The 72,089-nt window shown below is 40.7% G+C and overlaps 1 protein-coding gene across 1 annotated transcript; it reads left to right on the top strand.

Moving 5' to 3' along the window:
- Positions 1-54,329: 54,329 nt before the first annotated feature.
- TRHR (thyrotropin releasing hormone receptor) lies at positions 54,330-67,712 on the top strand. The gene is made up of 3 exons (XM_071421364.1): positions 54,330-55,633; positions 61,799-62,179; positions 62,916-67,712. The coding sequence occupies exons 1-3, from the start codon at positions 54,839-54,841 to the stop codon at positions 62,919-62,921; spliced, it is 1,182 nt and encodes a 393-aa protein (XP_071277465.1). The 5' UTR covers positions 54,330-54,838; the 3' UTR covers positions 62,922-67,712.
- The last annotated feature ends 4,377 nt before the right edge of the window (positions 67,713-72,089 follow it).

Genomic DNA, 72,089 nt, shown 5'->3' with positions numbered 1-72,089 from the left:
CTCCAAGTTGGCCCAACTGTAAATGAGCATGTAAACTAGGTGTACATGGTTTTTTCCCATTCTCAGTAACCTATGGCCACCATAAAACTGTAAGGAGGCTTGTGAGAAACTAAAGGTTGTTTCACACTTTCTGTTTGAAGCCTCACTGAGGGCCAGACCTGAGGGCTTTAGAGGAACCAGACAAAACTGGAACAAGTTTTCTGAATGGTACATCCCATCATGGTGTGATAGAGGATATTTTACTTGCTATCACCAATTCAGGGAGTTTTCCAGTGTTATATGGGATCCTCAGTGAAGCATTCCTCCAAACATTTTTATTCTTTTTTCCCTCTCTGTCTTTTAACATGTATACAGAGTTCTTCAATGATCTCATTTTCACAGAATCTTCAATTTATTGCCTTGCACAGCCACAGGACCTTGTGTTGCCAGTGGTCCTTGTGCAAGTGTTGCAGGACTGCAGAGCTTCTAAAATAAAGGGGCACTCCAGCCAGTGTGGCTCAGAGAATAATACATTCAGAGAAGTCTAGAGAGAGTATTGCATAAACTTCCCATTTCCACTTGAATAGATCATACTGTTGAGTAAAGTAAATTGGCTAGGGAGTCAATAACATGGGGCTACAGAAAAATTTAATGCATATTAGAGAAATACATGGACCTGTGTACTGGTCTGTGAAAAACAACAAAGGTAATAGATGGGAATGAAGATCAAAATCAAAAAAATAACAATTCACCATTTCTGTGTGTTTAAAACACATTACTGTCACAGATCAATAAATGTCACAGATTAGGTAAAGCAAAAGTAGACAGGAAAGCAGTTTAATTCTGCTTTGGTTGATTCACTAATGCACATCCATTGTACATTAATAAAGACACAATAAGTAAATAATTTTACAGAGATACAAGAAACCATAGATGTGTGATATGATGTTCCAGAATTGCCACAAGTAGATTAAATCCTTGATAAAGCTCTATGCTTCTCATGTCTGAACGTGTGAAATCATGGTTTGGGTAAATAGAGCTCCTGAGGATGAACAAAAAAACTCAGTCTTGGTCTTAGAGCAAAGGATCATCTGGAGGAGTAAAGGGCCTGTTGACCACTTGGAAAACACAGTAGTTGTAGCCCTACTCAGGAACTAGTGCAGGACAGTAGGAATTATTGAGCTGTCAGGCTGAGGTCTGCTCCCTGGCACAGCACCTGTGGAGCCTTTACTGGCCATTAAGGGCCAGGTCTGGATGTCCCAGGGCTGCTGTTTCCCACCTGCTCTGTGACTCAAGACAACCTAACCAACCCCACTACCACAGGTTTTATTGTTGATCCTGACCAGCCTCCCTGCTTTCCCCCTTCAGGAGCTCGTACTCAGCCGTTTTCCCTTCTGAATCCCCCAGCACCTGAGCACCCCTGTGTCAACAGACCTATCCTTGGCTGTGCCTTGATTGTTCTGGAGTCCTGCTGACTCTCACAGCTCTGTCTCAGCAGTCTGGGCTCAGGGTCCCCAGTGGGACATGGCCAAGCTGGCCCTGCTGTGCCCAGAGCAGACTGACTGCTGAGTGCCTGGATGCCACTGAGAGTGCCTAAGCCTTGGACACTGGGGTGCAGGAGGCACCTTCTGCCTCCCTGTGTGCCCCCAGAACGCTGAGCACTGAGCTGTATGATCTGAAAGAGCCTTGACAGAGCCCAAACAGCTCCTCCTTGCTGTGACCTTGGGATTGCCACGTGTTTCTTCTGCCCACTGAGGGGGAAGGACCAGCACTGTGCTGTCACCATGTTGTGAGAGCCAAAGTTACCATTCATTTCCCACTGTGGTCATACCTGAGACATAAAGGACACCTTTCTCCCATGGTCAGCCCACAAATTGAAGACTACAGCCCTGAACCCTCTGTGGCTGCTGAGTGCCAGGTGTCATGCACGTGACTGACTGCTGTCATTGCCTTTTTCAGGTGTTTTCCTGGATGGTTATTCTCTTCACTTTCCTGCACACTTGCATGGAAAGACAGAATCACCTAGAGTAATCACACATTAGATCTGGGAAATTTAGTCCAGCTGTTATTCTGTACAGAAAGACCTAAAAATACTAATTATAGAATGAAGGAATGTAAAGGGAAAGTGAAATAATAGACTACCCTGGAGGGAAGCCCAGGTGAAAATCAGAGGCCGCTTAGGAGAGAAATAAATCACCAAGGAGATTTTAAGCAAGGGATTTAAAGGATAGAGAATAGTGCAGAAATAAAAGGGGACTGCAGCATAATATGAGGAAACAATAGCTTGACCCATAAAGGTGGGGGGGGGGGGGCAGTTATCTGAATCTGGAAACAAAAATTACTCTTAGCTGTTGCAGCACACATAAAACTATGGGTGAAAGAAGAAAGTGAAGGCTGCAGTTTCTGACAAGGCAAGGACACACAGTCTTCAGTAATATATATATTGCTGGTGACAGAATGAGGTTTTATAGAAATTATCAGGAATAGTACACAGAGATTCTATATTATCAGCATCGTTAAGGAGTTTCTTCAACAGAAACATCAAAGATGTGTTCGCATTAGAGAGGTAATGCTGATAATTTATGGAATTTACCTCTATCAAAAAGACTAAAGGTAAAAAAATAGTAAAACCTTCTTCTCTTGGTAGTGCTTTATGTCCACATACTATAAAGTACATTGAAAAACTGAAATCAGTATTCCCATTTTAAAGGCAAAGAAGCTGAAACATGGGAAACTTGTGTAATTTGTTACAATCCAGGCAACACAGAACCAAAATCAAGGCACCAAAATTAAGATGAAAGCATTGGGCCTTGAGCTTTATTCCTCATTTCACCTGTTTTAGCCAACAGCAAAGGGCAAGCAGTGACTGCAGAGCGAACTCCCAGTTCTTTTCTTCATACCTAAGGGGAGAACCACTGGTATGAGGGAAGAGAGATGTAGAACTATTTTAAGCTCATAAATCATAGCATTAAAGATATGTCAGGAAGGTGTATCAGTGGGGTTTTGCAGATTGCTGGTGGTGATATTTGTATCTAAATTAGCAGCCATAGCAGCCCATATTTGAGAGAGTTCAAGGAAGAGCTCTCCTCCTTCTCTTTTTCTCTTCCACAGTCCCTTAAGCTGACTATCATGCTGAATTTATGTGTGGAGGAGAGCCTTCCCCATGTGTCTAGTCCTGGTCCCCTACAATCACTGTAGCATTTTTGCAATCAGCTTTAAACAGGCCAGGATTTCTTACTGTCCTTCCTCATCTAATAATGTTGAGGTTCCTTCTAGAAGAGTGTCAGCAAGGAGTTGTAAAAAACCCTGGTGGAATTTAACACACTAAAAGCTGGAGTAGATAAACCAAATGGGAAAGGTAAGACTAATCACAGTAATGCAGGCCCTGACAGGTCTGCCAGACTCTTCCAAAGGCAACATTTCTTCTACAATACTGAAAAACAGTGAATGAATGCTACAAAATAATCTGCAAGAAGCAATCCTTCTACAGAGCCACATGAATGAGCTAGACCATCTATGTATTTTCCTCTCTGACATCCAGTGATTTGATCCTGTTTACTTTCCAAGGGAGTGTGATCAGACTGAAATTGGAAGGAAAAATATTTGATCTTTTTGAACAGTCAAACCTTTAAAGTCCAGCCTGTCCCCTGAATTTTGAGAATGCAACTAGAGGTTTTTGAACAAGACCTCTATTGATGTCTGGGGCCGGCATTGCAGACCAAACACCCACAGAGCAATAAACATTTAATTCATCAGATATGGTTAAAAAATTTTAATATTCTTTTTCTTGTCACGTAGGCACTGTTCAGATTCCTAAGGAGGTTCTACTTGCTGTCCTCCTTTGATTGCCTTGGAAGAAGGAGGAACATTCTTCTTAAGGCTGAGCTTAAGAGAGGTATCTGGAATCAATAGTGATAAATAAACCCTGACCTCATGGTTTTGGTTTTATTTTAGTTAGGAAGCATGGAAGGAAATATGATGTCATGCTCTATATTAAACCAGCTCTCTGAAAGCTTTTAATTGCAGTGGGTTTTGAAGCCATATATTCAAATGGTGACAGCACACTGTGTTGGCTCCTTCACAAACAGAAGTCTTAGAGAGTCACATGCTGCTAAAGAAAATGTTTTACACTTTTCTGTTCTTGACACATCAGAGTCATTTTTATCTGGTTACTATGTTATGCATGCAACAGAACTGCAATGATAGTAAAATCTGTGATGTGCAGGCAGGACTGCAGGCACAGTATGAAAAAAAGGCAGGCACTTACTTGAGCAGTTGAAGAGCTCCTAATACATTATTTATGGGAAATCAATATTTTTTGTAATAAATACATACACATATCTATCTATCATCCATTCATGAAAACAAAGATGTCTCTATCCCACAGTTGGTGAAAAGAAGAAAGCAAAATGATAAGAGACCTTAGTTCACATTGGCTAATTACCAAGTGTTCCTCTGGCAGTGTCTGGGGAGCCAGCACAGACAGGTTGGGTTTTGCAGGAAGGTTGGCTCTTGAAAAGACAAAGATCATTTTTAATTTGTGGCAAAGACCTGGTTCCTGAGCAAACAGGTCTCCATTACAGAGCCCTGAAAGCTCTCTTCATTGCAATGGGGTTTATTTCAGTGTGAGACAGGGACAGGTAGCTGAGTGTTTGGTGAGAAATGCCTTGGTGTGAAACCTCCTTGAATGGAATCAGAACAGGAGTGTTGGTGTGGAGGAGCCTAGAAATGGACTCTAGCAATCCAGGCACCCCTAGGGGTTGATTAGTGCCTGATCAGGCTCAGCAGGCAGCTTGTGGGTGCAAGGAGATCCCTGCAGATAGAGAGCTTCTCCTGGACAGTGGGCATCTGGTGGTGGATGAGCAAGGAAGGAGGATTTGTTCTTACTGCATGCTAAATGTATTACTGTGTTGTCTTTCCATGAATATTTAATTGTACATTTTCTCAGAGTCCTCATGATTGGGTAGGTCAGACCTAATGAGGGCATGTGGTTTTTTGGCACTTCTTGGGTGGGGATTAAGCTTGGTTTAATAATTTGCTTCAAGAGATGTCAAATACATCAAGGCTACTGGTTTCTGTTCTTATTAACCACCTGGCTGAGAATTATATGTACACATTATAGTGAGGTAATAGGAGTTCTTTGGTTGATCTTACTTCTGAGGCATCCGTGCATGTATGCACACAAAGGTACTCACAAATAGCTATGAGGAGTTTTTCATGGAGAGTGGGAGATTTGGAAATGAATTTCCACTCCTTTTACTCCAAGTGACACATTCTCCCCCACACAATATTATACATAAAATGAAGCATGGAGAGCTATTTTCCCAAACAGACGGAAATGATGTTTTTTGAGGTGGGTAGCTGCATTTCAAAGCCAGAAATCTGCATGGAAGAGATTTGTACAGTGCCATCTGGACAAGTTTTTAATTAATGTGGAAAATGAAAAATTAACAGGGGGACTAACAGTTTCTTCATGTTCAAAGACATAATCCTGCAGGGAAAAAAATACCCATGGTTATACTTCCAAAGGATTAATAAAGAGCTTCTAACATGGGTATATAAATATGAAATCAGACTAAGAAAAAAATATTTTAAACATTTATGATTACTTTTATTAATTTATTAATTTTATTAATTTAGAAAAATTCTATTTCCTTTAAGAAAAGATAACAAGAAAGGATAATAACAAGTAGATAAAGATACAATTCTGTGTATTCTGAATGAGGGATTTTTTCTACCTAATAAAATAATAATGATAACATTAGAGGAGGAAAGAGGGAGAGGAGCATCACTCTGTTTTGGGGCACATAATAGGAGTTTATCTATCTGTTCATTTACATTGCAATCACCCTTTTTGCTACCTAAGGATCAGACAGTAATAAAACATGGCAAAACTGGAGACTGAGTTTTCTGCCTGTATTCTGAAGTTTTGAAATACAAAGTGTATGAAGACTATTTAAATCACATTACTTTTCAATCTTTGAGAAATATTGTCACTTTTTAACAACTGATCTATTTCTTCATCTGATTTTCTGGTGATCCTTTTAAACCAATAGTGTTAAAATCACTATTTTTGGATGATAGGAGAAATCAAAGGGTACCTGTGACCATGAAAGATTTTATTCAGTTTGTCTCAGAACAGCTATAACCTTCTCTATCCATATATATCCACATATTCTTCTTATCTGCTGAGACTTGTTTAATGAGTTCCAATCTAAGAGGGTGTTTTTATATCGTAAATTAAAATTCAGCGGTTTTGCTACGATTCTGTCTTGTCCTTTTCCTTCCTCAGCATTTTCTGTAACAATTTTATTAACGTTTTAATGATTTTGAGATCTTGGAATAATATTGCAACTCACAGTTAAACTGAAATGATACTTTTTTCCTTTTTTTATGTTGGAGAAAAAACAAGCAGCCAGAAGCTCTGCAAGTGTGAAACCCAAAGGCAGAGGGAACATATGTCTCCCATAGGAGCAGGAGTTAACTGATTCAATGTGAGTAAAGGATGGTAAGATTTCAGCATGAGGCAACATCTTGACTTAAAGTGAATCACTCTCCAAACTGACCAGAAGTTGGAGCAGAAGGAGAAAAGATTATGACTCTGATATTTAGGTTATCATGAAGATACTTCTTTACTCTGCACTAACGCAATTCTTTAAATCACTTAATAAACACAAACATCTATGGTAAAGTCTAAATTTAGGAAATGTACATAAAGCACCAAGACAATGAGTGTTCAGGAGAAAAATCTAAATTTATTTCTAATATTATACAAGTTTGAAAATTACATTGTGTTTATTTAGCATGTTAAAACCCATGAAATGTAGTGTATGGATTAGTGCAAGAGATTCTGTGGCCTCCCAGTAGGTTCCTACCTACTTGGGCATCTTCATTCTGTGCAGACAGCTAAGACTGTCTTCTGTTTCCTGCTGAAATTTTCTGACTGTATTTTTAACTGAAGATTTTCCCCTGACTTGCTCTACTACTCAACCTCAAAAATGATCTGGATCCAGTGGAGTCAGGTTTGGCAGTCATCTGACTAAATGTGGAGCTGGGACACAGACTTCTACTTTGAATCAGCTGTCTTGACGATGGTTGTAGCTGGGAAGACCAGCCCAGCCTGTGTAGGCACTTACTTCAGAATTGGGTTATTGGTGCACCTAACTGACTGTGATTGCTCTGTCACACACTGTTATTCTCACTGTAGACAGATGTGTTTAGATCAATCCCACCATAATTGGGTAGTTATAGTTAATTTTCAGGGGATTATGGTAAAAATCTCGTTTTAAAAATGCTGCCTGCCTCCTTGTCAGGAAGGATCCCCAAACCCCATGCCTGATCTGGAGTGAGGTGGCTTCAGTTTCTCTCATAGCTTGTCTTCTCTTCCTCATGGCTCACTGATTTTCTGTGTTGCTCTCCTCTCTGCTTCTTCCATGCTTCCCTCATATGTTGAATATGACTTTACAACAAAGAAAAGAGAATGTTTTCACCTCTATGAGCCACCACTACACAACTGATGTTTTGCTGAACTTAATCTATTTTGAGCCAATATCTGAAGCATTGCTTTGAAGAAGAGACCAGGTCTTCTTGTGAAACCCCACTTGGAGTACTGCATGCAGTTCTGGTGTCCCCAGCATAAGAAGGACATGGAACTCTTGGAGCAAGTCCAGAGGAGGGCCACGAAGCTGATTAGAACACCAAAGCACCTCCCCTATGAAGATATGCTGAGAAAGTTGTCTGTTCAGCCTGGAGAAGAAAAGGTTGTGTGGGGACCTCACAGCACCTTCCAGTATCTGAAGGGGACTTACAGGGTTGCTGTGGAATGACTCTCTGGAACTGGAGTGACAGGACAAGGAGTACTGGGTACAAATTGAAAGAGGGGAAATTTAGGTTAGTTTTAGGAAGAAATGTTTTACTTTGAGGGTGGTCAGATACCCCTCTGGGAACAGGTTTCCCAGAGATGTGGGTGCCCCAATCCTGTCACTGTTGAAAGCCAGGTTGGAAAAAGCCTTGAGCAGCCTGGTCTAGTGGGAGGTGTCCCTGTCTATGGCACGGAGTGCTGGGGCTAGATGATCTTCAAGGCCATTTGCTACCCTTTAACATTCTATGATTCATTCTGTGATTCTGTGATTCAATGAAATGGGTATGTGGCAGTTCCACTAGAATCTAGAATGATGCATAAGAAATAGCAGTTTCACTGTGTTGCAATAGTGAATGTATTTTGTGGACCAATGACTTGTGTCCTACTGACTGCCTGTTATTCCACTGTTGAGTTTGTAAATCCTCAGGGCAAGTGTAGGGTTTGTGTTCCTCATCACCTCATCATCCACATCCCCCTCTAAAAGATGGGTGGATGGGTGAAAGAGAGAAATTACCTGACTACTTTGCTCTCTGTCTATATATATTTATTCATATTTGATCCTTATTCTGCAGAGCACAGATGCAGCTAATTAAGGAGGCGATCAATACCCTCACCAAGTCACATGTGACTATAAATTTGCATTATTTGCTATTGGAACAAAAATGAGTGAATGGATTTTGTAGGTGCAGAGATGCCATTTTGAAGATGTGAGCATTAAATAATGGAGGTTGCCAATTAGACAAGGTGTTAAAACATATGTATAGTTGCCAGCATATGTATACTCTCACTCTGCTTATGTGTTTATGGTGCCTTTTGGATATGAGCCTAGAAATTACATTTTCTTTCTTTCAACGTATATTCTTATGCTAAATTGCATTTCTGTTTAACAATATTTTTTCTGCTTACAACTTCAGCTTTTTATTTTTTAAATAACAAAAATAAAATAAAAAACCAAAACCATAAAATTATCACTTTGAATTATGAATATATATCGATGGGTCAGCACCACATAAAACTTACTTACTACCCAGGCTATACTGAAGGCTTGATCTGAAATTTTCTATATGTATGTACAAATGGTGATTTAATCTAGATATTTGAAAACATGCAAGCATTTTACAGATTATTTTGGGCAGAAATATGTAAGAAAATATTTAAATTATTTTTGGAAAGTATGAATTGTGAAAGTAGTTTGTTGTAGATGATGATACATCATAAATATTGGTGAACATTTAAACATGCATTCACTTTCATGCAAGTGTTGCAAGATGATTTATGCATTTCTGGAAATGCAGACACTCCATTTTCTTAGAGTCTGGAGGTAATGCCAAATGCCTGCACATTGCAATTCATGCTGTGTGTGTCTTTGGCTGCAGCAAAACAGCAGCTTGATTTAACTTCTGTCTGCAGGGTCCATTCTAACCCCAATTACTGGAGAAAATAGCCTTACTTACAAATGTTGAATTTAACTTCGCAAATAATTCTTCACAACTAGAAAGTAGAGGTATGCAAGTAGTTACATTGTTCTCTTCTGCCACTCTATGCTGTGTAATGTCTATCCATTCTTCATTTAAAATAAATTCATCTGCTATTGTGGAAAGATGCTGTTAAATAAAGCTGATCTTGAGGCCATGAAGTTATCTGAATATTGTTTGATGACATTGCTGTTGTTCTCAGTCTTTTTAAGTTTTAGGAATTTATTTCTAAAATTGCAACCCGGAAAAAAACTGCAATATAAAATAAGCTACTGTCTTTGATTTCTACATTTTAGGTGATGTTTCTCTGGAAGCAGGAGATGTAATTTGATGGAATAATTGAAGTTTCAGAAAATAAATTTCTGTAGAAACTTACAGAAATACTCATCATATATTTAGGTAGATGGTAAAGTATGATTCTTTCAGGCTTCTTACATAAAAAGTTATTTTATATAGATTTTATGGTGTTCAATAATAAATCATTTATTTAATGAAAGGTGTCCGGTGCTTTAATATTGTTGAGAAGAGTATATTTTATAAGGGAGGGAAATTGTAACCATTCTCCAGTTAGAGTTCCACTGAGAACTCTAACCAGGTTTTTATCCTTCACAGAGAGGCATGATGAAAATAAAGTGGATCAATACTGAATAGTGAAGAAAGAGAACAGCCATACAGAGATACAGGGTTAAAATAGCTTCACAGTGATGTTCAAACATCTCTGGAGATGATGTCAGAGGAAAGGACAGAATGAATCAGTCAGGTATCTAAATACAGACTTTTGGTGTTGGTTTAGCTACCAAATAGCAGTCATGACAGCAAAACTCAGAATGTTTAGAACAACAGCTAGGTGTAAACCCCTAAAGTACCTAAAATGGCACTAGACATCCATCTGGCAACTGAATCCCACCCAGAGAGCCTACCTTGATATGATAAACAATACCAATGCCAGTTTAGAAAACAGATTTAAGTAGATAAAAAAATCACATTTAACCTGGAGATCTCTTTTGATCAAGGTAAAAAACAAGTTCTTGAAATCATGTGTCAGAATGATTATCATTGTCTGAAGAGCTGGAGGAAGTTTGGAGGCTGCAAAACCAAAAAGTGAATTTAACCAGTTATGCAAGACATGCCTGAGGCCTTGATAGCATCCCTTTTCATTGTGACTGAGTGCCTCAACAGGCTCATATTCTGCTGACAGAGCAAAGAGCTCTTTTTCCTTGAAGAATTCTAAATTATTATCTTATAAGACAGGGAGAAAGCAAAACATGCTCAGAAATTATTGGGCAGTTTGGTGGACTAATGCAGAGAAAGATCAAAGCATGCCTAAGAAAGAGGAACTAATCTAGCAGGAAGTTTGAACAGGTATGAAAAGTTCTGCTGCTGGTGGGTTTTTTTTTGATGAATCTTTTTAATTGTGCTTTTAAATTCTTGTCAATGGTATTTAGAGAACTCACAGGATATCCTACAGCATGGATTTTTTTAATGGGAATAAGTAAACACCACCTAATTTGATGGAGCAAGGTGATTTTTCAATAAATGTGAAAAAGCAATATAATTCATCTCACAAAATGTCATGCTGGCCTCTTATGCTAAGGCAAGAAAAAATTTGCTACAGAATATCCTTCTTAACTGTTACCATCTTCTAATAGAAGATAAATCCCAAGTGAAAAAACCCCCACATTTTTACCCAAAAAAGGTACAACCCTCTAGGACAGGATGTTGAGGTCAGCCAGAAGCCAGATGTGAAGGTCTCCTTACATTATCAGTGTTGTAAAAGACTGGAAAAAATCCCTCTTGGAGAAGATGCATTGGATAGCCAAGAGCACCTTTACTTGATGCAGAGAAATGTCCTTCCCTGGATCTGCACGGCTTAGAGAAGCCCCGTGTCCTTCTAGGAAAAAAGAGAAGCCAGTGGATCTGTGGCAGTGGTGATCCAAAATCTGTGGCTTTGAAAACCCCACTGGGGCTTAGCTGATGGCACAGAAGTTCACCCAGGGCAAAGTTAGATTTTGTTGACTGGAGATACCCTAGCTGGGCAGATATGCAATGATGGGAGAAGGGGAGAATGGGAAAAAGGGGAGAAGGAAGTAGCAATCCACTTGATTGCTGAAGGGATCAATATGATGTAGATGGGAATGGTCTTTTCACCCTTATTGAGACCCTCATGCTTTCCTCATTTTTGTCTGCATTTGACTTTAGGCCTTTGTCTGATATCAGTAGCACGTTTCGCAAAAGATCATCCTGCTCTGCTTTTCTACTCTTCTAAAAAGGAAGAATTAAATGTGAATGTGTATTATAAGGTTATTTGGTTGTTCCAGTGCCACTACCAATTTAGATGCAGTACATTGGCTTTTGTAATTTTTATGCAATGCTATTGATGTATGAATTTCTGGTTGTAATTTACTTAGTATAATGAAGGCAAATCAGGATAAAAAAGCCCAAACAAATGACTAACAGAAAATTTATATTCCAATTCTAATGTCTATATTAATATACATTCAAATTATTTCACTGAAGCCATTGAGAAATATGCCTATGTTTGTTAAATAACCAATGATTGAATGATATTTTGATTTTCATGTGCTTGTTCTCATCCTCATTAAGCCTTTATAATGCCATTTGGGCTTATAATATGTAAGAGAATGTTATTCCACTGAAGAAGATATTTCATTACTACCATTTAGTACTGCAGTGGGTGGAGTTTTTCCAGTCCAGAAAATTTCATTTTGACATTTTTTCAGGTAGCAAATTAATCAGATAGAAGATAGAATGGAATTTTAAAAACCCCAAATCAAACATCTGCTAATGTTGTTATTGCCAGCTTCTAATTCAGCATCGACAAGGGTATGTCTTTCACAGTGGAAGATTTTATTTTTCAGTTACTGCGTGCTCTGAATGAGCTCAGAATGAAAAGCTGAACAGGCATTGTTGACATCCATTCTGAGCAATTGAAATGTTAAAATAGGGGTACTTCTACACTTCAAATCCCCAAATCCACCCCATTGCCTGAACATTGCTCCACTGATAAGCTTGCTGATGCAAAGTGCAAGTGTGATCTTCCTCTCAGTCACAGGGTAACTTGCATCTGAAGTTTTTTAAGGATGTTGTCTGTGCTGTGAAGCAATTCCAAGGCATCACAGGAAAATAAGAGGTTGCTTTGACAAAGTGAAGAGATTATTTGGTCTACCTGCTCATTTTTCAAGTTCTCAAACTTATTTGAGAAATAATAGCTTCCTCTAAAGCTTGCAGGGTTTTTTTCCCACAGGGATTCTAAAAATGGCCTCTGTTCCCAAGACCTCTGTACAGTGACATCATAGACTGACTTGCTTCTAATGGTTTTAGGATCCTGAGCACACACAGGCTCAAGTTCTGTCTCTAAGCCTTTCCTGCCTGCCTGTAAGTACCTCCTCATTTTCAGAGGAGGTCAATCAGTAAGCACTGGTGTTTTGGTAGGGTTTCAGCTGCCTTCATCTGGTCTCCACTGTCCCTGTTGTGCCTGAGCTTCTGCCAGGAGCACCCCGTGCTGTGTGCTGGGGAAGGCGTGCAGCACATGCAGCTCCACAGAGGAGCTGTGCTGCTGAGCAGGGACAATCCGAAGTGGAAAGGAAAGCCACGATGTTGTTCAAGTTTATAAGGAACACAAAAGAATAGAACAGCTGGAGATCTAGGGCATTCTAGATGACAGTGGCATTTTGAACACACGCTACAATTATTTCTGCCTTTTTGAGCTTACTCATGCAAGCCTCAGAAGGGACATGGTTAAGAAATTCACTTACACTGGAGTGAGGTGATGCTATGACCATGTCACTCTTCAGCTCCTGCACAGTGCCCCATGTAATCTTCACACAACTGTTCTGCAGGGGCAGGGCTGCAGCAGCAGCAGATCTGGGACTCAGTGCCAGCTCTGGAGTAGGCAGCTGGTAAGGCAGCATCACCATGTCATTTATGGAAAGATTTTTCTCTACAGACATTTGGGAGATACACACAACATGTTGAACAGTACCACCACATTTAGGCCTGAAGTTAATGGGTGCTATCACTGCTCAGCATCCCTGAAAAGCAGCAGGTTCAGGAAGATACAGATGGGCTTTGGTACTAGCTGGTTTAAAAAAGCTAGCCCTGTTTGAAATATTTAAGTGTTCAGGCAATATGTACAGGCAATGAAAATATTGGGAAACGCAACAAATAAAGAAAATGCTGAAAATATTACATTTATTAGTTAATATAATCAGAAAAATAATAATCAGTTAGCATATTAATTAGCTAAAATTTTACATTTCTTACTCACTACTATGTATTTTTTGTGTTTATTCTAGACAATACTAAATACCAGTCCTTGCACTGCCAAAGCAGTGGGCAGGCAGACCTTGGCAGGACCGTGCTTGGAATGGCAGCAGGAAAGTGGGGCTGCACAGTCCAAGAAGCCTCTGTGAGGAGAGCAGGATCCTGCACAGCACCATCCCAGGACTGTGTCTGCAGGGAGGGACTTCCCCAGCCTTCATATCTGGGAATCAATCATTCCCAGCATCATCTCTGTAAATCACTGCTCCTCCTGCGGGCCGTGCCAGCCCCAGCGTGCCGCCGGCAGCCGGCCCCGTGCCGCCGTGGCACAGAGCCTGTCCCAGGGCTGGAGGAGCTCCCTTACCCCCAGTCCATCTCAAGGAACTCTGCCATTTCAAATTGTTTGAAGCAGATGACAACCAGATGAAAACCAAGGGTGGGAGGCTTTTAACATTGCATGCGAAAATTGTGCCGTGACTTTTGTGAGCCAGTGCCTGGCCAAAGCCCCCAGTGGCATTGCCTGAGGCTGGCAAGGGGCTGCAGAGACCTCCACAGTGGCCAGGGGCCAGCACCAACTGCAGCAGAGAGGGACTCTCCTCTTGCCTCCAAGCAGAACTGAAATACTACTTTTCCTCAGAGGATGACATGGCTTCATGAGTCGATGTCCAGGGTAAAATGGTAATAAAGGACTATTTGGAAAAGTTCTGTAAGAAGCATTGCCTGTTTCATGTGTTTAATCCATGAAGAAAGTATCTGTGATTTATTAAAGTTTCTAGTCTCTTTTTAATTATGTTTCAATTAGTTTGCTTCATGAGTACTTATAAATAGATTTTCCCTGAAAAATGTAATGACTTAACGTGACTAATAGGCAATTCGCTGAAAAAAAATTAATGGTGCCTTAAAAGAATAAACTGGTAATGAAATTCTTTTATTAAAATCAGATATAAGGCATGATTTATAGGTATTGCCACTGATGCCAAAAGAATATGCTTTTCCTCTCTCCTGAAAAACCTTCAGACTTGTGACATGGTGTCCAAATGCAAGCAAATACAGTTATTGCAAAAGGGAATCCATGGAAGTTACAGCTATTTTTTATACTTCCAGATAAAAACCTTTTTTGTTTTTTTTTTTTTTTAAAGAGACTATACAGAATCATAGAATCATAGTGAATTGACTTTTAAAAGTCATCTAATTCTAATCCCCCTGCAATGAAATCAAGATCTTAGTATAATCAGCTGAAATTATACAAATATATGCATATGTTTCCTTCAAGCAAAATCCACAGCTAAGTTAAAGGTTTTTTGGGGATGAGAAACATTTTTATAATAGAAAATTGTGAAATAACACTTGTCTTTTTGTAAAATAAAAAAGGAAGACAAATTTGTCACAGCTAAAATATATTTTCTGTAGCTGGGGTATGTTGTTTATTCATTTCTAAGTGATAACCTTCATGGTTGTCACTTAGATGGTTTTAGATTCTTCAGAGAACCCACCTGGTACTTGAACTCTCTCTTAAGGTAAATTTTTAACACTTTTTCTCATCAAGGCTCATACATTCTGGAAACCAGAGGTAGACATAAAAGGCCAAGTCAAAACCCAAAACAACATCCAGCAGTTGCTAAAAGTTGACTAAATTTCCTCAGTTACACAGACTTGTGTGACTGAATTAACTGAACATCACTGAAGTTAAAAACATAGTTTAGCTGAAAAGTTTATTGACAAGATCTCTCTGTGCTGCAGAAATCCTTGGAAGTGCTGGAATTGGTTGAATTGCATGAGGTGCCTTAAACAGAGCACATCTTAGCAGCAGCTTTTACTTTCAAAAGTAATCGAGCAGGGGATACCAAGAGGCTTGTATTGGCCTTCAAATTATCTACTTGTCTTATTCAAACTTATTTCACATGCTGATTTTCTGGCATGGGCACGTTTAGACCCATCTGCTGGAGTGCCTTTGTGATTCTTCACATCATAAACTGATGCAGATGAGCAAAGCACCAATCCCATTTCAATATATGTTCTGGGATAAATGTACAAAACATGCATATACAATCCTGTTAGGAACAATGAGCTGCAAATTTTGTCTATGTGCTTCCTGAAAAGGGCCACAGCACTTGGCCTTGTACGATGAGCAAACACTTTTTTCCTTAGCTGCCTTTCCTGCACTTTTCTGGTTTGGGATTTTCACAGAAAAGCAGCAGTTCTCTGATGCACACAGTTATTTGGGAGCTTAGCCCTCTGCACAACCACTCTCTGTGACAACTAGAAATAACTGAATTTTCAATGCAGTTTTCAATACAGTCTTTCTTTGTCACTCTGCATGATGACTTAGAATAGCAAAGTTTTGACATTTTTTGTCAAAAACAGAAAATGCCAAAACATGACTATCACATGTTTAGGATGACTCATGCCTAAATCCATGACTTCCAGTCCCAGCTAGAGCAGAAACTCCCTCCTTCTTTATTCTCTCTCTCCTGTTCTCCTAGAAAAAAAGCAAATAGTACTGATTTCCTCTCTTCCTCTCCATCTACCCAATATAAATGACAGTTTCACAAATGGATCACATCTGCACCTGATCAATATTTCCCCAACACAAAAATAGGACTTTGAAAATTCTGAATAAACTAGCATAATGACAAACAAATAAACAAGTAAAACCAATTATCCTGAAATGCTGCATAGAAAAAATAAGGAGATGGAAATATAATTCAAATGGCAAGAAAAAATGTCTATCTGCTAATTAGTTCAGAGATTATTTCATCAAACTCCAAACCTGTATGGGAAAACCCATTCTGAAGCAGCTCCTAAGATGGACATTCAAGTAAAAAGGCTCTTTAGATAACCTCTTCAAGGCAAACTACTTTCTATCTGATTCTAAAGGCAAAGATTGGCATCAGGGCCTGTCGATATGCACTCAGGATGACAGGTAAAAATGTATGGGGATAAACCCTGTGACAGAAAGGATAGCAGTGGATGGATCAGGGAGAGAAGTTAATGTATTTGCCTAAGCAGAAACTATGCTTGGGTGATATAGTCCTGTTTTGTATCCTCAGTTCATTCTGCTTGTCATATGGCTTGCTGCAGTGAGTGGCTTCCAAGAGGAAGCCACCCCCCCCCAGGGACTGTGGTGTAGGACTGCGGTATGGGGTGCCCCAGGATCAACGGGAGATGCAGTAATATGGCTTAGAAATTAGTGAGAATAAGCAGAATCCAACTCATAAGGCATCTACAATCCCACTTTTGCTAACTAAAATAGTATAAAAGGGATAGAAATGTGATCAGGCTCCAAATACGTTTTCTGTGAGGGCCAGAGGGAATGATTCTGATAAGAGGGGAAAATATAAAGGATGTTTTTCTGAGGTATTTATTATATTGAAATGTAGACAGAGAAAACCTAGCCCTGAAGAAGTAGAGGGATTTTAAAAAATTTATTTCAGCACATTTCACCATCTGACTAAACTCACTAAACTTCCCAAAATACCCTTTCAGACCCATGTGATTGGCAGTGGGGTGGCTTCAGATGTACCTATTGAAAGACAGTGAGTTCATCTTCAAGTTCAACATCTTCATTAGGAATCATTTGTCTACATGAGAAAAGAAAAGGGACATGGTATTTCACTTCATTTGCCTCTAAGAGAGATGGTCTGAGCCATTCGCTGTAGTTCAGGCCCTGACATTATTCACTGTCCCTGCCTGTTCCAGTTGTTGGAGTCCCAATTACTGTCATGTTAGTGGAAAAAGAGATGAAGGCAACACAGAATATAGGATTCAATCACCTTTGTGCTTGTGATGTGTGAATACAGTTCATTTCTTGCAGAAGTCATGTGGTGTTGTTCCTGCTTGCCCATGGCGGCCACATTTACTTTAAAACACCTGATCTTTCCAAGGCACGATGAGTTCATTAACTGAAGATATATTAATGTATTAATAGGTATTAATGACCACAGAAGAAGCTGTTACTGTCTCAGGTTTTAGCCTGGGATGTGCCCCATGGGATTCTGACTTCTTTAACTGAAATGAGCCGTTTTGGGTGCTCAGGGTGGTTGGTATGCCTAAGCAAGGGGATGAAGGCCCACAATGAGAGGTTAATAAACCCAGCATGGAGCATGAGGCCACTGCTCTTCTCCTCCTCTTCCCATCACCACCTCCATGACCCAGCTCAAGGAGTGTCAGAACCCAGGAAATTCCTCTGGCTGCCCTGGAGGGCTCGGGCCCCTGCTCAGGGGGCTCAGAGACCTTGGCACAGAGCCCAAGACCCCGGTGCCTTTGATTTAGCCCTTGGAAAAAAAGACCAATTACCAACCTTATATGAAGAATTACAAGCCACGAAAGTTTAAGTAGAATGATAGTGAATTTATCACAGGGTGAAAAAATAGATTTTGGGGTTTTTAAAATGGGGGTTCAGTGGGCAAGATGGAGAAATCTGGGCATGTCCAGCCTTTCTTCTTTTTCTTGACCTCCATCTTCTGCTGTGATGTTGGCACTTTTAGATTGGTTTAGAGTAGAAGCTCACTATCTAACATAGGTATTGGAAAGTAATTGTAAATATTGTACATGCAGTTTTTAGTATAAAAAGATAACACCGCCCCGGGGCAGGCCGAGTCCCTTGGACTGGCTTGCTGTGTGGACCTTGGCAGGTCAGGAGAAAGAATTTTATAGATAAGATACAAGAAACAACCTTGAGACCAAGAAATTAAGAGTTCTGACTCCTTCTTTGACCGCTTGGCTGAGAAAAGAGATTTTCTAATGTATCTCGGGGTCACTCTGACCAGCTAGAGATTCCAAGAAAGGAGTACAACCTTTATGTAGTATGTGGAACTTGTAGTTGAAGTGGCAACAGTCTCTAAAGCTGGACAATTAGAAAACTTGCATTTGACAAGGCAGAAAAGTGAACAGGCTTCTCATAAATTCTGCCAGTTGCACAGACTATCTGTCTAAGGAAGACTTTGAAATCCATGCTAGGTTTTCATCCGGAGCAGAACAATACTTCTTTGCAGCAGGTTCTGGCTCTGGGGCAAAATACATTTATATTTACTGAACACTAAGAAGCATTCAGCTAGCTTAAATGATATAAAAGGGAAAGATGTATTTATGCCCCAAGATTTTACTTCTCTTAATGTAAGACTTGTATTAAAAACACCCTCCACATTTAGAAACCTGACAGTTGCCTGCATTTTGGCCCAGGGATTCACAGCTTGGGGGTCTGTAATGAGCAGGGGATCAAGAGAAGATATGCAGCAAATCATGCCTTTCTTCCCTGACGATCAGCACTTGCACAGAGAGCAAGGAAGGCAGGGTTTTTTTTGGTTTTTTCCACAATTTTATCTCCTTGCAATTTCCCAAGGCCCATAAAAATAATGATGAAGAGATCAGCAATCCAGTTACAATGGACTTATTTTATTTTTCCACTAAGGGAGCCTCTGGCTCTTTGTATTTTACAAAATAGAAAAGAAAAAATAGTAAAAAGGCACAGTTAAAAATGAAAAGATGCAAAATAAAATAGAGTTTGTCATTTAACCCTTGGAGTTTATTATACTTAGAGTGATCTTGAACATATATCTTTTCTCCCATGGCTCTCTCTAGTATCCATATTATGGAGAGAAAAAAATAAATTATTCCTGCAACTTTAAAAGTGCCTCAAATTTGCATTGACTTTTTAAACAATGAGGAGACTAATAACCATCAAACACATTACCCCCATTTGTCTACTACTTCTTCTATGTGAAGAAGCTGTGCAGCAGGTGGTAACTGCAGCTAGCCTTTGTTAAGCTTGCTTTATTTACATACAAATTAATGGTTTCTTTTCTTCTGTATTATTTTTTTTTGTCACTATCTCTCCTCAGATTTGGCAAGTGGAGAAATACAAATGGCATTGCACTACAGATATTGCTACCATAAATGAAGCCTTCTGTGAACTCCACCTTCTTATACCAGATCAGACATGGAAAAGTTAATTAGATCTCTTCCCTCTTCCCTGTAACAGTGCTTGTCTGTCTGCAGACAGACAAGTGAAGGATGATGCATGCCCAGATATTTTAGTGGAACACCTGAAATCAAGAACAGAAATTATTTTAAGGGCAAATATTAAGCAAAGATAATAGTGTAAAAATATTTTCTCTTTAGAGGGACTGAGCCTGTCACTTCTGAATGTGAAAATGTTAACTTGCTCTAGTAATTTTTGCCCTTCTTTTTGGACTGATGCACAGGCCACATACATCAGAGTTCCTTCTACAAGGAAATAAGATCTACTGCTGAGCTGATATCAAAACCTGAACTAATAAGGCTCACAATGTGTCTAGCCATCCTGTACAATTACTTGAGGTTTGGTAGCCTTAAAATGCCACAGAAAGAGAAAAAAAATACAGAATGGAATAATTCTTACTACCATGTACAGTAATGTTCAGAAAGTTTCATTCCCTCCACCTAGACAGGTCACCCCTGGTATGGATTTGTCTGATGACTAAAGGGCTGTTACCATTATGTCGTCCCAAGGATTGTTCCCAGTTTGGAATTTCAGTGTCTTCATGGGTCATCAGATATGATTGTGGATGTGCACCCTTTGTATTTGTATCAAGGCTACATCTTTTGCCTCTCTGCACCTCTCTGAATGTTTCACCCTCTTTCCCTCTCTGCCATCTATTCAATTTGAAATTTTTAGGACAGCAGCTCTCATTGGAATATGCATAGATGAAATCCACAAGAAGGTGCTTTTTTTATGGCAGCAATAGAACACAAATGCAGAAAAATGCTCCAGCATGAGATTACTGTTGTTTCATTTCTTACATTCCCATTGAGCCCTCTAACAATTGCTTGGAACAACACTTTGTTTTAATAGCTTCCTTGTTGCTGTTTTAACATTTTCACCTCTAATATTTGAGTATTCAAAATTCTCTCACAATTGTAGTTTATCACAGCTTTTTGAGCTCTCTCTCATCTTGCTATTTTATCTGTTATAGATATATATTGAAATTACAGGTTTCCATGTCAACAAGGTTTCTCTCTTTCCATCCAGCAAATGAGCTCTTCTTGAAAGCTGGCCAGCTGGCTTTGGGTTTTTTACCTTGGCCTGAGTTTGTGGTGAAAGTAGAAGGCTTGTATTCCTTTTTAACTGTTTGTGTGGAGGTTGGCTGCGTTGTAATGAGTGTGGGCATATTACCTTATATTAAATATCTGTAATAAGCTGAGGACAAAAGCAGCATCTTTCAGCCTTGGCTGTCCTTGGCTTCAAGAGTGTATTTTGCGTACCAGTGTAGTAGAGAAAAGAGGAGCAATCTCACACTCAAGAGTGTGTGTGGGGAGCTGTAACTATGACTAGATTCTTCATAAAAAGTGAGATGCATATAGAGAGAAGGTTCAACAAATCTGTCCTCCCTGGTTTATGTAATTCTAAAATTTTTGAACCATCTGTCCCATAAGAAATGTTCTCCATTTCAGAAACAAATCTTTAAAAATACCAACAGAGTGGTGGAATAAAAAGAAAAATACACTTGGAAACAAAAAATACACTCAGAAACATTTCTTAGGCTATTTTCCTGAGTTTGGCAGCTCTTGAAAGGAACCTGTTTCCAGTCAGTGTCAGATCAGGGATTTCCTATCAGAACAGTATTTGTTCTATTCGCACCCATATGGTTTTTAAGATAGAAAGGTGGCTGGCAAGTTGGAGACCATGACTGAGGCTGGTCAGAGCTGGGGCCAAGGCAGTTTGGTTGTGCAGCAGATCATGCTGGGGATCCTCTTTGGCACCAGAGGTCATCTCCAGCTTCCACTGACCATGAAGTAGGAGGAGCACATGGACACCAGAACCCAGTGGGAAGGGCAGTGGCCTAGGAGGGAAAGTGTGTGAGGTCACCCCCTAGCAATGTGAAGGGTGACACTCAAGCAAAAAAAAAAAAAAACCAAACTTTTAATCATTCTGCAGTCTTTTGATTTGATTAATTTTGTTATATTTATAAAATGCAATCTCTGTGTCTCACACCACCTATATGTATGTAGTTCTTGATACAGGTGTTGCCAGCTATCCAAGTGAAAGGCAGTGAAACTGTGGGGCTTTCAAAAGTATGCCTTCTTCTCTGGAGCATGCTCAGGGACAAATGTTTTCATTCCTGCCTAAAGGAATAAAGAGAGTTAGTAGATTAGCACTCATAAATGCAGGATGAAGCCTATGAATAAACTCTATGCCAATGCATTTGTATGAACAGCTAATGTAGTTGCAAGCAAAATACATCACAAATTAGGATTGCAGGGCTTACAAGGATATTTATTCATAAATGTAAATAGCTGTAGAAAAAAAATGAAATCTTTAAGAAACACAACTGAGGAAGTGAAAAGATACAAGTAATTTAAACAAGCATCAAAGGCTTGGATTTCTGAGGAGCTGGTGCTAATGAAGAAACAATTGTCTTCACAGAGCAGCCATGCTAATGAACTGTGCTTTACAGATGATAATGAAGTATTTTTTATGAATGCCTAATAAAGACAAAACTGGTGAGACAATGAATAATAATGGAAACTGAAAATCTCTTAGAAATTAAAGGAATTGTGAACAAATATGCTTATGCTGTACTGAGGGCAATAATAACTTATGTTCTCTTTACATTTTCAAAAGCAAGAAATATAAAGTCCTAATTCTCTACAGTATTTAAAAATAAATTTAAAGCAGAGCAGCAGATTAAATTTGGGTGTTAGCAGGCAGAATGGCTTGGTATCCATGGAGAGTAACACATATATCCATAGATAACCATATGCAAGGTCTGATATGAATGAGCATGATGTATGGCTGCTATACTGGACTGTATGGAAAACCAGTGGGTAAATACACTGTGCTGTATGACTGGCACTGGGCAGGTCTGCCCCAAAAGTTTGGTAATCACAACTGCTGCAGATAGATGCTGCAGACAAGGGTAGGAAATGGTTTGAAAACTCCCAGAATACAACATGGTGTTTCCAGGTAAGAGGTCTACAGCATTAAAATACCATGCTCTGAACACAGGAAGAATCACAGAGATTCCTGCTCACAGACTGTGGATTTTATGGTCAAAAGCTGTGAGTTTAGGAAATATTAAAACTGCATAGGTGATCTTTTAAAATTTGTTTAGATTAAAGTCTCTTGCAGTGCATTTAAAGATATTTTGACAGCATCTGTAAGCATGGGAGCAGTTACCTGGCATTTTTTCCCAGAGTGACATTCAGCTGTATACTTAATCTCCTTGCACTGTTATGGCTTCCTACTTTCAAACTTCTGGTAAAAATATTGTTTCTTACATCAATGTTGGTTCCAAGCACTCCTCAAAAATAAAATAAAGCTTATAAAATCAAAAACCTCACAGAACATAAGGCCAGAGACTTGCTGAGCTACCGCCAGGTGTCAGAGTCTGCCAGTGCTGGTTTCACAACAGCTGCCACAGCTGGAAAAAAGGCATGGGGGGAAAAGGGGAGGGAAGTGGGAGTGGTGGAGGATTCAGGGGTGGAGAGAGCTGATGGATGAGAGGGGGGTTGTTTGCAGTCTTTTCTGTAAACCTGCTGTTTTCTAGACACAGCTGTAGCATAAATACTGAGGCGTTCAATATTCTTTCTTAAACACTGAAACCTCTTACATGGGAATAACCTTATATGAATTATTATGGCTATCAAAGTAAAAACAAAAATGTGTCTATCAGTTAAATGTAAAAAATATCTCATGTTAATGTGGAACTTAAAATGTCTTTACTAGGAAGCCACTAAGCTTTTTTCTCTTGGTGCTGAATCATAATATTTTTCTCAAAAAATCTCTAAATCTCTGTTAGTTTCTGGATTTTTTTTTCTCCTGTCATCTTGCAATATGGTTTGGAAAGTTTATTTGCTCACAGATTTTTACTCATCTATTGATATGTTAAAAAAAGTAAAAGAATTTTCTACCTCTTCTTCCTATAAACATCTTTTCTGAAGAGGAGAGCAGTGCTCACTCTTTGGGCCCATTTATATTTTCTCCAGCACAGCATTTATCCTGTGCTGAGGAATGTAGGACTCAGCCTGTGAGCAGGGCTGTTGCAGCAGCAGGGTCCTCAGGCCTCAGGAGGAGATGTAGGTACTTCTGCTGGTTTAGAAGGAGAAATTTGTCCCAGCCAGAGGATGTCATGCTCACAAGAGAAGGATGAGGCGCTAAAAGAGCACTTCTTTCCAGAACACCTTTGCATGGACTCCTACAGCTGTAGGGATTCCTGCTGGCCACAGGTGCTACCAGCTTTGAGCACGTGGTCAGCTGCAGGAGCACACTTAGAACCCACCAGGCACAGGCCCATATGTCTTATTAAAGATGAGAAACTTTAAACTTGACCACCATCTGAATCAGCTGTTTGTGTTCTTTGCTGTACTGGCATTGCAGGTTTTGGTGTCTCCAGGAGTGAGTGTTTTAACTTTTATTTCTGCATCTGATCTAGGCCATTTGTGGGTGTTGTTTAAGTGATCAACATGGAAATGTTGTCATCTAGGAAATAATGTAAATTTTTTTCTCCTATATTTAGGTATAGCTTCTTTATGCAGACAATGAGGGTATCAAATATGTTGACAGCATATTGACTGTTATTCTAAAATCAATATATACCCTTTGTCACATCACTGAAATATTTGTTTATCCTAGATGTTGCTCTCAGCCATTTATGCTTTAAATTTGTCTCAAAAAAATGTGAATATCATTCTGAGCTTCTTAGGCTTCCAGTTGGATGAGCAGCCACCCATCATGTTGTCTGTTAAAATCATATTGGATTGTGACAGTGTGTTGGGGGGGTGTTCATTTTAATCTAATGAAAGCATCCTATTAGATACTCACTTTTCAGTCTGAGGGCAGCCTGGAAATGAATAGATGACACTAATGGAATTCTAATGGCCTGTGAAAATGAACCTTCTATTGTGGTATTTTAAGTTCTAAGTGTGTTCTCTTGCTTCTCTTGCTGTCTGAATGCAGAATATGGGCACAGTGCTTCAACATGTGGCTGAATTTGTTTTTGTTTTCTCAGTATGTATTATGCAGGTGCCTTTAGTCAGACTGCATTCATATAAGTTGGTAAGCAAATAAATAGAAATATATTTAAGGCACATATTTACACTCTGAAGAGTTTTTATGGCAGTTGGGAGACTAGTAGAAACTAAGACTACAATTGCTAGTAACCTGTGTGTGTTCATGCTTAGGATGAGTAGACAGGACTTGGCACATGCTCACTATATGCCCAAAAAGGAATACATGTGACATTTTAGATGTTGACAGCTTAAAAAATAGAGCAGGCTAGCCAAGAATTATAGTGTGACTTCAGTTGTTTAATTTATTGACTGACTTGTCTTATGCCAAACTAAAGCAGTAAAGCACTTAGCTGAAGTGAGACAGATGGTCAGTGAATCAACATTTCTGTTGAGAGTGGTGCTTTTATCCATTTTTTCAGTTCTCTTAGTTTTATTAGCACAGTATTGATCCAAACATCGTATTTTGTATCAATTTACATCACCTGATCCGTGATCAGGATAAGAACAAATGTAATCTTTCTCCAAGAAAGATGCAATTTTAATAAGCCTTCTAGAGAAAACAGATATGGCAATTTTCATGGAAAAATAAAGGTCAACCCACAGATAAATACATATTTAAAATCCCTTAAATGCATTGATCTGCATACACATTTTTGCTACATTACCTTTAAAAACATTTTGTTCCTTGTTGCTTAGGAAGATACCAGTGATCCATAATGCAGAACCTCCTGTTTTGAGTTCCACTGTACTAAATGGTACTAAACAGGTTGCTGCTAGCCCTGTTTTACAATTTCTCAAAAACAAAGTGGTTTAAAGTTTAGAGATCTTTTTTCATCATCACAATGAAACATTCATATTTTTGTGCATCAGCAGCTTTTAAGATGGAAAACTATATTTTTGTGACCAAGTTTACTGCTCAGGTGAGTCTTAGTGTCTGCCTTTTCTTGCTCTGGTTGTAATGTGTAGAGAAGATCAAATGGGGGTTTTTTAATTGTCCTCCACATCCTGTGTCTGTGCTCTGGGGCAGTGAAATGGGAGTTTTGGATGCCTATGGCAGCTGGTGGCAGTGCACCTGCACCAATGGCTCCCCTTGGCCTGGAACGGGCGTTCCTCAGCAGGCACAGACCCAGTCGTGGTCTCTGAGAGCAGCCAAGGTGCAGCACACCATGATATTTATGCAGTGGGTTTGACTGCAATTTTTATCTTACCTCTCTCCTCTATAGGCATGACAGTTCCCATTGTGGGCTGGTCTATGAGGGAGCCCAGGCAGGGATCTTCAGTGACTTCAGTTTTCTCCCCCAACTTCCATTCTCTTACATAATACATGCAGCATTCTCAATTTTTATTTGTTTTACTTGCTCCATATTTTCTTTTTTGCAAATGATCAGAAAAGTGAAAAAGGGATGCTAGAGTACAGCATGGTACTTGCAGCAAACTACAATTCACCCCCAGGGCTTTCACTGGGATGTAAGGAGAGTGGGACTAAATTATATGGCACTGCAATTGTTTTATGTCCACACCATTGTGTGCTCAACTGTTTCCATTTGGTATAGTCTTATTCCATTAAAAAAAATTAAAATCCCAACTTTTTTAAGAATAAGCAACTCTCCTTTACTCTGGATTTTTGATAGAATATAAAAGCTACTCTAGAATACAGATCTTTTGCTTTCAAGATATCCAAAAAGTTGAACCTCTTCACTAAAATACCAGAAGTTGCAAGAAAGGTAAGATATTCTTAAAGCATCTTGGAAATAGGTTTTATGAGCAGTTCTTGCAGATGATAAGAGTTTACCAAAAGTTGCAAGAAAGGTAAGATATTCTTAAAGCATCTTGGAAATAGGTTTTATGAGCAGTTCTTGCAGATGATAAGAGTTTATGTTGGTTAAGGGTTGATTTGACAATTTCATGGAAGCAAAATCCTTTGGGGTTTCCTAAATGCACACAAATTACAAGTCTTGTGAAATTCATGAGCTGCAAATCACTGGAGAAGACCTATAAGTCTTGTTCTTGTGCTTTTGCCTAGACACCCATTTCTGACTTTAGATTGATTCAGTATGTTTTCTCCTATGTTCTAGCACTAAGAAGTATCTGTAGAACCACACTAAGACAGAGGCAGGACTTTAGCCCACAGCATGAAGTACAGTGTCCTAAACCATCATTAGGGAGTGTGGTAGGAAGCAGTTTCATTTACTCAGAATTTATTTGTGTCGGAAGAGATTTTGAAGGCCATCTAATTACATGTAGGGACACCTTCCCTGAGACAATCTTGCTCAAATGCCCATCCAGCTTGGCCTTGAACATGTCCAGAGATGGGGCATCTACACCTTCTCTGGGCATCCTGCTCCAGTGCCCCACCACACTCACAACAGAGAATTTCTTTGCTATGCCTAATCTGAACCTGCCCTTTTTCTATTTAAAATCATATATGATTTTATATACTGATGAAGAACCTATCCCAGTCTTTCTCATAGGTTCCCTTTAAGTACTGAAAGGCTTTAAAATGACATTTTAAGGATTCCCTGGAGCCATTTCTTCTCTGGGCTGAGCAACCCGAATTTCTCAGCCTGTCCTCACACAAGACATGCTTGACTCCTCTGATCTGCTTTGTGACCCTCCTCTGAACTTCCTCCAGCAGGACAACATCCTTGTGCTGAGGACCCCATAGCGGACCCAGAACTCCAGGTGGGGTCTCAGAGGAGCAGAGTAAAGGGACAGAATCCCCTCCCTCAACCTCCTGCCCACACTGCTTTTGATGCAGCCCAGGACATGGTTGGCTTTCTGGGCTGCAGAACATTGATGGGTCATGCTGAGCTTCCCATCAATCAGCTCCTAAGACTTTCTCCCCAGGGCTGCTCCCAATCACTGAGTCCCTTAGTTTGTACTGATATTGGGGACTACCACCACCAAGGTGCCACACCTTGCCCTCAGCCTTGTTGGACTTTATGAGATTCACCCAGGTCTGCCTCTCAAGCCTGTCAAGGTCCCCCTGGATGGCATCCTGTCCCTCTGTTATCAATGACACCTCTCAGTTTGGTGTCATCCACAAAGTTGCCAAGTGTCCACTCCATCCCACAGTCCATGTTCCTGACAAAGAGGTTAAATAATACTGGTCCCATAACAGCCCCTGAGGGACACCACTGGTCTCCACACAGACAGTGAGCCAGGGGCTGGCATTCTGTGAGTAGGACCTCCCACCAATTCCTTATCCACGGGGTGGTCCACCTGTCAATTCTATCTCCATTTTAGAGACTGTGCAGGACAGTATCAAATGCTTTGCACAACTCCAGGTTTCAAGACACTGTGTGGTTTGGCTCAGAATTAAGAAGTTGCTGTATTGTGTGGTGGTGTGATGGTGTTCAAAACACACAAGGAAAAAAAAACACCCCTGAAAACTCTTGCTCAAATCCAAACCCAGCAGTGGTCTGCTTAAGAAAAAAAATTTTACACATTTCCAAGTTAAGGCAATTTTGTGTAAAACTAACATTTGTCTCTGTGCTGAGCTTCAGAAAACATGGACTAACAGATTCTGGTTGTGTAACTTAACAAGCTATCAAAAGCAACTCTTCTAAGTGTAAGAGTGATGAGATAGTGCTAGAACTGCTGTTTATGCAACCATGTCTCTGCTATGACTAAAGTTTCCTGAATTGAAACTCAAGTAAAACAATAGCAGTTATTTTAAAATGACTGTACTCTAGAAAGAGTTTCCTGAGAAACAATCCCAAGTGCATGCACAAAGTAATGACAACAAAAATTCCTTCCGCCTTATCCTAAATAATGTTGTTTTCCTTCTCTTTTCTCCCTAAAAGAAAAAAAAGAATTCTAAAAGAATTTTTTTCCTTCACTAATATTCATTATTAGCATTTAGATAATTCATTTTTCCTGGTAATTTTTCTTTGCTTATGATTTTTCATAGTAGGAATTTTTTTTTAGATTCAGAAAGCATTTGATTATCATGTTCCTCCTCTGGCCAATAGATGGGACTCTTACCTCTGATATCCCTTTTCTCTTTGATCTAATTGCATAGATAATAATGCAAAAACCATTCTTGAAATCTGAAACATGAGAGATATGTTTCATCTCTGAAAAATGTTTCAACAAGGGATCTCTGCAGTTGTTGACATCTCAAATAAGCCAGATATGCAGGAGATAGCAGAACTTGAGGTTAGAGCAGGTTTATCTTTCAGACAAAATGTTTCTTTTACAAATTAAAACCACTTATTGTCGGGAGGTTTTTTCCTTCTCAGGAAGGATTGTAAGAGCCAGGTAACATCATAAATAAAAACCAAACAACCAAACAGGCCAAGTAAATTAGGGGAGTTAGTCATGACTGTGTTGCTGTTGCTTTTTACTCTCAGACATGAGACTGACACACAAATTCCTAAAGCATATTAGGAGCTGGCCTGCATTGGAATAGCAAAACTGGATTTTGTTGGAAAGCACTGCTTTGGGTAATAGATACTTCCAAGGTGAAATGGTTCATGGAAATAGCTCTTTCCTCTTATTTCTGATGAAATGTAGGTGGGTTTCAGCCTAATTGGAAATGCACCAGCTTCCATGGTAGACCTAAGACTCCTGTGTTCCAGCTTTCCTGGGTGAGAAGTTATTGGTGGAAATACTGGAACATTATCAGTGACATTTGGAGTCAGTGTCCTAAACTTGATGGCAGGGAGTCTGGGACCTCTTTGTGGCTACTATGATGTGTAGATAGTTCTTTTGCAGACAGTCAGGGAGCTGAATGCCTGGAAGACCTACTGCAGTTATCACTGTTCAGAGATTGGCCCTCCAGATTTAATTTCCATTGTTTTTCCTTCTTCCAGTAAAATGCTTTGATTAACTTGTCTTTTTAGGTTATGGAATAGAAAGGAGAAGATGAAATCCTAAAGCAGAACTGCAGCATCCCACAGTGGAATGCATTTTATTTTATAGCCCTCAAGATGGCTGTGAAATGGTGACAGTTTTATCTTCAAGGGTGTGTTGCTGTCTGCCCTTGTTGCAGCATTGTCCCTGCACATTTCCTTTTACAGAGTTCCCTTGTGTTTGGTTTCCCTGTGGATTGTGCCTTGTGCCTGTTGCCTGAGCACCTTGGGGGATGCTCAGCAATGGCCTGGAAAACACAAATGTGAGCATATGCAGAGTTTGTGTGCAACAAACACACAGCAGTGCCCTGAGGGCATTTGCCCAAAATTGATCACATGAACAGGGATGATGCCATCAGCCCCCATCTGATGGTGCTGACGTGTGAGATGGCCATCAGTCAGATTAAGCAGCAACCAGGGAATTGTGCATGACTTTTGACACAAAGAAGTCACACAGAAAAGAGATACGAAAAGGATGTAAAAATGTTGTGACAGACCTGGGTTTGACAGAGCCAGAAACTGCCCCATCATCACCACCACCTCTGCCCAGGACAGGCAGAGCATCATTCCTGAGGGTACTGCAGGTGCCTGGGTCCATTTGGACAGGACAGCAGCACTCTGGACAATGCATACCTGCAGCATGCAAGCCTGAAAACATGGAGTGCTGGCATTTATCTATTTATTAGCAGTTCATTACGTGCTGAAAATTGTGGATATTACTGATGTCATCCTAACTTTACTGTCAGGAGGCTTTGCCTCAGTGTGTGCCTGGCTGGACCTTGTGCTTTGAATGCCCACAGGCAGCTGGAGAGCAGTAGCTGCACTCCTGGAGTGTGTCTCAGCTTTCATTTCATCCAGATGGAATCAGTTTCACACAGAAAGAACTCAGCACTCCAAAACCGTTCCCAAAGCATGGAAAACAGGCAAATGGAAGGATGCTGACTCACCCAGCACAGTGCTAGGGCAGTGTGCCCTCAGCTGAGCACGATCTGTTCCCATCACATGGATGTATTGCCAGCAGGTCAGAAGCACAAAGGAGCTGCAGCAGAGGGGCATTGAAAACCCCAGTGCTGAGCTGCCTGAAAGCAGCAGAGCTTTTCAGGTGGCATGTCTGACTCTGACAGCCATGTTTCGCTAGCAAAATGAATAATGATGTCATGTTTTCATTCTGTTCTGTAATAAAAATCCCAAATAAACTTGACTGGTATTCTAATTTGTTAGAATTTTATCTATTGTTTTATAAGCTAAAAGCAGCCCTATTTTTAATTGCAGATAATTCAAGTCTCAAAAGGTAGGGAGGAGAATGTCTTGGCTACAAAACAAGGCAATCCCTTACTGAGCCGTTTTCACTACTGTAGCCCCTCCAAAATTTTTTTTAATGTTTTTGTGTTTTGGGGTTTTTTTTGTGATAATAGGGTATTTCAACTCATCCTATCTTTGTGCAATAAATGAGCTATTGCAGTTCTACCCTACAGGCAAACCTGTCAGCTGGTAAAATGAAATATTTCTATTTTTTTGGGTTTACTGTCTCAAGAGACTTTCCTTTGAAGCAAGCAAACTCCACCACCTGCAAGCTAACTGTCAGGGTGCCATTAGTCAAAGAGCTTTTGGCAAGTTGTGCAGTGCATCCCTCTCAAAGCACATGAAAAGGAGTGGAGGTTGATCATCTACTGGTTAAAAAAGGGAAATAGGAGAAGGGAGAAGGGAATTTCTTGATCATGTTGAAGTTCTGTGAACAAAATGTGTCATTCTCTTTAACAAGGACTTTCATTTGTCCCCAGGCTGTCAGCAGGCTGGCCAGACTGCTGAGTCAGATCAAATGTCATCTCAAATGATCAGAAGTTGTGTTTGTTCACGCTCTCTGTTCTCGGTTTCCCTTTGCAATACTCTGTAATGTTGTTTGCACAAAATTTTGCTGGGGACTTGCTTTAGTGAGCAAATGTGAAAGTGTATGTTCTTTACAGGATAGCTCAATGTCCAACACATAAGTGCTGCACATCAGTAAATTAGAATAGAATAAACACAGCATGTTTAGGTAGCATACACATCTCTGTTGTCCCTGTTAGGTAGCACACGTATCTCTGTTGTGGAGGAAATGTGCTTCCAGCTCACAGAAACACCTCCTCTTGTCACATTTTGTCTAAATTATTTCATTCATTTTTTGAACCAAGCCAACAAGGTTACAGAACACTGAGTTTTCCTGAATCTTTAGGTTGTTGTTAAATATTTCTCTTGTGTCCTAAGTGATGGATTTGTTTCTCACCTCCTACTTGCCTCCCCTGCATTCCCCAAAACATGATAAAATTTATGACCTGAACATTTAGAGAGATGAAGGGAAATATCTCCTTATGCTTGACATGATTGACCTCTATCTTCAGCAGCAGAAGAGAACATTACTTCAAGCACTACAGGTGTACTTTGAAAAGAGCAGAACTATTTAAATGCCTCGTAGCTTCACAGACAAGTTCAATTTATTGAGAGTAGTCTGTCATTATACTTTTAAATGCTACATGGATGTATTGGAAGACAAGAAGCAATAGAGTTTCCTCTAGAGAGAGAACTGTCCAACATATCAGTGATTTTTCCATTATACTTTCTCCAAAGTATAACTGTCAGTGCTGATAGCTTGAAGCTCAGTTTATTGAAAGAATAATCTGAAATGTAAGGAAAACCAGTTGTGCTTTTCATGACAACTTGAAACCATAATGAGATGCTTCTGACCTATGATGCACCTGTGTGTGCCTTTTCTGGCCTCCATGCCTGAGAATGATGAGTAAGAGCCTCATTAAACTGCTTGGAATCTGTGGCTGTTTGCATGAGGGGTTACTTCTGTACTGTAGCTGTGATGAGGGCTGGAGTCTGGCAGTCCAGAATTCAGGCAGGCTGCACTGCTTATCATGCTCTTGATTCTCTGTGCCCTTTGCCTCCCTCCAAGGGGTCCACAATAATCCTTGGTGTGCAGAATGTGAGGACACTTTACAGTGCTTTTTGTTCCTGGGGAAATGTGAGTGCTAGGTCAAATTATGCTTTCAGCTCCCTCTGGCTAGATATATCGATTTAAGTGTAGTCCATTAATATAATAATTATGAATTCATGACCCAGTGTTTTGTTCTCCTGTACAGAACAGTTACTGTTTCATAATGGCTTTTGTTGTTTTCCAAGCACACTTAAAACCCTCTGCAATATCTACTAGAATGGATGACCTTCTTGGGGTCTGAGTTCAGGTAAATTATATAACCAAACATTTCTACCCCAATTCTCCAAAAATGATAAGAGCTGAATCAACCAAGCAATGACAACAGAAATGCCAAATAAACGAAGGACCCAGGATGACCTTACCCAAAACTGAAGCTGATAAGTTTCATCCAGGATAGAAAAAAACTTTGTCAACTTTATTTTTGGGAGCTAGAAGAGATTGCTGTTTCACCATGCTCTGGTGGTGAGGTATGCAAGGATGTGCTTCCAAGAGAAGGACCAAATCTGGTAGAAAAAGAGGGCTGAATTGCCCACCTCTGCTGGCCACAATAGCTGGTGATAAGATATGCAAGAAAGGGGAAACTGAAAAAGACAAAAGCATCTTTTCTGAAGATTAAGACCCACTGGGGGCAGACTGTTAAATATGTCTGTAGGGATTTGGTCTTAACCAAGAGAAGGCCGCCCATTCTCCCAGGTTCCCTCATCTTTAGCAATTTGGAGGGAAGGAGAAGCAGATGGGCTTCTGCTTGCCCTGGCAGCCAGCAGGGAGGAGCACCAGCAGGTGGAGGCCACCTTGTATGGCTGAGCCTCCTCTGCAGCTGGTAGATCCAGCACTGGGAGACCCTTTGTGAAGCAGGATAGCAACTGAGTACTTTGCTTGCCACACTCTTGCAGCCCAAGAGGGAAAGGTGTGATGAAGAGCACAGGGTAGGAATCAGACTTGGTGTTTTCTCCATGCAGAAAACTGTAGGCAAAGTGGTTTACAAAACCAGCCAGCCAGCTTTTCTTCTGACAGTGGAAATAGAAGATCACTTAACCTGCAGCCAACTATGTGTGCCCAGTGTGCACCACACCTGCATTGCTGCACCCTAAAGGGTCACTGGAATGCAGGTGAGACTCAGAAACATTAATAATTTTTGCAGACAAATGAAGTAACAAGAAATTTCTCTGTCTGCAATGCAGAAATTTTTTTTTTTTCACTTGTTCAAAAAGCCAGCAGTATGAAATTACTTTGGAAGAACCTTTTTTATCAGTTCTGCACAGATGTAGCTTAAAGGAGAGAAAACCCCCTGAAAACCCCCTGAAAACCCCATGAAAACTCCCAGATTTCAAAACTGGCAGTCCATGATATGGTGGAGGAACCCATTGCAGAAGGTGCACATTCTGTTGTGGGTCTCTACCCTGACCTCATGAAAAATCCTTTCATTGCAAGTGAATCCAAGAACTGGCAACAGTTTCATGAACTGGACTGGAAAGGACTGTCTGTATCACAACAGCTGCTATGCAAATTTCTTACATTGATAAATGTCAGGTCTTTGGGATAGAAAGAATTGATTGCTTTTTCAAAAGAGGGGAACAAAACAGCTTTACATTTTCACATTTTTGAGATAGAGGAAAAGATGTGGTCCTTTCCACTTTCCAGAACATAGTTGGTTTAATTAGCAAATTTCTTGCACTTTTATTTTCCATTCATTACACGAACACTTAGCGAAACCGCTATTAGTTCTTGGTGCTATAAAAACAAACAATAAGGGTGAATACCTGACAGAGAGTGGTCTAAAGAGGCAACAGAGACAAAAAGTAGGACAAAATATCTTCAGTTATAGCTGGGTACCAAGACACAGAACAGCTAAGTCATTTTCTCAGGTCATGATTGATATGGATTAATGTTTCTTGATCTGGTTCAACTCTTAGTCCAGCACTTTATACGTATACATATTATGTAAAAATTGACAAAAACGGTCTTTTTAGATTAATTTAGTCTGATGAACAAGTGAGATTTAATTGTAAGATTTGGGACCAGAAGTATCATTTTTTTATTGCCAGATCTTTTTTTTTTCTATTGGCATGTTGTAATGGGACATAGTCCTGAGCAGTCATACATTTGTCAGATATTATCATAAAAGCTGCTTTTGTGATTAGCACAATTCTCCTTAAATCAAGGAAAAGTATTGCAGCCACAGCTATTCTTTTCTTGGAAGCAGAACATTATAATGAATGTGTCTGTCTTATCCTCCTGTGAAAAATCAGTATTATATAAAACAGGGATATATAAAATTTAAAAAAGTAGTGCTTTTTTAAAAAAAAAGTAATTATTACTTAGGTGGATTTTCAAAAGCATCTTACTAAGGCAAAATAAAATTAAAATAGCCAAAGCTATTTGAATATTCAAAACCAGTGTTCACAGTCTCTTCTGAGTTATATAAGAGAGCACATTAAGAGAAGGAAAGCACAGTTTATCTGAGAAAACATTTTTTCTCTTTTCCATTTTTCCTCCTACTTTTTTCTCTTTCCAATGCCTTTTTCAGTACTACTTCTGATACTGAGTTGAATGCTGACGAGTCAGTATTCATATATGACCAAGATGAAATACTTGAAATTTGTCACCACCTCTGACTTTCCTGGATGGAAGCTGAGAAGTTTAGCAAGGTCTGTGTTTTCTTGATGAATTATAAAAAATCAAGGTCTCACTGAATGGCAGCACAACCTTCAGGTGTATCAGCCCCAGTTTCATAACATCAGCAAACTTGCTGAGGGTACATTCTATCTGTTTGTCTCGCTTGTGTAAAATTTGTCTTGTCTCGCAAGTTAAAAATAAAACCACCAAATCAGAAAAAAAAAATGTGTCTCTGAAATCATTACATTGGCAGTGGAGCCAGAAGCAGGTGAAATACCTTAAATGAGTTCCAACTTATTTAATATCTCACTTTTTCTTTACATCTATGTTAGACAATTAAATAAATTAGGAATATGTGGGTGCAGACACAAACTTGTTTTCATGCATGTGTCATTAAATAATTGAGGTCTGCCATAAGAAAGAAAAAAATAATTGTGTGTTTCTCCAGGCTCCTTTCAATTATGCACGTAATCAAATTAACAGGAAGGGAATCCAAGTTTGAAAGCTCTGAACTGGCTACTCATATCCATGAGGCAGATTTAGGAAGTATAACAGATCATTTTATGTTTTGTTTCAGTGTTCAGAAAGAGTTAACCAGATGAAAGAAGGATGTAAGATATAGGGAGCCATTAAATAGATGAATATATTTCAACAACTAAAAGAGCAGTTGAAGTGGGATGCTAAAAGTCTGTCAGATGGCTAACAGAAGGCAAGAGAAAAAGGAAGAGTTGTTCAGTGTCTTCTTCTGCAAAGAGAAGAGGATCAGATGAAGCAAGAAGCTGGAAAATTAAAAACAAGAATGTGGACATATTTCTTTTCATGACGGTTTGAACTAGTGTGGCTGTCTTATATTGTAACCTATTTCAACATAAAACATCCAAGCCCAAGTTCAACTTTTAAAGCATATGAGGAGGAAATATTTCCCAATAAGGTAGAGATCCTATAAATCAAACAGAAAGACAACCATGTCCTGGCTGCATCCACAGCAGTGTGGCTGGCAGGGTGAGGGGGGGATTCTGCCCCTCTGCTCTGGTATGACCCCGTCTGAAGTTCTGTGTCCAACCCTGGGGTCCCCAACATAAGAAGGACATGGACCTGTTGGAGTCCAGAGGAAGGACATGAAGATGGTCAGAGGGCTGGAGCACCTCTGCTCTGAGGAAGGGCTGAGAGTTGGTGTTGCTCAGCTGGGAGATGAGAAGCAACAACAACAAAATCCCACAACAAAAGAGGTCTAGTTCACAATATTTGAGTAAATTTCAAATCTTCCACAAGATATTTCCTCCATGAAGGAAATCACAATGCAGAACCTACATGTAAAACTGTTTTTTTCTGGGCAAAGGATTGAGAAAGTCATTGCTTCCTTTCATTAAACTGACACACCACATAGAAAAATATCAACATTAACTTAAAATCATGTTATTCCTTACTCTCCTTTGAAGATTTTGTGTCATTCACATTTTTCTTTGAGAGACATTTTACTTATCTCAGTTTTTTGGATGCAGAAACATCAAGTCTGATATTACTGCACTTTTAGCCCAAAAGACCTCAACTCTCTTTCAGGAAAAGTACAAACTACGAACTGCCAGCACTGACTCTACTTAAAGGACTCCTGATCCTTACAAGATCAGGATCAATGTATTTCATCAATAGCTGACGACAACTGAATACCATTAGGTTTGGATATAGAAATTAAAGCTTCCACTAGAGCAAGAAGCAGCTATTTCACTCGGTTAAGATGTAATACGTGATAGAACTGCACAAAAAGTATTGTTTAACTCCTGTTAAAAATTTAGACATTCCTCTTGTTACTTCCATGTTGCCTCATAAATAGACTGCTGACAGCAAAACCCACTTCTCCTCAAAGTCAAGTGGAGGAGTGACTAAAATCTTTGGGTTTTAGGGAAAAGGCAGGACATAGTGTTAGAGTTAGTGAGTTAAGAAGAAGCAGTAAAACTGATGGGTCTGTCTCCCTGAGGCTGTTTTTTACTATGAACTTCTGCAGCCCACATGAACAAAAGGCGCATGAAGAAATTCATATCTCTGTGAGGAGTCTCAGTCCAGCTCCCCAACATGAGCCCTGACCACAGTCTTTTAGCACATTTTCATGTTATGTTTTGTTTAGAATGAATAAGCATTTTTTTGACTGATAGGTGTGCCATTGAAGTGTTTCCAAACCCTTTAATACACAGCAAAAAATCACAACAACTACTGCTTGCATTTTGACAGGTTTCTTATTTTTCTGGCAGGCTGTGCTTCTCCCATAAAAGAAGTATTTTAGAAGGACGTTTCTTCATTTGTGACTCATTCTGCACAGTGGTATCTTCATTGACTTGAGGCTGATAAAATAATCTGTTTTCCTTCCGTGGCTCCAGGGCTTTTTTCCTTTTCAGAACTGGTTTGGATTTGGCTTCTTTTTTTTCTGTAATACCATGAACCCTTGTTTTGTTGTTCGGGTGGGTTTCTTTACCTTGATGTGGGAACTGCTGTCTGTTCAACCACTCAGCCTCTTTCTTCTCCTGCATTTTTGGACTAGAATCTTCAGCACAATGCCATGAAGGATGTCTGCTCTAGAACCTCACTTTGCCTTTTGTCTTTTCCTTATTTGCTTTGAGAGCACCAGAAGTACCTGCATTTCCTAGGTATGAGATGTTGATGCAGACTGATGACAGTAAATCTCCAAATCATATTCTGGAGACTTCTCTGGAGTTACTGTCAATCGATTCTGATACCTCCTTTTTGTACTCAGAAAAAGCACTATCCTAATCCACTTATTTTTCACGATAAGCATAATGAAATGGACTTTGCTGATGATTTTAGTAGCCATTTAAATTCCTCTGAAACTATTTTATCACTTCGGTCTGAAATTATCCTTCTCAGATAATTTATTCTGTGAAAGTAATATGTTTACCATAACTGGCTTGTAAAATAAGTGTTGAGTTCCCTATGATTAGTGTGCTTATTCTTGTCAGCAGAATGAAGCTGTAGCCTATGGAAATATGACAGACATGCCATGGAGAAATTTCTAAAGCCTTCTGGAAAGCTCTTTGGTGCAGTCCTGACCTGCTCAGAGAACTTCATCTAGGTTTATCCCTTTTCCCATGCAAGAGATGATATTTGCAGTTCTAAGTTAGTGAATGTTGTGATTTAGGAATGTTCTCCAGTTTAGTACTCCTGCTAAAAACACACTGCTGCTCACAAATGCCCTCCAATGGGATGCTCAAAAAGCAGAAATCGGGGTAAATAGGAACAATTTACTGGAAACAGCAATGAGACAAGAAAATAAACAGTAACAGCAACAATATTAATAACAAAAGTATACAAAAGAGAGAGTGATTCCCATGAGAAAATGCTGACTGTGAACCCCCAAGGACAAATGGCAAACACTTTCCCCCTCTGACCACCTTTTTCTCTATTGAAAGCCACACCTTTCTTCTCAGAAGCCAGAGAGTCCCTTAACTCCTGCCCTGGGAATGACGTGAGAGCTGTGGAATAACCTCCTGGCCACGCACACACAGGTCTGGGCTGAACCCCCTCATGACTACTGCAAAATAAACACCTCTGTACTGGATGGAACCAGGACAGAGTATTGGCTTTGTGGGGCAATGGTTTGGTAGCAGGGGTGCTCTTTGGCAATGGAGGGGGTTACAAGATTGGCTTCTGTGGGAGGTGTTGGAAGCTCCCCCCATGTCTGACAGAGCCAATGCCAGCCAGCCCCAAGACAGAGCTGCTGCTGCTGCTGAGCCCATGGGTGTTGGTGGTAGCACCCCTGGGGTAACACATTTAATGGGGGATAGAAAATGGTGCAACAGTAACTGAAAGAGAGGAGTAAGATATGCAAGAGAAACCTGCAGACAGTGATTCAGGGGAGAAGGAGGTGGAGGAGGGACGGACTCCAGGCACCAGAACAGAGATTCCCCTGCAGCCTGTGGTGCAGACCGTGGCGAGGCAGCTGTGCCCCTGCAGCCCATGGAGGGGCATGCCAGAGCAGAGATCCACCTCTGGTCCATGGAGGACCCCGTGCTGGAGCAGGTGGATCCCTGAAGGAGACTGCAACCCTGTGAGAAGAAGCTCATGCTTGAAGGAAGCTCCTGTGGCCCCATGGAGAGAGAAGTCCAGGCTGGAGCAGATTTGCCGGCAGGACTTGTGACCCTGTGGGTGACACATGCTGGAGCAGCCTGCTCCTGAAGGACTGCACCCAACAGAAGGGACCAAGCTGGAGCAGTTTGGTAAGAACTGTGGTCTGTGAGAAGGATTCATGTTGGAGAAGCTTGTGGTGGACCATTTCCTGTTTGAGGAACTTCATGCTGGAGCAGGGGAAGAGAGTGAGGAGTCCTGTGCCAGGATCAATGGTCTCTTCAGGTTCCTTGTCTCTACTACCAAGACTGATCTTGGGGCACTCACCATGGCTTTGGGACAAGGACTTTTGGAGGAGTAAGTTTGCAGAAAAGGACCAGCACACGTGCTGCTTGCTAGGGCCTTCACGAGGTCAGCCTTCCTATTCACCACAAGCTCATCATAATTTGGACAAACTTCTGTGGAGATGTGACAAGGGGAAAAAGCCCAAGTGCTTTGCTTATTTCATCACTACAGACTCCCAGCAAAGGCAGAGTCTCAGAAATTCTGAAGGTTGTGGTGTGAAGGTTGCTGGCTCTGCTCCAGCTCTGAGCAGTTTTAGGACAGTCATGCCACAGCAGCGCTGTGCCCAGTTACACATCCACACAGAGTTCATCTTTATTTTGAATCCTTTTGGTCACTCCCATAGGTTTTAGCTACTGTTTGTCTGGTGTTCAAACAATGTTTAAAGAAGAATGCCTCCAGTTCTTGCTATGACTTCAATCATAATAAAATCTTGATGTAAAGAAAACTGGCTTTTTCTTTTGTCTGGGGGCTCAGAAAACTGAGTGGCACTCCTGTAAAGACACAATGCCTTTTTCAAACAGACTGATTCACTGTGAATGAGGAGAGCTTCCCAGCTCTGCAGGGCCAAATAGGATGTCCTTGATCTGCATCACCATCAGAACAGAGAGGGGAATTCTGACAGATAGCTGCTGCATTTTTATTTTTGAAAGATAAGAGATGTGGTGCCTAAAACTATTTTATCTCTGTTCACATTCACTTCTGTCTCAACCTTGAATAAGCTGCCTCAATGCTGCTGGATTTTTCAGTTCTGATGTTGTGAAAATGCCTTGTGAAGCAAGATTAAAGTTTCTGGAACCTGTTGTCTTCAGCCTATATAAACTGCAAAGGATGCAGGTTTCAATGTATTGCAGGTACTTAGAAAATCCACAGTGCCTCCATGTGCCTTAGCTATATGTATTTCAATATTTAACATAATTTCAGCTGTGATAAAATGATCTGGCCACTAATGCTGCGTTGTCAAGGAGATTATTTGACCTCTTTCAGATGGAGTTCACTATGTGGAAAGCAAAAAATTCAGCACAAACAATTCGTTTTAAAAGAGCATCCATGCATAATCACTGATGCCATACAAAAAGTACAGTACACATGAATTCCTTCTTTCTGTCTCCATGAAAACCAATTATCCTAGTTGGAGTTTTACAGTGCCCAAACTGGATGGGGTTTGACCTCCTAGAGAAGATATCTGACAAAGTCTTCTAGGTTTTTTATGACTGTCAGGGAGCAAAAGGTGGGGAAAAAATTGTGACTGCAAATTACTGCAGTAGCAACATATGAGAATTTATGAGAATGATGTGTTGTAAGAGCAGTCCAGTTAGAAAGTTCTCATGCCTAAGAATAACAGGATAGAAAGTCTTTCTTTTGTCGTTTTGCACAGTCAGGCTCTGATTTGATGTCTTCTTGAGTCAATGAGGAAAGCTCCCTCATTTTGGGTCCAGTCTGTGTAGAAACAGGATCATGACCAAAAAGAATAATAAAGAAGAGCCATCCAAGAAAAAATGTCTTTAAAATCTGTAAAAAGAACAGGCTGTACACTCTCAGCATAACTTGTTTGATTTTAGGCTTTATAAAAAATGGTGGAAAGGACAGGTAAAGTGAGGCTGGAAGTATCCCACCTTTGCCCAGCAATAGCCACAGTTTTGACATGGTTAGCCACTTTCTGCTTCTCCTAAGGTATAAGGAAATGCAAAACCAGATTGAGACACTGGTTTTCCCACAGAAATTGTGGACTGATATATCCAGATTGCAAACAGATATTGCAGACAGGTGAAACAGGAAAACAAGGCTTAGAGAAAGAAGCCACAACCTCTGGAGCAGAGCCAGGTCTTCATTTTGAAAGAAAAAATTTCCCCATGTATGATACAAAACCAATTGAAATAATAAGAAACTATATTAGAGCTCTCCAAGCAACAGATACCATCCAGCAGTCACACTTCAAAGCCACTATTTTGTTACTTTATCAAGGCTAAACATCTCCAGCTGAATTGGGCTCTATGGGCACTTGTCAACACAAAGGGCTGTGGATGCATGTTCCCCTCTTGTGTAATGAAGCTGTGACAGGACATGCAATTCAAAATGCATTTCCCCAGTTACTCAGTATACATAAAAATTACCATCCCATAGAGGATCATGACTTAAAACTGTGGTGTCAGAGCTGGAATGCTCAACAAGAAATGTACCTGTACAACCTGCTGTGTTGGGAATAGGTGCTGAGATGAACTGTCATCTTTTTTATGTGCTGTCCATCCACAGAGCATACCCAGTGTTCAAGCATCAGGTGAATCACTGAATTAGTTTTCTACCCTTCTTTCAGCAAGGCAGTAAAAAAAAGCTTTTTTTAAAAACTCAGGTTTTGTTTTAAAGTGTTGCTATTCTAGGGTATTTTCAGTTAATAATTTCCAATGCTTTTATTTTTTTCCAACTAAAAATCCTTTGTACAGGATTTGGGCCTGTAATTGCCCCAGGAAAATGTGAGCACTAAATGGATGCAAAATGAGATCGATTTGATCTGACATAGTCTGTGTTATATTTTGCTTTTATGCAGTTTGGACACCTATTTGTAATGATAAGACATCAAATAATAGTGAATCCCAATGACACCCAGCATGTGCTGACACAGACATGGAAACATGCAGAAATACTTTGTTCAGCGTGTATTATGAATGCTCATTCTTATTTTCTGAATTCATCATGTTTCCAGGCATCTTCTGATGCATATGTACCAGACAAATAGCTTATTTGCTTTAAAACAGTTCATAAAGTGCCTGTTGCTAGGCTAGCTGTACCTTTTCAGGTATTTGTAAGGATGGAAGCTTCCTCCCTCTTTGGTTTTTCAACAGCAGTTCAAAAATGAGGATTCTTGTCCTCAGCGCACAAAGGGATGTGCATAGCATTGAAATAAAAATTCCAAGCATTAGAATGTTGAGTCTGACTTGCTGTATCTTCATTGCTACATGCAGCCAAGTACTGATCCAGGTGAATGCACATATTCAACCATCCTAATTTTTAAACTTAGTTTTAAATATCTGTGGCCTCAGGACCTTAGTTGATTTGATACAGCTTTTGCTGTATTCAAATTCATTCTCTGTTTTACATTGGTGGGATCTGTGTGCTTTGGTGCTGTTCCCTCCAAAGAGCCTCCCCTGGACACCATTTCAACAAATGGTGTTTATATCACCTCACCTCAAACTCAAGTGCAATGCTGAGTCTTGTTTCAAAGCCATTTCAAGGTTTCCTAACACCTTCATGAGCTGATTCCATCAAAAAGTATTACAATGAATTAAAGGACTATATATTTTTCCTTAATAGCCTTTGCAATGGTGCAAAATGCAAAGGAAGACCAACAGCTTCTGTGATTGCAAATGGCCATGGCAACTAACAAGCTGGCTGAAAACTGAATATGTGGCAATTTGAAAAAAATACTATTTTAATCCAAGCTAAAGAAAAAAAAACCAAACATTTGAGGAGTTGTGTCCTTGTGTTGTCCAGTTTTGTGAGTGTGAAAGTGATGATAAGATTCACAAGAGCTGTTTGAAATTGGCTAAAAGAGCTTTGTTTCTTGGGGAGTTAAATGAAGGTATAAATATATACAACTCACATTCCACCTCAACATTCTTGCTGCTGCTTCATCTCAGGGTTAGCTGTGCAAGCAATGACTGTTGCGGCTAAGAATCACAAATTCTCACCTTCTCTTAGCAGTGCTTATTCTGAGATGTATTTTGTCCTTGTTTAGTTTAAGTTCTGAGCTTCTGAATTGCTTGACTGCCTGTTTATATGAACTATATTCCACATTATGTGGTTTGTGTTAGGTAAAGGTAGTTTTTCTTGTTGAATGTAATTTTCCATGGTGTGAACAGGGATATCACTTAACTGACCAGCTAAGGTAGAATGTGGTTTTAAAAAATGACCAAGCCTTGTCACCAAGCTGTGACTTAACTGTTCCTTGGCAATTACATGAAAAATAATGAGACTGAAAAAACCCCAGAAGTTTATCCATCCAGATTTATAAAAACTTAACCTTACCACACTGCTTGTGCTGCTCTGCTGTGTCAGACTTCCCACTATACATGTAGTGGAGTCAGGTTTTCCCCTGTTCCAACCTGCTCTGCAGCCAGACACAGGTCCTGGCACAGCCTCCCAGTTCCTGAGTGCCAGGAATACACCAGAGTCTTTTACAGCATCTCCCTTTAGAGCCATGGAAACCACCTCTGGAGATCTTCTAGTCCAACCTCTTGGACAAAGCATTCACAGGTGGATCCGGCTGCTCAGGGCCTTTCCTAGGCAAATTCAGAAAACCTCTAGGTTTAGAGTCTCCAAATCAGTCATCCAAGCAGTTTTCCAAGCTGAAGTGCAGTGTTACTGTGGCTGAACAGCCCAACCTCACCTAGTACCACCGACTCACTACTGGTTTTGAGGAGCAGAACTTCCATCCCTTCATTTCAGATGAAATGCTGAGGATTGACCTCCATATGGCATTGACCCCCATGGCAGTGGGCTGTGTTTCTTGAGGCTGATCAGGCTTCCAGATCTTTCTACATCATCCTCTGTGAGGGGGCTGGGGCTGCAAATGTGGATGGGGTGAGCAGAGGGAAGGAAGAAGTCCCCAGCCCCTGGGAGACCCATAGGAGATCTTGCTGGCTTTGTTCTGTACAGCAAATCAGCAAGAAGGTGCTCTCTCCTTCAGTTCCCCCACAGCTTGGTCTCCTTCCAGTGCTGCTGTCAAAACCCAGTCTCAAGCCAAGTTAGCCTTTGGTCCTTTTCTTGGTTTTGTTTGCTTCTTTTCATTTTTGGGGTTTTTGGGCAGGGGGGAGGGGAATTGTTTTTATGTGTGTGGGGCAAGGGTGTTGGTAGGGTTTTTTTTTGTTTCTTTCTTTTCCCAGTTTATTTTTTGAGTTATGTGGCTTTCTTAACCCTCCTATGTCTCTTAAGAAAATAGCCTTCAGCTATATTTCCTTCCCTGCTGCTTATCCCCCACATCTTGTCCTCTCAGCTTTCCTTAGCATCCCTTTCCTTATTTAGCATCTCCTCCTTGTGCTGGCTCAAAGCCCTCTGCAGCAGGCACCGGGGATCCCCCGGAGCAGCCGGGCTGATCCTTGACAGCCTCAGCAGCTGCTGTCGGACTGACGGCGTCCGTGGGGAGCCGGGCGAGGGGGGCTCCTCTGGCCTGCACCCGTGGGGCAGCAGCGGCTGTGTCCGCTGTGTCCCTCGCTGTGCCCCTCGCTGTGCCCGCCCTGTCCCTCGCTGTGTCCCTCGCTGTGTCCCGCCCTGTCCCTCGCTGTGTCCCTCGCTGTGTCCCTCGCTGTCCCTCGCTGTGTCCCTCGCTGTGCCCGCCCTGTCCCTTCTCTATGTCCCGCAATGTCCCTCGCTGTGCCTGCCCTGTCCCTCGCTGTGCCAGCCCTGTCCCCTTCTCTATGTCCCTCGTTGTGTCCCACACTGTCGCTCGCTGTGTCCCGCACTCTCCGCTGTGTCTCTCGCTGTGTCCCACACTATCCTTCCCCGTGTCCCGCACTGTCCCTCGCTGCGTCCCTCGCTATGTCCCGCACTGTCCTTCCCTGTGTCCCACACTGTCCTTCCCTGAGTCCTGCACTATCCTTCCCTGTGTCCTGCACTGCCCCTGGCTGTGTCCCGCACTGTCCTTCCCTGTGTCCCACACTGTCCTTCCCTGTGTCCCACACTGTCCTTCCCTGAGTCCTGCACTATCCTTCCCTGTGTCCTGCACTGCCCCTGGCTGTGTCCCGCACTGTCCTTCCCTGTGTCCCACACTGTCCTTCCCTGTGTCCCGCACTGTCCTTCCCTGTGTCCCGCACTGTCCCTCCCTGTGTCCCACACTATCCTTCCCCGTGTCCCGCACTGTCCTTCCCCGTGTCCCGCGCTGTCCCTCGCTGTGTCCCGCGATGCCAGTGTGCAGCCCGGAGCAGGCAGGCATGGGCAGCGTGTGGAGCTGAGCACCTCCTCCTGCAGTCCTTTCCCGTCTGTGAAACATTTCCAGATTTCCTCCAGGGCCCTGGAGAGGAAAAGCAGGGGAGGTGGAGTGCTGGGTTGTGTGTAAGCACAAGGGAACAGGGCTCCGTGCCATGATGGGGAGATCAGGATCCTTCCCAGCCCGGCTCCAGGGGCTTCTGCTGCGCTCCACACGGGTCTCTACAGCAAAAGCCTGTGCTGGTGCTCTGCCAGCAATTTAGATGATAGTGATCAGCCAGGCACAGGATTAACATTTCTTTCAGACTATGACATCCATTTTCACTGCTACTAGTGTCCTCACTCTCTGGTTTTTGTGTCCTTCTTCCTTGTTTCATTCCACTCCCATTTTTCTCGCTGTCCTCAGGAACAGTATTAACCCTTTCAGACTTCACATGTGAAGAAGTATCAATCTGCAGTGTGAAGCATCCCTTCTGTGATGTGTCATATCTTCTGAACCTGTTCTTGATGTTTTTGGTTTTTTTTCTCAGTAAAGCCATTTATTCTCCCTAGATACTGGAAAATATTAGGAAGTGCTGTTTACATGCTCTCATGACCTCATTCATCAAATATGCATAGTGTGCAAGTACAAAGCAGTATCAGGGAGAGAGTCCATGTTCCCTGTTACCATCCTGTTTGGATTTATGGAGAGTTGATTTTAGTCTGTGGTTCAAACAGAAATTTTTCGGGTAACAGCTCATTACTAACACACAACAGCTGAGTCTGGCAGTTCACCTTGAAGATCAAACCAAAAGATAACAGGAGTCGAATGAGGGGAAGCTCCACTGAACTCTTAAATCTCCATACTGTAAAATTACCAGAATAGCTGCTGGGGATTGCACTGATGCTCATTCGTTCCAGTGACTGAGCTCTGGATCAGCCCTTCTTCACTTTTTGTCCCATTTGAAATGTTTTGCTGCTTTGTATTTACCTTCTGTGTTGATGGGTTTTAGCTACACCTGAGCCACCAACACCCCACTGTGCAGCTGATCACTTTGGAAATAAAAGATAGAGCTCTGTAGTCAGTGAAGCCTCCCCAGGGGGTGAGACCAGGCTGAAGTCAATCTGCAGGATTTTTTGCCGGCTGTTTTCACCCATCTTCAGCTTTGCAGCCGAATAGGTGAGAACCCCGTGTGCCTGTTACAGCTCCACCGTGTCACACTGGGGGGCTGAGGGAGTGGGTGTGGGGGGAAACCACGGCAGACTTCTCCCTTTCTGCTCCAACCTGCTGAGCTGAAAGCAGCTGCAGGAGAGGGGCAGCTCTGCAGCTGTGAGCCTGTCTCTGACAGCGCAGCCTCTGATCCTCCCTGCTAACGCGATGATGAAAAGTGTTCACAAAATGTGACAGGCCTATGGAGATAAGGGCAAGGGGGAAAACATCATGGAATTGTGTGTTGTACCACACTCAGTCATAAAGGGGATTATGGAGAAAGAAGGATGAGAGAAGGGGGGAGCAGAGGGAAAGAGCTGTGTGTGCTAGGAAGTTGTCATTCAAACTGTGCTATCCATTAACAAAAACATGTTTTTACAGTCTGGTAAATTAATGCATCAACTCTTAATTATTAATTCCATAATAATCTATAGAAATATATCCAATACATCCAAAACCTTTGGTCTTGCATTCTCCTAATGAAGATATTTTCTTTGCATAAAGGACATTATTATAACCATGGTGTAATACAATGAAGTAAAGCTATTTTCATGTTAGCTACATGTTCACTGCTCATTCCCAATATAATTACAGCAGAAGTGAATGAAGTCCAAAAGGACCAAACTTGCCATTTTTTGCAATGCTGCATTCTAAGCAATAAAAGATTAAAAGTGAACAAAATCAAATCTCCTGGAAGGAATCAGCATTTTTTTGGCTTTATCCCACAGAGTTACTGCTTGAGTAGGTTTTGATTCAGACCTATTTGCTCATCTCTAATTAATAACTTCGGTAATTTTTCCCTCTGATCCTCTGATACCATTGTGGTGGTTTTAATTAGCTGTTTCACACAGATAAGTCACTGCCTTGCCCTTAAGATTGCACGTCTCATCAAATTTATCAAACCTACACTTACAAAATCAAGGGAGCAATTGTCAGAGCAACAGAAAAAAGTAGCTAGCTCTTTGCAGAAATGCATCTTTTGGTTAAATTCTCTGGTATCTAATGAGGCATGAATTCTGATCCAAGTTTCTCCTCTATTTTATGGTGTGTGTAATAGTTCTTCCCTGTATTTTTTTCCTGATGCCCTTGTTCTCAACTTACTCCATTCCAGACACATCTGTAACCTTCTGTCCTTCATGTACATACTTGTAATATTTGCCAGGCTTAATTTACTCGAGATTGATAACCTGTCTGTCAAATGTGTCAGATGTTCATTAAAGCCTTTGAGAATTACTGAGGTTGAACAGAGGAACAGGAGAGGCACAAGCCTCTTTCTCATACCAGAATGAAAATCAGCTGGCTAGATTTGAATTTGGTACAGGCTCAAGAGAAGGCATTCCTGCATCATTTGCCGTGGACTCACCCTACATCTAACAACCACTCAATGGCTCTACTTTACTGCATTTCCAATTCTACTGTTTGTTCTACTTCTAAATCTAAATGGGTAAATGATTTTGTGATTCACTGTTTGCATTAAAGAGCAAACATGCCCAGAAAGATTCACTGAAGTGAAATAAAAGCAGCCCTTTTCAAAACTTTTATGAAGCTCAGATGTTATGAACAAACAGATTTACATTTTCAACTGTGGAACATGATTTTTTTCTGAATTACTAAAAATTTTTCAACATTTTGAAATGATAATATGCAACTGCTGGGGTTTTTTTTCTTCCCAACAAAAGTACTTTACTATGATTGAAAAAAAAAGAAATGGAAGTTGTTTCAGTCATCCTGGTTGTATTTGTTTCTACATGAAACATTCCTAGAGATCACTTTAATCAGCTATAGCAGTAGTTCTGTGTCCTTCCAGCAATGCTCCCATCTACTGATGGAAGTGGTGGGTGCAAGAAATCAGGGTATAAACCAATTTTCCACTGCCTTTTACACAATAAATCACACAACATGGAGCTGAGGATGTACAACAGCAGACTGTATTCTTATATTTGAACAAACAGCTTTCAGTCTGCCCCGTGTTGTACTCCAACAACCAGCCACCATAACCAACCACCTCAGACTGACAGAAACCTTCCCTGAGGCTTTTTACCATGCTGCAGCAAAGACACTGCTGGGATCACAGCTCCCATCTTCCACATGGGGAGCTCACCCCTTCTGCCATGGATACAGGGATCAACAGCCCAGCTGAGCACACCTGGTGTCAGTCAAACACCAGATGTTACATGCTGCTGGGTATCACTCAGCTTTTCATTGCTGGTTAGGAAGAAGTTACCAAGCTGTACATCAATTAGGGATCTGGACCCAGAAGACTCAAACTGATCTGATGTTCCCCCTCCATACTTGGAGAGCTACTGGACGGTGCTTGGTCTGGACTCATCCTGATTATGCATGAGCTAAGAGTTGCTGTCCCTGACACTGCTTTTCTATTACTTTTTTCTAAGATTTTTTTTAAATTATTAATTCATCAAGGAAAAAAGTGCTTAGCTGTCAATTGCTTTGCAATACCAAGTGAGCCAACCTCCTTCCCAACTCCCAGATTATCATGATAAACCCACTGAAAATTTCATTACAGATATGCCAAACTGCCTGTTGGTGATCAAGGTGAGATGAGTAATTTTCACAGCTAGGAAGAATTTGCATTAAACAATATGAAAAATATAGTATCTTAATGAGTGAATTAATATCCTTGTGTTGCTTTTCTTCTGAGCATAAAAAGCTGGTATTATGCTGAATTATGACGAATCTTTCTACTACAAATTTAAATGAATGTAATGAAATTCTGTCTGATCATTCATTAATTTTTCCCCTAGAATAATAGACAAGCAACCATAATCTTTATGAAAAAACTCTGTTTAGGGTCATGGTAGAATTAGTATTTATTCTCTTCTCTTGAGGCTCTCTAGAGACACAAAGAGATGACAGAAAATTGGCTTTACATAGGAACTAGGAAGTTCTGTCCTTGAAGTAAAACTATGGGATCTGTGAGATCTAAAACTTATAACCACCAAAAATACCAGATCTCTGCTTTGATCTTTTAGGCAGTTATGTTTTTCATTTGTTTCAAACATTGGATCTCTTGTATAAGCAATTGGTGTTAATGCATACAACACAGTCTGCTCAGAGAATCTGAACCTTAAGGAATGAGATTCCAGCATAATTTTTTTTTTTAATTTTTTTTAAGAATTTGGAATTATAATCTAAATTTTGTCCATAATCAAGAAGACTTTCCATGGTGTTTTTTTAAAATAGGGCCAACAATTTTAATCCAAAGTACGTGTATGAAATATATGCACAAAGCAGACTTTGACCATATACATTTTCTTCTCTGAAATGATGCATTATCAAATAGCATTATAGTTGTGTTAAAGGGATGGAAAGACATCATGTAAGCTAGAAGAATGCCCAGCTTCTACTGATACACTTTGGATGAAAGTTGGATTTCACATCAGCTTCTCATCAACCTTTGTACTGATGGTTGCATGGCTTGGGGTCAGATGAGCAGTTTCTACAGAGCTGGGTACTTGCTTGCTCCTGCCAAAGTGTACCACTTTGTGTTTTTTCCTACTGAACTGCACCTCCTCTTTCTTCAGATCACCTTTCAGTGGTAATTATGGCTTAGCTGATAGTCCCTTAAGAGGAGAAGTTGAAGGGAATGCAAATAATTAAGGGATAAAAAAATCCATAAAAGCAGTCTTCCTCATCCATTTTTAATTTTTGTTTTGGGTGATTTTTCTATATTTATCCTGGCAAATTTCCTGCTCCTTCATAAGGGTCTTATACACTTTATCTCCACCCCAGCTGATAGAAATTAGTGGAAAAAAGAGCAGCCCTCTTAAAGTTCTTCCAGCCTCCTTTGCCATGTGATCCCAGATCTGTCTCAACAAACCACAGTATCCAGTGACCTTGTTGACAGGCAAGAGATAAACAAAATTTCCTATGTGAGCCAGCTTATTGCTTAAATCCATTTTTCATACTTTTTGTGGCAGCTGTTTTTTCAGAACAAGTAAATTAAGATTTCTTATCACTTACCTTGAGCCCATACCAGTCCAAGATGAAGACTAAAAGAAAAGAAGTATGCAAAACCCCTCACATTTAATACACGATTTAGACTCTCATGAAGATTAAAAGCCCTTAAATCAAACAGCATTTGTCAGACACAGTTATGATCTCCACCTCATCGTAATCCTAAACCACTTGGACATGTCTGGAAAACCCACCCAGGCTTCCAGCAGTAGTTCAGCATTCTCCATTGGCAGGCAACAAAAAATGACTTAGAAAGAAGGATGCCTGCCTTGGGTAATGAGATTTATCTCACAGAAGATATGTTTGGTTCCCTCACAATCTTTAGTTACAAGAGGCTTTTCCAGGTGCAGGTTTCTCCCACAAACCAAACACTTTTCCACGGGTTCACTACATCAGCACAAAAGCACAGCTGGGTGGCACAGCAGGTGTAGGACAATAAATTCTAGCTGACCACAGTTCCTACAGCATTTAACCATGTCAAGTGTAAATCTCCCAAACACATTTGGAGCTGATCATGCCAGTAGCCAGTTATAAACTTTAAAAGCCAGCCTCTGGATAGTAATAAAGCAATTACCAATGATGGTTTCTGTCCTCAAAAAATGCAGCCTTGGAAATACTTGTACAGCAGTAAGTGCTCTGTGCTCCATCAGAGGTGGACACAGAGTAAAGAATCCAACTTAGCTGTGATTTTTTATGAATCCTGAGTACAGGAGGTAATAGACTGTGAAAGTGCCTTTTTTTTTTTTTTTTTGAGTTGTTTATCAAAACAGAAAAGGCCCACTGGGGAAGTGAACTGAGTTAGAGAAAAATAATTAAGAATAATTTATATATAGTGCAGTAAACTGTTTAGAATGATTCACTGTTCCACCTCAGTGTGCACTTAATGTTATCAGGCAATTTATTATGGGTTAGTTGTGACTCAAGTGAGCAGAGACACATTTTAATTGAGACAAATGGGAAAACAATTTGGACAAGGATACTGTTGGCTAAGTGTACATAGACCAGGTGGTGTCAACATGCCTTCCCCTCTCCCTCCTGCCCCAACAGTTGGACTAAAAGAGATGCATTGGCAAAAGTGAGCATTTTTCCAGGGTTTGTTTTTCTGCTTGTTGTTGTTGACTTGCAAACTGTGTCTGTCCTCATTTCTACATGCAATGTCAGCTGATGCTGGACCAACAGGTACAGCCATAAAATGGAGTAACAAATATGCAGTAAAAGTTTCACAGCAGTCTCTGGGCCACCTTCTGTCAAAATTTCCCTGGCACAGCTGCCAGGCCTGCATGTATTCATGCTGAGCTGCTTGTGAAACTAGCCACCATATTTTGAGAATTGCATTAGCACAGCATCAACTGGGAGAAAAGATTGGTCTTGTACTGATTCCCAGATTCAGTATCTGAATCCGACTGATAATCATGTTGAAAGGATAATTTGAATGTATCAGGCAAAGTGAATCAAATGATGTTTCAGCAAAATCCACAGCACCAGATGCTCTAATTACATGGAATTTATATTTTCAGTCTTGAAATTCCTTCTGCAATTACTGCAGGTTTTATACAAACATTGTAGGTTGTGGAAGTATTTTATGAAAAGGGAAATGTTTGCTTGTGTTAATACTGGTAGTATGTTAATGTTTTAGTATGTTAATACTGATAGTATTTTCATAAAATACTTACTTTTTGATAAAATACTTAAAATTTTGCTTTTGAATAAATCCTCTGAATGCCTACTGTAGATTTATTTCCTTGTAGCCATACGGTGACAACTCTATACCTTTTTCACTACCAGAACGCAGCACTTGATAAAAACTCATAAAAGTGACCGAGACAAGACCGTCCATCCTCTCTCTGACACAGACCAGAAGCAGATGCAGAAGAATGAGGCAACCATCAGATAATACATGTCTTGTACATCTTCCAGAGCTCCAATATTTACTTCAAAATCCTGGTCTTTTAAATATTCCACAGCTTCTCTGCATGCCATGTCCTCAGCCATTAGTTCCTGCACTGCAAACACTTTCGTGCTCTCAGATGTGCTGATTCTCAGGCCAAATCAGAACCTGCAGGTTGCCTCCATAAGCCAGCAGGATATACAGAAACAGGAGCAGCCAGACTTCACTGTGTGACGGTGTGGCAGAAGGGCATCAGTCACCCCTTAAAGAGGAATCAGTCTATGGAGGTGCCAAAAACTTTTAATTCAGCTGAGGTCCCTGAGGACTGAGGAGTTTATCCACAGAGCCATCTCTCTCAGTTTCCTGGTTTGAATCTCTGATTCAGTGCCTTGCTGGGTCCCTGAGTGCTGACACCAACTCTGTGATCTCTCCGTCCTGGGCTCCCTTGTGGTGCTATTTATACTGCAGGCTTGAACATCAGGGGCTGCCCCCACTATGGTCACACAGCTTTAAAAGCATGGAAGGGGAAAGCTGTCCATTTTGAAGGATAAAATGTTGTGGAGTGTAGAGGGGCTGGAAATAATATTTTTTATGACACCCAGGCATTACAGTAGTACTGACCTTCCTCTTTCAGCTGAGTCCAAAATAACAGGATCTGCAGATGGTATGAAGGACAATCAAGATTATATGTTTCTGCTGATATACTGTTGGTCAAGTAATCAGCAACCTGCATTTTCCCACAGGCCACTGCAAGACCACTGGCAAAACAATCTAATTCTTTTCACCCCTGTTTCTTAATCTATTAAACAGGAAAAATTATATTTGCTTTACTTCATTAAGTATTCTTGGATCTACAGATAAAAGGTATGTGATCACAACATAGGCAAATGGAAAAAGTGGCTGGAAAACATTAACTGAGTGGCTTCAAACCTCTGGAATTGTTTGAGTCTGATTTTCAGCTCTCATTCAGGTGATACTCTCTTTTTGTCACCACCTGTTTAAGTCTACTTAAAATCCTAGTTTTGCAAACATGTGCCAGTGCTAAACACTACAGTCTGTTTTGAAATCCAAGATGCCTTTCCTCAGTTGTGCAACATTTTATTTTGTTGAACCTTTTGCTTCCTGAGCAAAGATCAAAACCAATTGCCCTAAATGCAGAAAAATAAGGGATTTTAAGACAAGTTTGCTCTTCCAACTTTTAACACAGTAGCATAAGGAGAAGTGGTGGGCTGAGAGACTGTGTTTGGGAGCTGACAAGGGCGCTTTCACAGAGCCTTACAGAAGGGTTTGCTATTGTTTTTCTCATTAGTGCATTTAGATAGCAAGTGAGACAGGAAAGTGCAGTCTCCAGGTGCAGCTGAGCTACTGAATTGGTAGGGTTTCATCTGCACTGCTCAAAACAGTTATTTCCACCAGTCTTTGATTTGTCTCTGGTTTTACACAACCTGACTGACCATGGAGGAGTTTATTCAATCAGAGGAGAATGTACATTGGGGGAAGAGTGGTAGATTAGTGACATTGTGTTGTGTGCATGCACACGAGTGCCTGTGTGACTGATCTCGTTAAGAAGCAATTTGTGTTGTGATCATTTTATTGTTGCTCTGCTGCGATTCAAAAGAGTTGAAAGGACTCAGGAGTGATGACAGCTGTAGTGGTAGAGGTTTTGAACAGAATTTTCTATTAAGTAAAAAAGACCCCTACATTTTTTCCTGCTATTTTCAAGAGCTGGGATGCATTTGCTTCTGTAAAGCCCTGAAGGGACTCCTTGCAAAGCAGGAGGCAAATGTAAATAGCCATTACTTTTCACAAGGGTATGGCAGCAGTCAGAATTTTAAAAATCAGTGCAATTTTGTTGCCAGCCAGCTCTCCTTTGTTTGCCAGCGCGGATCAATGCGATCGATGCTGTCATGATAGCTGCCTGAGAGCAGAGAGGGAGAGCGGCGTGGAGCAGAAAACCTTCACGAATCCTCTGGTTTCGCCTCCCGCTGCTGTCTCCACCCTCGGAGCGCGGCGGCTCCTCCTGGCCAGCGGCGCTGCCGGAGCGCGGGGCGGCTCAGCAGCTGGCAGAGCAGGGGCTGCGCTCCCCTGCCACTGCAGGCAGGAGACTCCCACCTCCACGGGCTGGCTGTGCGTGAATGCCTCAAAGCAGCTGTGAGGAAACAGCCTTTTAGCCTGTGCAAGTGAGCTGGGGCCTTAGAGGGACTAACCCATCCCATAGTTGACTTTACAAAGACTGAAAGTTCAGATGCTGTAGGGGGAGTGGAGGACGGTACAGGAATGGGACTGTGCCTACATAGAGAACGTGTTCTGGGGCTGCAGCTCACCCACACTCTGCTCCAGTGACCCTTTTGCAGGGGACCATGGAGAGCAGGTGCTGAGATCGAGTGCTTGGCAGAAGCAGCAGTGGGCTGGTGAAGATGGAGAATGGCACAGGAGACGAGCAGAACCAGACTGGGCTGCCACTATCGAGCCAGGAGATCATTACAGCCGAATACCAAGTGGTTACCATCCTCTTGGTCCTCCTCATCTGCGGGCTGGGCATCGTGGGCAACATCATGGTGGTTTTGGTGGTCCTCAGAACGAAGCACATGAGAACTCCCACTAACTGCTATCTGGTGAGCCTGGCCGTGGCAGATCTCATGGTGCTTGTGGCTGCAGGACTACCCAATATCACGGAGAGCCTGTACAGATCCTGGGTGTACGGCTACGTCGGGTGCCTCTGCATCACTTATCTCCAGTACCTGGGAATCAACGCTTCTTCTTTTTCCATCGCTGCCTTCACCATTGAGAGGTACATAGCCATCTGCCACCCAATCAAAGCTCAATTCCTCTGCACTTTTTCAAGAGCCAAAAAGATCATTGTTTTTGTTTGGGCTTTCACCTCCATATACTGTATGCTCTGGTTTTTCTTGCTAGACCTTAATACAGTAGCCTACAAAGAGACCACTGTTGTGTCCTGTGGCTACAAGGTCTCCAGGAGCTATTACTCTCCTATCTACATGATGGACTTTGGTATATTTTACGTTGTGCCAATGGTATTGGCGACTGTGCTCTATGGCCTGATTGCTAGAATACTGTTCCTGAACCCCATCCCTTCAGACCCAAAAGAAAACTCTAAGACCTGGAGGAATGATGTGGCTCACCAAAGCAAGCCTGTGAATTCCAAGATGACTAACAGGAGTTTCAATAGCACTATTGCTTCTCGAAGGCAGGTAGGAACAACTATTTGAAATGGCTTTCTGAAACCTAAACAACTTGTTTTAAAGCTCACTTGTCTGAAGCTGTGGAAAGAGGTAAATTACATTCTTCCATTCTTCCTTTTTTTTAAGTAGTCAAGTTTAAAATCAGTGATACATACACATATACATAAAAATACATTTTTTTCTTGCCTGTACATTATTACCTACTGCAAGGACCAAAAAAAAAAAAAAAAACCAAAACAAAACAGTACTTTATTTCCTATATCAGAAAGCAATTAGGAAGTGTCAGATAGGATGGAAACATTTTCAACTATAATTTCCTTACATTACAGATTATTAGTGATCTTGCCAAATATACAAAGTGACTCTTGACTTATTTTTGAGATTTGAAGGGAAGGAACTATCCTGGGAGTTTGGGACACTGAGGCTGAGTCCCAGCTAAAGCACTATGTCACTCAGCAAATGCAGTCAAGATGTAAATTTTCCTGTCTCTAACTCTCCTGTAAAAAGTCTGTTTAAGGAAGTCTGTATCTAAATTGCTTTGTAAATGCTAAATATCTTTGTTTCTCTGTCTTTCAGAAAATATTTTTTTGTACCGATGGCTCAAAACTGAGGCATAGGTTTGACTAGCTTCTTTTTATATTATTGAATATGTATGCTGCTGTGTGTAATAATACCAGTGGAATATAGTGAGCAGATTAATTGCTGGCTGTTTGCAGTAAACCACATGATGTGCAGCAGGCAGCTCAGCTGGTGCAGTGATAGGAAACACAGGGTGCATCTTTTGCAGATGGCTCTGGGGATATTCTTCTTATTCTTTATATTCTTCTTATTTTGCTTCAATTGCTACTGTTATGAGAGGGACCATGTTCTCCTATCACAGAGATGGCAAAAACCTCAAAAGTTAACTGAGCTGCCTTCTAGAGCACTGAGCCCTCAGAGAGCACTAGAGCTATGCTTGGAAACACACAACACAAATACGTGGGCTAGGTTAAATTTAATTATGACACCAATTATAGTTAATAGTCAGGAAGTGTTTAATGTTGTTTTTCTTTGTCCCTTAATTAGTAGAAGAAGATAACCTGCTCTTCAAGTTAATATCACTTTATACTTGATTACATGTGCCAGTATCACTTGAAAATCAAACAAATCTTTTACATTGAACACTGATGAATATGGACACTGTTATGAAACCAAAACGTGAAGATTATAATATGATATCTTTCATGTCTTGTAAAGACAGCAAGACTTTCTCTAAAAGCCCAAGCAACCTGATTACTTAAAGCAGCTTCATTATAAGTAAAGCTAGAATTTGCATATAGTACAACACAGGAAGCAAAGCAAGGATAGCATGGCACAATTAGTAATATTTTTTGTATAATAGCAACATGCAAAAGATAGGCAATGGTGTAAAAAACAAGAAAAACAAGAGTAAAGGTGAAAAAACAAGTACATATTAAAAAAAATCTAGAATCTCAACAGTTATTAAGACAAAAAAAAGAAAATTTCCTGCCATGCTGACAAGGACACATATATCTGACAATACAGTCTAGCCTGACAGTGAGTCTTGCTGAAATGTGAAACTCTGTGTCTTCCTGGACCTGTGTTGCACTACAGGGATTGAGGAGTGTACAATATCCAGCATGTGATCTGTAGAAAAGGTGTCTGAAAATGTGGTGTGAACTTCCTACTTCTGTAGCAGTTCTCATATTTATCCAAGAACAATTCTATGAAAATAAACATATGCATGTTTCTATAGGGGGATTGGCTCCAGCTGAGAATGGGAGAGAAAATGGGAAGTGCTCCTATTCTTCATGATCCAAGACAAGGACAGGCAAACAAACTATCAGTTATTGGGCAGTGCAGACTCAACTTGGGGAAAATTAATAGCGCTAATTGATTGCCCGTTGTTATAGCCACAAGTTACACTCAGTCCCTTCCCTGCAGCCACCAGCAGTGTGGGGCCAGAGAGTGCTGCAGTCAGGTTGCACAGGTTGGTCCCTTGTCATTCCTTCCTTCTCACCCTTTTCCTCTGTTTCAGTGTGGGTCCTGCAGCCCACAGATCACAGATTTTTTTTCTTTTCCGTTTATAGCATGAATACTGAATTGCATGTTTGCATGAAGGTTTCATACTTTCCCCAAAGGAATTCCTTCTTTCCTCAGATATCAAGGTGACTGAGAAAAATAAATGCAGCCTTACACAGCAAACATGTTGGTTTAAACTTGAGATGGAATCCAGCTCACTTAACAGTATGTGTATCTCACAAAGTTACTTGATTAGTCCAATCAAATCTAAGGTCATCGTGGCTATCATGGTCAGGAATAGCAGGTAGACCCTCTAGAGAAAGTCCTCTCTTGGGCAGTGTTGCAGTCATGACCTGCTCACCAGAGAAATCCCTCTGTTCTCTCACAGCACAACAAGCACAGATTCCAGCTTGCAGTGCCAGATAAGTTTGACACGGCTTACATGAAATCCTCAATCTTATCACTTTGTTTCACTTGTGGTGTTAGTATATCAAGACCTTAATCCTTCTATTTATTTAATTCTCCTTCTTATTGCACAACTTCTTTTTGATTAGGAAATCATGGACTGGGGTATGCAATCTCTGTGTGTTGCAATGAACACAACCAGGCACAAGAAGAAAGATGTTATTACATGCTTTAAAATACCAGAGTGACTATTGCTTTTACTATCAGTGTAAGAAAGATTAGTACTCAAAGGAGAAGGAAGCAATACTAAACTGTTTGTACCAGGATAATGAAAATGTTTAATAAAAACCCTTCCTTAGAATAAGAAGGTTTTGGAGCAGGGAGGAAAAAGAGGATACTAGTTCAGAATTAAAATATTGGGACTCTGTTTAGTAATATATATTTTAAATATTCTTTAGAGCATCCTCAGAAATAAAAAGATAGGGCTTGAAGAATGTTTATATACAAGCAGAACCATATTCAATCTCAAGTTCTTTTGTTATCATTCAAACTACACTTGAAATTTGGACTAAGCTGAAATTGCTCAAAGTCTTTTTACCATGTTTTCAATCTCCCTAACTAAGAATAATTTGTACCCTGAGCATAGGACAGTGCACATCCACAAGAAAAGAGCAATCAGTGTGTTTGCCTTCACCTGAGCAGTGAATTGAGGATGTAGCGCTGCTGCTTTCAGGGAGCTTTGGTATGCTCACAGGTAATAAAAAACATGTTCTTTTAAAATGTGTCCTCTTAGCACTCCACTGATATCAAAATAATTAGCCTCTTCCCAATATATGTTTTGTTTCATATGAAGTGATTTGAAAAAGGATATGGCATTTTGCTTAAACAAAGAGGACCAAACTTTCCTCTAAACAACTTATGTTCAGCAATAAAGACTTTTGGTGTGGATAAGAATGAAGCTTTGGCCTCAGTCAGGTATTTAGATAATGGGTTCACCTATAACACAAATTGAGGTGAATTTGTGTCAGAAGCCCTGAGTGGTGCCTCACCCTGCAGTGGGGTGACAATCCCCATGCTGGGACTAAGTAAGCCTTGCCAGAGCACCTCCTCAGAACTGCTGCCTTTTGCACATAGGTCATGGTCTGAGGTAGGTGGAACCACTCCAGAGCCAGACTAAGGAGGATTTACCAATGAGCAAATAACTACCTGAACTCAGGGCCTCATTGTGTGTCCCAGAGACAACCACAGCTGGTCAGATGGATCAGGAAACTGAATTTCTGACAGGCAATAGTGACCTTGTGAGAAGTTTGTTATTTTTGGTAGCTTTGCAAGGATATGTATTGCAGACAGTTAAAAATTATAGTGAATTCTCCTCATTGTCCTGCATGGACCGAACCACCAAGAGATGCCACCAAAGAGATGCCACCCATGGGCTCTGCCTCTTCTCTTGCACTGCATGTAGACTCTGTGAAGGCATATGAGTACATGAGTTGGTTCATTGACCTGAGCAGAATGAAAAACAGCTCTACAGAGTGCTTCATTTCCAGCAGTAGAAGCTTATGGTGTTAAAAAGAAAATGTGCATCCAAATGCCAATATACACAAAATCAGCTAATAATTTTCACACTACATACATACATACATACAAATTTTATATATATATATATGTATTTGTGGTGTATGGGATACAGTCACTTGAGCAGTAAAAGTCTTTTTTTACTGCTGTACAGTGTTAATTGTGTCACTCTGGATTACCCCCTCCTTGACAGTAAGAATAATTTACTTCTAGTCCAGACTCAAGCTGATAGCTGCAACACTGCAAATGATCCTCTGAGCAATTTTTTCCTGAAAGAAATGTAAATTGCCAATGACTGGTAGGTACCATAGTGGAGTGCCCTGCTGAACTTCTGGTAGCAAAGTACTCTGATGCACGTGTAGGCTGTTATGCCCTGAATGCCTGAGCTGATGGAATACATCTGTTGGTTTGGCTCTGTCCCATTGTTCACCCAGGCTCCACAAATGGTGGCTTTCTTCCTTTAAATGTGGATTATTTTCTACAGTGAATGATTGTTCTCCACTGAATGGATTTGCTCATTTTGGAGGCACAGGCTGGAGCTGAACTGGAGGGATGAGAGCCAGAATGGGCCAGTACTGGGTCAACTCTCTCCCTGCTACCATGTTCACAGGCATGGCCCTTTCAGAAGTGGAGATAAGGAGAGATCATCCTTTGAGTTACCTGGAACATTCATGTTTGTATTTTGCTCTATTACAACAACTGTGCTCAGAAAATTAGAAAACAAAAACAGTGTAGAAGTCATAATGAAATGTATCAGTCAAGTGACAAAAAAGGAGATAGATAGCATTTCTCAGTCTCATTTCTCAGTCTCACTTCTCATTATTTTTTACTCCCACTGAACACAGCTGTAGAGAAAACAAAAATAAGGGTGAGGGAAGAACTAAGATAAGATTGCAGCCTTTGAATATGCACATTCAAAGACCAATAAATAGATAAAGATACATCAATTTGTAGAGTATCTTTGATTTTCATCACATTCTTTATTAGAGTACCTATAACAAACCAAACAAATTGGCTTAAAAGTGTGTCTTTCTAGAAAGATAGGAGAAATTCATTACATTCATTAGGGACTGTGATGGCAGGTTTTTATATAATGAGCATATCTGGTCAGAAGACAATAGAATTATATACTCACAACTTCAACATAAAGCCCAATTCTAAAACTAGCATGTGTGAGTGATCTTAGTGGAGTTATTTCCTATGGAAACTCTTATAAAGGCACAATCAGAAGAAACAGTCCTAGCTCACCAAAATGTGTGCCAATACTTTCTATTTCACACAGTTAACCAAGTCATCTCCTGACTTCCATGAAGGTGTGCCAGCATATCCTCCCATATCACATTTCTGTGTGCTTTCTACTTTCTTTATTAATACCTTTCAAACTTTCTTTAATGTAGAGACTGTTGAATACTGTCTACATCAGAATTAAATTATTTACAAAAGAAAGACTACTTTTAAAGTGGATTATTTTTATTATTATTTTTATATTATTCACTTCCTTTCAGCTATTCTGGGTATTCCCAAAGGTTGTTTTCTTTTTTCTAAAGAAAATTACATAATAGAATAAAGTTCTTATAACAATCAAGTTTGATTGAAAATCCTTTTTTCCCTGGCTCTGTAAAACTTATTTGGCTTTTCAGAGTAAACATCAAATAATGAAGACCTAATTAAATATTGAGGATTTGAGGAAAATAAATTAATCTAATTGTTCTCTTTTTTTCCTTATTTTTGGCTTTGGGAAATTGTTTTAGGCTGACTGTTAAACCAGATAACCTAAAAAGGCTTCATGTTTAGTAACTCTACAGGCTATACTAGTCAAAGGTAGAGATATAATGTGTTTGGGAAAAAAATACTCTTTGTCCTTTTTTTCCCATTTAAATCAACACCCTCTTCCAGAATAAGAAGTGGAAATGTCCGAGGTCTACAACAGTTAGCTTACTGGGATATCATCTGGAAAGAGTAATTTAACAAAAACTAGGAAAAATTTGAAGCCAAGGTTTTTGTACTTCCGACTGTATAAAACCTTTCTGAATCAAATTTTCATCAGAAATTCCTACTGAAGGATCTGTCCAGAGGTTTGGTTTGGCCCTAGAGGTGTAAGAATGCACATGTTCATGCCAAGGGGAGTACTGACCTTCTGCCCCTCTTCTGTCTCTCTCTGTGTTCCCTCAGGTTACCAAAATGCTGGCCGTGGTTGTGATCCTATTTGCATTCCTATGGATGCCCTACCGCACCCTGGTTGTTGTCAACTCCTTTCTTTCCAGGCCCTTCCAGGAAAACTGGTTCCTGCTATTTTGCAGAATCTGTATTTATTTAAATAGTGCCATCAATCCTGTCATTTACAATCTCATGTCCCAGAAATTCAGAGCAGCCTTCAGGAAACTGTGCAACTACCAGCAGAAGCAGGAGAAGAAACCTGCCAGTTACAGCATGGCCCTAAATTATAATGTCATCAAGGATTCTGATCATTTCAGCACTGAGCTAGAAGATATTACCAATACCTACCTGTCCTCTGCCAAACTGTCCATTGGTGATACCTGTTTGTCATCCAAGGTAATAGTTAATACATTTCAGTGTCTGCTGTGGCTCCTCCAGAACCAGGGCACGCTGCTGGGCATGGGGCTGTGCTGGGGTAGCTTTCAGCCAGGGCAGCACTGGGAGAGGCTGGCAGTGACAGGTCATGCATCAGACAGGGCATGGCAGGGAGGGACACTGCCCAGCTCTGGAAAGTTATGTGTTCAAAGTGCCTTGTGCCAAGCATGGGGGGACTTGGAGGATCTGAAGCATACAGAAGGATGGAGAAAAGCAATCAGGTTAAGCCTTCTTTTCTGAGGAACAGTGGGCTCTAGCAGAGCATCAAAAAGTGGTTCTCAGGCGTGGTGCCTCAGGTCCACATCTGGCAGGAGTGTGATGAGCTGGTGATTCCTCTGGACATGCTCTGGCTGGCTGCAGGGAGGGCCATGGGGCATTTTCTTGTGCCTTCTCCCTTGACGCAATCTGGGGGTTAACCACACAGCTGGTGCTGAGGAGAGGCTTTCCCACACACCAGCACTTTCATTCTGTAGTGAGTAGCACATCTCTTTAACCCACTTCTCTTGATGATGCACATTACTGTTTTCATGGTGCTTTTTTTACACAATACTCCTTAAGTGCTGTTTGTGAACCCATGCATTTAGATCTTAAAAATATAGAGGATCTACAAAGAGGCTTAGTTTTCATTTGTTTTTGCAGATTATATGAGAGTGTAAAATATTCTTTCTCACTTTGCTTCTTCTCTCCTCTCTCTCAGGCCTGAAGCCCACCTTGTTCTGAGTGTGCAGCCATGTAAGAGGTTTGGATGCTCTGTTCCCACCCACTGTATGAATTGTAAGGACGTTTCTACTCACAGAATTGCAGAAGCTACCATAAATCTTTTCATACCTGCCTGTGCCCTACAGGAAAATGCAACATCTTGGGGAGTGAAAAGAGTATATTATTGAGGCTAACTGAATGAAGTACTTAATACAACCTAACTTTAGCCAGGTGAGTTGGCTCCAGGAGGATACCTAAATCCTTCTTCCCATTACCTGCCTGAAGAGTGGTCTGTGATCTCAGAAAGAGCAAGGCTTGCCAGGACATGTCCATGGACACAGAGTGGGGCAGGGGATGATGCTCCCTGTGAAGATGAGAGGTGAGGAGAGGAGCTGCTCTAATGTGTGCCTGCAGTGGGCAGTACCAGGAGACCTCCAACAGCAACCAAAATTGCTGCTGATAGCAGTAATTACCTGCCAGTGACTCCCTCATCCCACATCAGTGCAAATCTCATTGCAGCCATCACAGCACGCTTCAATAAACAGGTGTCTGATGGCAAAAAGCACAAAATCTTTCTTTTCTTTGGTTTATTTTTATCTTGAGCAGCGTGAAATAGGAAGACTATTCAATGAATTTGCAGCAGGAAACAAACAAAATAAAAAGTCAGTAAGAAGCATTTAAAATAGCTTATCTTTTTCAGCAATCAGGTTTATAGATGTACCACTTTAAATGTAAGTCTCAGCTATTACAGAATCCTGTTGGAAATTGGCAGATATTGAAGAGTATGTAACAGGCTTTCAACAGCTCCTTTTATCTTGGTTCAATACCAATTGTATCTAAGAGAACTAGAAGGGGTTTAGAGCTTTAATATTGATAATATCTAGGGAAGAGAGGAAAATTCAGAGAAAAATAACACTTTATAAATGTTTAAATGTTTAGTGTTTTTAAAGTTTATCTGTTACAATACTTCAGGACATAAACTGTTGTCAGAGGAAAAGTCATGCTGGCTTTTTACTTGCCAGCATAGCCCCTTCCCTGCTCTTCCCACACAGGCCCATGATAAGGAGCCTGGGGCCAGTCTCCCTAATGTAGCTACAGACAAAATATCAGGTCTTGCTTTGGCTTTGCTCTAGACCAGCTCTTGTTCTTGCTAGAAGTTCATTTTCTCACTTCTGTGCTGCAGAAGCCCAGGAAAATACCTGTGTGTTCCTGTGTGTCATGAACATTTTGCACATTACATTTGTACATGATATTCAAAAACGTGTAAAAAACCTGATTTCCAGAATCACAGAATAGTCTGATTTGGAAAAGACCCAGAAGGATGATCGAGTCCAGCTCCCTGCCCTGCACAGCCCCATCCCCAAGTCACAAACCTGCCCAGTGTGGGTGAAAGAGGCAGTCTCTACAGCATTGTAAGGCTTTCCTATCCAGTATTGTTTTGCCTACACAGCCACTTCCCTAATTCAAGCTACTTTCACTAATATTCAGCTATATTTGCAAACTAAAAATACCCTGACAGGCCTCAGATTTAAGTGTTAAAACCATGAACCTATGTCTGCTGCATCCAAAGGACTCTGTTGGGCATTCTCTACATGGCAAGGAGGAAGCAAACATTGCTCAGAGAGGTTGTGGAGTCTCCCTGACTGTACATATTCAAGAACCATCCTGTGCCATGTGCCCTGGGATGACCCTGCTTGAGCAGGGAGGCTGGACCAGATGACCCACTGTGGTCCCTTCCAACCTTACTCACTCTGTGATTCTGTGATTTTGCAGTCTGTATCCTGCTCTGTCTGCATCCTTGCTTTATCCTGTTTCACCTTTGCAGAGCTCCACAGGCACTTTCCAGCTTGGCAGAGTGATGGCAGGGCAAGGAAGGGACCAACAGCAAGGAGGTTTTAACCAGCAGAGTAGGTGTGACAAAATTCCAGAAGCTGGCAGAGCTTTGTCTGGAGCAGAGCCAGAGCAGGACTCATGCAGGCCATGTTGCCATCTTTCCCAAATCCTCTGCACTTCCCAGCTTGGCAGGTTGTCTCTCTGAGCAGCACAGGCCACCAGGCAGGCACATGCAGTGGTGTCTATTTCTGTGCAGATGTCTGAACCCCCACAGGACTGGAAGGGCAATGTCCAGGATTCTTTTAAAAGAAGGAAGAACTAAAATGACAGAGTAAGTCATGTGTCAGCCAAGTAAGCAAAGCTGGCTAGGGCTCAAGAGTCAGAGAGAAGGATACCAATGTAATCTTAAATTAGCACCTAGCAATTAATCTCATAAATACAATTCTGTAGCTGTGACACACACTTTGGGCAAGCCTTTCCTTTGTAGAGCCTGATGTGAAAATACAGAGTTCTATAGCATCTTACTGCTTACACTTGCTTAAAGCTACAGGTTGCCATGATAAGGGAAAGCCAAGGAGAGATACCATGACCTGTTTAACATTTCCTCCAAAGCACCTGTCACAGAGACATTAAATTATCTATGAACCTTACACAGGAATTTATGGCTGTTTAGGCAAGAGACATTCAAAGTAAAGGCAAGTTCCTGTGTCTGACTTTGCAAACTCTTGTGATGAAGCCAGGACTGCTCTCAGCTGCTGGGAGCTGATTCCCAGTCTGAGCGGGGGGCAGAGGCCACTGGTGGAGCTGGTGCCTGGAAATCCCTCTGCCCTTCACATGCTGTTTTCAGCCAGGCATCTATTCAGTGCTTTCAGAGGAGGCCCTGCTTTCCAGAATTTCTCAAGAGATACTAGAACTAGTTGCTTTTCTAACTTAAAAAGCGAGATGTGCAGGTCTAGCAGCAGGCAGAGGGCATTCCATGGAAACCTGGCTGTCTGATGAGGAGCACAACTGGCTGGGTAAAACCTGAGCTCAGTGTTTGTATAATAACAGTAAAACTTACACTTTTATCTCAAGGCTTTCAGGGCACAGACTGAATTACAGCTCTTATAGACCAACAGTACCAGAAGTGAATTCTCTCCTTTATTTGCCTTTTTGCTCAAAAAGCAACTGTCTGCTTTCTCAGTCTCTGCTCCAACAGATGCTGAAGTGAGGTATTTAAGCCCATATTCTTTGTGATGCTTCATGAAGGGCTGCTAAAATCCATGTAGGTGACTTTGTATCCACCATCACTGGGAATAACAAAAATGAAATTATTTCTTTCTGATATTTATTTGTGCCAACAGAAATTATTATGATTGCAAAATTGTGTGTAAAACCACAATATTTATAATTGCATATTTAAGCTAAGGTGTGATTTTAACGGATAATGTGATGTGACTGTATCTTTATAGATGTTAGTTGTGAAATCCATTCTAATTTTATACTGATGTACAGCTCACACTACAAAACTTTGTCAGATATCATGCTGATGTGACTGTTTCTGTGTTTGCCCTTCTGTTTAGAACAGCCATCAACCTTTTTTCTTGTACATAGATGTTTTAAATTATATATGTGAGAATGTATTTATTTACATGGTTTTAAATTTATTGATAATTATATAAATTTTTTTTTTGCTAGAAGTGAAAGTGGCTGGATGTCAACCACTGACTGCAGTAATATAACTATCTTTGTATATTTATTTTGTGGATAGCAAAGTCCTTTGCAACATTTAGTCTGGAAGAATTGTCTGATTGGTAGCAATATTGAAATCCATGCCTATATCCTTATTTAACATCTTTCCTGTAAGGGATTGCATTCTTATTGGACTTTTAGTTAGAAGCTTATTCAGAATGTAACAGAAGAGGTGCTGCTTTCACATCTGGCTTGGGGACCTATGCTGCATCCTTTCTGAAATGCTGAGATTTCAGAACCTTCAGTGAAGGTAAATTGTGCAGCTGAGAAAGGTCAGGTGTATTTGTAACCCACTTTAGTTCAAATTATCACATGAGCTCCCTGAGTTCAGAGCAAAGGATATATCAAAGAAGCTCCTATGTGCTGTGAAAGGGTTTATGATGCTTCTGTGGAAAAGGATGGCACAAGTCAGATGATAAAGATCTCACTAGCATCACTTCTAAAACAATTACCTGGAAAAATGAACTGAAGGAGCTGCTGCAGTACCTCTCCAGCTACACAGTGAAGGCTTGGATCAGTAACTTTGGAAGTTGACAATTTTGTTTGTTTTTTAAAAAGTTATTCTACAATAAATAAATAAATTAATAAATCTCTCACACACCCCCCAGATCTGAGCACTGTCACCATGGAAAAAAAACACTATTTCAAGAATATGAAAAGATAAATTGTTCTTTCAACAGTGAATTCATATCTCTGCTATGTGTGTTTCTTTTGTTGCAAAAGTTGTTTTTTTGCTACAAATTGCAGTGAAATTTGAAAATGATCTTTCCATATTTTATATCGTCTTCAGACAGAATTGTTTCTTTGTTCTTTTGTGCTTTTTGTTAAGAGTTTGTTTTCTCATGATTCTTTCATTACTACAGGGATACAGAGATACAGAGAATGCAAGTGAATTGACTCAGTCAAAGTGATTTGGACTCCTGAATTCATTAATTTGGGAGCTGAATCTTGGAAATTTGAATTCTAACAAACTATGTAAGAGCAACTGGTTTGGAGGGAATTTTTTCTTCGCCTATCCAGAGTAATTCTGGTTTCATTCTGTCATTTCACCTGGTTTATTTATTTGTTTATTATAAATAGTGTGAAATTGTTCAGAGAAATGTACTACTGATAAATGTAGAACAATTTTTGTTCCAAAGAAGCATTTTGTAATTCTTGGATGCATGCTGCTGTGGGGATTAATTTGTAATGAATTTTTGTTGCTACTTTAATAAAATGTTGAGCAAGATAATTATACTGCAATTTTAATTTTTCAACAACTACTTGAATACAACCTTTTGTCTTGCTGTCCTTGGCAATGGACAGACAATGTAACAACATCCTTTTTCATCTCTAGGGGAATGAGATCCTGAAAAATGCAGTCTTTTTTTCCTGAAGGAAGAGCAGTGTGCCAGTAGTCTGGCAGTAGTTACAGCACTTAAATGGGAAGGGATTCATAGAATCCTTGTCCCTGTTACAAGGATTATTTATGTATTTTACATTGGATAGCATTAAACAAAATGAATAAACAAATAAAAAAGGAGAAAACCCCCCCACATCTTGGGAGCAGGGGCAGAGCCCAGAAGCCACTTTGTTCTTTGGTCACCAAAATCAGCACAGCTTGTTCCTGTGCTCCATGGGTACTGCTTGGCTTTTCTGGTGATGTCAGCCAGTTGTGCTTGAACCCAGCCTCAAGAGGATGAGTGGAATTACTTGATCTGCTAGTTTTTCTCAAGGTAATGCACAGAAAACTCAGTCTCCTGAGGATCAGGGTATACAGAAAGGCTAAACTCCATAGAGCTGGACTAAAGCCCAATTCAGGCCTCTCATTTCTTAGGTAAATGCTCTACCATTAGTCCTAAAGACAGAGGGCTCCCTATCCAGTCAGATCTTGCTGACTTTTGTGAATCCCAGGTAGAAGATTTCTCAGTGTTTTCATTTGTACTCCCCTCACACTGTCTACATGGGGCTGGATAACCCCCTGCACTGGTGGGGGCTGCCTTCAGAGCAGCTCTGGGGACATGAGGCACTGTGGATCCTGTGAACAGAGTGACCTCGAGGCCCCAAAAGCCACCTGCAGCAAAGACAATCATTTATATCCCATACCTTGGATATATATAAATATGGGATAATGAAAATAAGATGATAGTAATAGACTTTCACCCAAAATCTTAACTGAGCTCATAGCCTCTAATGAAATAAAGCACAGGAAACAGGTAATGTCTAAAATAAGTGTTGCCCATCCAACAAGTACGATTTTTGAGATGAGCTCTATCTGTGATGGGCATACCTTGGGCTTATATTAATTTCAGAATGTAATTATGCAACTCTACTGCCAGCTCCACAGCAGAAAGAGGCCCTGTAACAATGGATCAAATCCCTGTTGATCACAAACAGGTTTTTCTTTCAAGTTCTACACAATAACTGTATGAAAGAAAACAAGCAATAACACGATGCAGTTCCCAGTGTCTGGGGAAAGTACGGCCAGCAAATTGGGATAACACATTTGTCTCATATGCCACTGATTTATATCTGAAGGGTATCTTGAAAGACAGGCTATATTATGTTCAGGCAGACATTGTCATTCAAGAGAACATTGAGCAGAAATTACAAAGGGTTAATAAGTTATTTAGCATGTAGAACACACATTTAGGAAGGAAATAGGAAATGGCAGCTCTGAAGAGAGAAAGCATCTTCAAAAATTGACTCTTTATCATGTTAACATGACATTTTAAAATGTTATATTATATCCTACTCTGTTTATGCAGAACAATTAGAAGAGTGAACAAGGCTGTGAGAGGATACAGTGGATGTGTGGGAGAGGCAGATGGCCATGTCTACTGCAGTGAGAACAGGTTAGTCTAATTTTTTAGAGATCATGTCTAGTAACAAGTTACACATCAAAGAAGCTTCACAAGCTGTTGCTGTCACACTAAAATAGCATGTGACAAGATTGAAAAGAGACTGTTGTGTCTGGTGTACTAGAAAACATAAGGGGCCATGGACGGAGCTCACATCATAAGACTGCATTTTTCTAAATTACAAACTCTAGTTTCTTTTTCCCAGGGCTGTGACATTCTGGACTGTCAGGCTGAAGTTCAACAGGCTACTTCTATTATGACTTCTTAAAATAAATGTTTTGGTGCTAAGGAATACTGTTCTGCAGGTGATAATTGCCTGTAGTGAAGAGTAGTGAATGAAGCAGCAGCTGAGGCTGGGCACTGTGCTGCTGCCACCAGCACTGCCAAGCTGTTCTTCAGTCCCTGGAGCACATCTAGTGCCCAGCAAAGTGACACTCTCACAGGGAGATACCCTGGCCTGCCAATATGCCAAATAAGCCCTTTGGGCGTTGCCACCCTCTTTGTGAGGGTAAAGGAATTTATGTGCTACAGACACAGACCATGTGGAGCCTGCTGGGTCTGGAGCCAGCAAACGGATGGTGGTCTAGTTTGGTGTCAGACTAGGCACTCCACCTCATGGGAACTAAATGACTTTACTGTCCTTATTTATGGCTCCCCTTCTCCAAAGGTTTCCACCCAGTGTCCATAACAAAGTTAAACTCAGAGCAGTTGTTTTGTTCTCTGCAAGCAGTTTCATCCTTCACACCCAGATCTGAAACTGACTTGTGCTCTGGAAAGAGTCTCTCCTGCCTGGAATGTTAGGACAGGAGATAAAAGTTACTACTTCTCCCTAAAAGCATTATTCTTCTATTGTAAACAAGAATAAGAAAATAATATGGAATTATGTTTTTCACACAAAAAGTGTTTTATCATGTTTGCAGATTTTGTTGTTTACCAGAGGCTAATGAAAGGACAATAGAAATGAGTATTACAATGCAAAGAAAGACCAACTGGACATGGTGAACAAGCAGTATAGAAGGGGTAAATACCATCTGATTACAGCACTAAATAATTACAGTTTTGTAAGTGCCCGTCTCAAAGATTCTGACTTTGTGCTGAAGTGCTATTAAAATTCTCTCTACCACCGAATTCATCAAACACAAATACACTCTTGGTGACCTCTGTGTGCTTAAAAGCTTTGCAGAACAGCATTGGCTAATTAATTACAAATTTATTTTTAAATAAGAAGACACTGGAATGGATTTTCTTTTCCCACTTAATGAGAGCTGTCAAAAGCCAGATATTTCTGATTATGGTTTCAGCAAAGTAGCTGGACTTCTGTCAGTATTTCAGAAATCTAATCTCTAAGACTGTGCCTGAAGCAGCAAGTCTACATGAGCTATTAAATGCACAGTGGGGAATAAAAGACTGCATCAAAAAATACCTCAAATAGGAAACATATTCTTTTAATTCTTTCTCCCTCAATACTCAAAAGACACTCTTTGAAGGGATATCCCTCAGTAAACCCAAGTGAACACCATGGATATGTAGGACAGCTGCCATCAGCAAAGCAGCTAAATGTAAATTTAGAATGTATATCTCATAAGGCTAAAACCTGTGTTTATTAACAGTGGGTGTAATCCACATATATTGACATCAGTAAGAGAAATGAAAAACAGGTAATCTCTGAGCTCTGCAGCAGGGATTCAATCTCCAGACTTCTGGGAGAAAATATTTTTCTCTCTAGTCTGTTCAGAAGGATTTCTTTTTTATTTTTCCATGAAAACATACTATCTCATGCATTCTTTCTCTTTTGCTCTAGGCCATTTATTATCCCCAGTTGTCCTGCCCATGCTGCAAATCTCATTTGATGGTTTTTGGTTGGGAGGAAGTCAAAGTTTGATTTCTGACTTCAGATGGTTTTCTTTGTTCACTAAGACAAAATATTGAAACTCTTGAGACACATTAAAATTAGCACAAGTCCCCACAATCCAAGTGTCCTTTCTGCTCTCCAGAACTTTGTGGAGCTGCTATTTTAAGAGACTGACTTTGTACAAGGCATACACTAGACAGGTACATGTCTCTGGTAAATCCTATGCCTCAGGTTCATGAAAGATGCTACCCTCTTAACTCTGGCATCAGTGAGGACATCACAGGGGCATTATCCTGCAGTCAGTGCACTCCACCATAATGGTTGTAAGAATCAGTGAGTTTTTATGGGGATGCCCATGCAAAAATTTCTTTGGGCATTTATTTCTATGAATGCTGCTCTGATGTTTTGTAACCTGGTTTCCCAATTTCTGGGAAGCTCATGGTCTTGGCTGCACTTAGTGCCACAGCACAGGCAGAGAGGGGTTCAGACTGTGCCCAGACTTGTGATGAAGGCACATTATATTTATAAACACAGATTCACAGAATAAGCTGAATTGGAGGGAACCCACAAGGATCACTGAGTCAAATTCCTGGCTCTGCCAGGACCATACCCAAGAGTCAAACCATGTGCCCAAGAGCACTGTCCAAACACTTGAGCTCTGTCAGGTTGGTGCTGTGATCACTTCCCTGGGGAGCCTGTTCCAGTGCCCAGTCTCCCTCTGGGTGAAGAACCTTTTTCCAATATCCAACCTAAACCTCTCCTGACACAGCTTCAGGCCATTCCCTTGGGTCCTGTTACTGCTCACCACAGAGATGAGATCAGTGCCTGCCCCTCCTCTTTCCCTCACAATAACTCGTAACTGCAATGAGGTGTCCTCTCAGTCTCCTCTCCTCCAGGCTGAACAGACCAGGTGACC

Source organism: Agelaius tricolor, unplaced genomic scaffold, assembly GCF_023055355.1.
Source record: "Agelaius tricolor isolate 1412-34295 unplaced genomic scaffold, bAgeTri1.0.p SCAF_2, whole genome shotgun sequence".
NCBI classification, from domain to species: Eukaryota; Metazoa; Chordata; class Aves; order Passeriformes; family Icteridae; genus Agelaius; species Agelaius tricolor.
Note: the sequence above shows the minus strand (reverse complement) of the source record. Positions and strands in the feature narration are given on the sequence as shown.

Excerpts from the sequence above, each read along its gene's own strand:
- TRHR (XM_071421364.1), top strand. The coding sequence starts at position 54,839 with ATGGAGAATGGCACAGGAGACGAGCAGAACCAGACTGGGCTGCCACTA. Across the intron at positions 55,634-61,798 it reads CTATTGCTTCTCGAAGGCAG|GTTACCAAAATGCTGGCCGT; the intron begins GTAGGAACAACT and ends GTGTTCCCTCAG.